The 66243-nt window shown below is 49.7% G+C and overlaps 1 protein-coding gene across 1 annotated transcript; it reads left to right on the top strand.

The window, feature by feature from the left end:
* Positions 1 to 16239: 16239 nt before the first annotated feature.
* Positions 16240 to 59230, top strand: LOC137542484 (uncharacterized). Its single transcript, XM_068264441.1, has 4 exons — positions 16240 to 16402; positions 19998 to 20043; positions 34369 to 34566; positions 57396 to 59230. Exons 1-4 carry the CDS (start codon positions 16358 to 16360, stop codon positions 57764 to 57766), a joined length of 660 nt encoding a protein of 219 aa, XP_068120542.1. The 5' UTR covers positions 16240 to 16357; the 3' UTR covers positions 57767 to 59230.
* Positions 59231 to 66243: the final 7013 nt, after the last annotated feature.

The raw sequence follows: 66243 nt of genomic DNA on the forward strand, positions 1-66243 counted from the left end.
CACTCACTAATCCTCTGGTCCCCCGCTGCCAGCTAGTTCTGCTTCTACCAGGCCCCTGCAGCAGTCCTGTGCCCTCGCAGCCAATCACTAATCCTCTGGTCCCCCGCTGCCAGCTAGTTCTGCTTCTACCAGCCCCCTGCAGCAGACCTGTGCCCTCGCAGCCACTCACTAATCCTCTGGTCCCCTGCTGCCAGTTAGTTCTGCTTCTACCAGCCCCCTGCAGCAGTCCTGTGCCCTCGCAGCCACTCACTAATCCTCTGGTCCCCTGCTGCCAGTTAGTTCTGCTTCTACCAGCCCCCTGCAGCAGTCCTGTGCCCTCGCAGCCCCTCACTAATCCTCTGGTCCCCCGCTGCCAGCTAGTTTCGTTTTTGCCGACAGGCCCGTCAGGACTGGCCACGCGTAGCTTTTTCCGCATTACCGTATGTAATACGCGTTGCCGCATTACGAACGCATAGATATGCGGCAACAAGTATTTTTGTACGCGTTGCGGCCCGCAATAGCGCTAATTACAGTCGGGAATGCGGAAAAAGCTACGCTTTGCCAGTCCTGATGGGCCTGTCAGCAAAAACGAAACTAGCTGGCATCGGGGGACCAGAGGATTAGTGAGTGGCTGCGAGGGCACAGGACTGCTGCAGGGGGCTGGTAGAGGCCCCAGGTGAGTAAAACTCATTTTTTTTTTCTGGCTTAAGTGTCCCTTTAAGGTAATAGTTGTGAAACAACAATTTTACGGCCGCGAGATCCTTAGTCATTTCTCAGCACGACCATTTTCTGAGTTAATAACTTTCGGAGGTCAGCCGGTCGCCATTCGGCGTTCGCCAGGTTTTCTCTGTGTTTGCCGTCGCCATGGCCACATAATGAATAAACGCTTTTATCTATTCTAAACAAATTGGAAAACATGGATGGTGATTGCAGGCCCACCTGATTAATCATGGTGGTTTTGTCACAGGAGCCTGGGATCGCTCGGCTCGCCCCGGCTGGGCAGAGGGGTGCGAGGGAACTGACAGCTCGCACGGGTGTTTGCGGTGGGGAACCAAACCACAGAACTGCCGCCATATGGATCTCATTGCCTGTACAGATTGGGGATGCGAGGAGTGTGTCTATAGGAGGGTCCATGCCCCCCTCTGCAGCACTGACGCCCCCCTCCGCAGCACTGACGGCCCCCTCTGCCACAGAGCAGCCACACAGAACACCGACCCTCAATCGCTGCTTTGTATCCCCAAGGATAAGGCTGAACTAGGAGCAGACAACTCCTGGCCACGGCCAAAATACATATTATCTGAGTGAGTCCTATCAAATGCCAAAAGTGTGTCTAGCCATTCCAGTGATGAACAACACTTCAGCTTAGAGACTGGGCGCACACTTCAGCTACCAGGCTGCATTTACTTTAACGTGGGTCTTTTACACACAATTTTACATTTATTTTTTTTTAATCACGTTTGCATGCGTTTTAACTCACATTAAAATACACTATTTTCAGTGTAAATAATTGTAGCCTATGTACTTATAATTAATATGTATCTCCACAGCACTGACATCTCCTGCAGCACTTTACAGAGTACATAGTCATGTCACTGACTGTCCTCAGAGGAGCTCACACTCTAATCCTACCATAGACATAGTCTAATGTCCTACCATATTATTATTATGTATTTATATAGCACTGACATCTCCTGCAGCACTGTACAGAGTACATAGTCATGTCACTGACTGTGCTCAGAGGAGCTCACACTCTAATCCTACCATAGTCATAGTCTAATGTACTACCATATTATTATTATTATGTATTTATATAGCACTGACATCTTCTGCAGCACATTACAGAGTACATAGTCATGTCACTGTCCTCAGAGGAGCTCACACTCTAACCCTACCATAGTCATAGTCTAATGTCCTACCATATTATTATTATGTATTTATATAGCACTGACATCTTCTGCAGCACTTTACAGAGTACATAGTCATGTCACTGTCCTCAGAGGAGCTCACACTCTAAACCTACCATAGTCATAGTCTAATGTCCTACCATATTATTATTATGTATTTATATAGCACTGACATCTCCTGCAGCACTGTACAGAATACATAGTCATGTCACTGACTGTCCTCAGAGGAGCTCACACTCTAATCCTACCACAGTCATAGTCTAATGTCCTACCATATTATTATTATGTATTCATATAGCACTGACATCTTCTGCAGCACTTTACAGAGTACATAGTCATGTCACTGTCCTCAGAGGAGCTCACACTCTAACCCTACCATAGTCATAGTCTAATGTCCTACCATATTATTATTATGTATTTATATAGCACTGACATCTTCTGCAGCACTTTACAGAGTACATAGTCATGTCACTGTCCTCAGAGGAGCTCACACTCTAACCCTACCATAGTCATAGTCTAATGTCCTACCATATTATTATTATGTATTTATATAGCACTGACATCTTCTGCAGCACATTACAGAGTACATAGTCATGTCACTGTCCTCAGAGGAGCTCACACTCTAACCCTACCATAGTCATAGTCTAATGTCCTACCATATTATTATTATGTATTTATATAGCACTGACATCTTCTGCAGCACTTTACAGAGTACATAGTCATGTCACTGTCCTCAGAGGAGCTCACACTCTAAACCTACCATAGTCATAGTCTAATGTCCTACCATATTATTATTATGTATTTATATAGCACTGACATCTCCTGCAGCACTGTACAGAATACATAGTCATGTCACTGACTGTCCTCAGAGGAGCTCACACTCTAATCCTACCACAGTCATAGTCTAATGTCCTACCATATTATTATTATGTATTTATATAGCACTGACATCTTCTGCAGCACTTTACAGAGTACATAGTCATGTCACTGTCCTCAGAGGAGCTCACACTCTAACCCTACCATAGTCATAGTCTAATGTCCTACCATATTATTATTATGTATTTATATAGCACTGACATCTTCTGCAGCACATTACAGAGTACATAGTCATGTCACTGTCCTCAGAGGAGCTCACACTCTAACCCTACCATAGTCATAGTCTAATGTCCTACCATAATATTATTATGTATTTATATAGCACTGACATCTTCTGCAGCACTTTACAGAGTACATAGTCATGTCACTGTCCTCAGAGGAGCTCACACTCTAACCCTACCATAGTCATAGTCTAATGTCCTACCATATTATTATTATGTATTTATATAGCACTGACATCTTCTGCAGCACATTACAGAGTACATAGTCATGTCACTGTCCTCAGAGGAGCTCACACTCTAACCCTACCATAGTCATAGTCTAATGTCCTACCATATTATTATTATGTATTTATATAGCACTGACATCTTCTGCAGCACTTTACAGAGTACATAGTCATGTCACTGTCCTCAGAGGAGCTCACACTCTAACCCTACCATAGTCATAGTCTAATGTCCTACCATATTATTATTATGTATTTATATAGCACTGACATCTTCTGCAGCACATTACAGAGTACATAGTCATGTCACTGACTGTCCTCAGAGGAGCTCACACTCTAATCCTACCATGGTCATAGTCTAATGTCCTACCATATTATTATTATTATGTATTTATATAGCACTGACATCTTCTGCAGCACATTACAGAGTACATAGTCATGTCACTGAGGGCTCTTTTCCACTTGCAATCACTAGCGTTCGCGCTGAACGCTAGTGATTGCGATTCAGCAAATGCCCAAAATTTTGCGGCGATTTTCCGACGTTCGCGATCGCCATTTTGCTATGCTATGCACTGCATAGCAAAATCGCGCCAATAATCGCTCCGCCGCGCGATCGCGATCTGGTAAAAAACGAATCACAGTAGTGGAAAGGACCTACCGCGATTCCTATGTTAAAGGCAAACTGTAGCGATTTAAAAAATCACTAGCGGTTTGCGGTTTTGCGATTCAGCCATCGCAAACGCTGTAGTGGAAAAGGGCCCTGACTGTCCTCAGAGGAGCTCACACTCTAATCCTACCACAATCATAGTCTAATGTCCTACCATACTATTATTATGTATTTATATAGCACTGACATCTTCTGCAGCACATTACAGAGTACATAGTCATGTCACTGACTGTCCTCAGAGGGGCTCACAATCTAATCCTACCATAGTCATAGTGTAATCTCTCCTACCATATTATTATTATTATGTATTTATATAGCACTGACATCTCCTGCAGCACTGTACAGAGTACATAGTCATGTCACTGACTGTCCTCAGAGGAGCTCACACTCTAATCCTACCACAGTCATAGTCTAATGTCCTACCATATTATTATTATGTATTTATATAGCACTGACATCTTCTGCAGCACATTACAGAGTACATAGTCATGTCACTGACTGTCCTCAGAGAAGCTCACAATCTAATCCTACCATAGTCCTATTCTAATGTCCTACCATATTATTATTATGTATTTATATAGCACTGACATCTTCTGTAGCACATTACAGAGTACATAGTCATGTCACTGACTGTCCTCAGAGGAGATCACAATCTAATCCTACCATAGTTATAGTAATATCCTACCATAAAAGTGATGCTCATAAGACTTCGGGTGGTTTTAATTACTACTTTATGCACTTTCTATTCAACCGTAATCACATTTTTGGATGGAATCACATTTTCAATTCCAATTCAATTACGAGTTGAAATAAGATGTTGTGTTCGAAATATATACAGTGTATACAGTGGGATGCGAACGTTTGGGCAACCTTGTTAACCCATTCAGGTTCCGTCATTTTGACGTGAGAAATGTTCACCTCCCATTCATTAGCCTATAACTTTATCCAGGGGCGTAGCAATGGGGGGTGCAGAGGTAGCGACCGCATCGGGGCCCTTGGGCCAGAGGGGCCCCGGAGGGCCCTCCCTCAACTACAGTATTAGCTCTCTATTGGTCCTGTGCTGGTAATAATCACTTCTATAGATACTTTGAATAGTAGTAATCATTAACACACTGTTCCCCATCCCCTTCTTGCACCTCTGACACTGTAGTTGCCATTGGCAGGGATTGCTATGTATAGAGTGCTTGGGGGGTAATCAGTAACAAGCTGTTCCCCATCCCCTTCTTGCACCTCTGGCACTATAGTTGCCATTGGCAGGGATTGCTATGTATAGAGTGCTTGGGGGTAATCAGTAACAAGCTGCTCCCCATCCCCTTCTTGCTCCTCTGACACTGTAGTTGCCATTGGCAGGGATTGCTGTGTATAGAATGCTTGGGGGTAATCAGTAACAAGCTGCTCCCCATCCCCTTCTTGCACCTCTGACACTGTAGTTGCCATTGGCAGGGATTGCTATGTATAGAGTGCTTGGGGGTAATCAGTAACAAGCTGTTCCCCATCCCCTTCTTGCTCCTCTGACACTGTAGTTGCCATTGGCAGGGATTGCTGTGTATAGAATGCTTGGGGGTAATCAGTAACAAGCTGCTCCCCATCCCCTTCTTGCACCTCTGACACTGTAGTTGCCATTGGCAGGGATTGCTATGTATAGAGTGCTTGGGGGTAATCAGTAACAAGCTGCTCCCCATCCCCTTCTTGCTCCTCTGACACTGTAGTTGCCATTGGCAGGGATTGCTATGTATAGAGTGCTTCGGGGTAATCAGTAACAAGCTGCTCCCCATCCTCTTCTTGCACCTCTGACACTGTAGTTGCCATTGGCAGGGATTGCTATGTATAGAGTGCTTGGGGGGTAATCAGTAACAAGCTGCTCCCCATCCCCTTCTTGCACCTCTGACACTGTAGTTGCCATTGGCAGGGATTGCTATGTATAGAGTGCTTGGGGGGTAATCAGTAACAAGCTGCTCCCCATCCCCTTCTTGCACCCCTGACACTGTAGTTGCCATTGGCAGGGATTGCTATGTATAGAGTGCTTGTAGGTAATCAGTAACAAGCTGTTCCCCATCCTCTTCTTGCACCTCTGACACTGTAGTTGCCATTGGCAGGGATTGCTATGTATAGAGTGCTTGGGGGGTAATCAGTAACAAGCTGCTCCCCATCCCCTTCTTGCACCTCTGACACTGTAGTTGCCATTGGCAGGGATTGCTATGTATAGAGTGCTTGGGGGTAATCAGTAACAAGCTGTTCCCCATCCCCTTCTTGCACCTCTGACACTGTAGTTGCCATTGGCAGGGATTGCTATGTATAGAGTGCTTGGGGGTAATCAGTAACAAGCTGCTCCCCATCCCCTTCTTGCTCCTCTGACACTGTAGTTGCCATTGGCAGGGATTGCTATGTATAGAGTGCTTGTAGGTAATCAGTAACAAGCTGCTCCCCATCCCCTTCTTGCACCTCTGACACTGTAGTTGCCATTGGCAGGGATTGCTATGTATAGAGTGCTTGGGGGTAATCAGTAACAAGCTGCTCCCCATCCCCTTCTTGCTCCTCTGACACTGTAGTTGCCATTGGCAGGGATTGCTATGTATAGAGTGCTTGGGGGTAATCAGTAACAAGCTGCTCCCCATCCCCTTCTTGCACCTCTGACACTGTAGTTGCCATTGGCAGGGATTGTTATGTATAGAGTGCTTGGGGGTAATCAGTAACAAGCTGCTCCCCATCCCCTTCTTGCACCTCTGACACTGTAGCTGCCATTGGCAGGGATTGCTATGTATAGAGTGCTTGGGGGTAATCAGTAACAAGCTGCTCCCCATCCCCTTCTTGTACCTCTGACACTGTAGTTGCCATTGGCAGGGATTGCTATGTATAGAGTGCTTGGGGGTAATCAGTAACAAGCTGCTCCCCATCCCCTTCTTGTACCTCTGACACTGTAGTTGCCATTGGCAGGGATTGCTATGTATAGAGTGCTTGGGGGTAATCAGTAACAAGCTGCTCCCCATCCCCTTCTTGCACCTCTGACACTGTAGTTGCCATTGGCAGGGATTGTTATGTATAGAGTGCTTGGGGGTAATCAGTAACAAGCTGTTCCCCATCCCCTTCTTGCACCTCTGACACTGTAGCTGCCATTGGCAGGGATTGCTATGTATAGAGTGCTTGGGGGTAATCAGTAACAAGCTGCTCCCCATCCCCTTCTTGTACCTCTGACACTGTAGTTGCCATTGGCAGGGATTGCTATGTATAGAGTGCTTGGGGGGTAATCAGTAACAAGCTGTTCCCCATCCCCTTCTTGCACCTCTGACACTGTAGTTGCCATTGGCAGGGATTGCTATGTATAGAGGGCTTGGGGGTAATCAGTAACAAGCTGTTCCCCATCCCCTTCTTGCACCTCTGACACTGTAGTTGCCATTGGCAGGTTTTGGTGCGACATATCAATTGTTATGTATAGAGTGCTTGGGGGGCCCCATTGTAAAACATGCATCGGGGCCCACAGCTCCTTAGCTACGCCACTGACTTTATCACTACTTATCACAATGCACTGATCTATATCTTATTTTTTCCGCCACCAATTAGTCTTTCTTGGGGGGGTACATTTTGCTAAGAGCCACTTTACTGTAAATGCATTTTAACAGGAAGAATAAGAAAAAAAATAGAAAAATTCATTATTTCTCAGTTTTCAGCCATTATAGTTTTAAAATAATACATGCCTCCATAATTAAAACTCGCGTATTGTATTTGTCCATATGTCCCGGTTAGTACACCGTTAAAATTATGTCCCTATCACAATGTATGGCGACAATATTTTATTTGGAAATAAAGGTGCATTTTTTCCATTTTGCATCTATAACTATTTACAAGTTTAAAATAAAAAAAATAGAAATATTTCATCTTTACATTGATATTTAAAAAGTTTAGACCCTTAGGTAAATATTTACATGTTTTTTTTTTTTTTATTGTAATGGTTTTTTTTTTATACTAAACATTTTATTTGGGTACTTTTGGGAGGGTGGGAGGTAAACAATAGATTTATAATGTAAATGTGTGTTAATTCTGTTTTTTTTTTTTTTTTTCAGGTGTAGTATTACTTTGTGTCCACAAGATGGCGGCCATGAGTTTGTTTACATGACGTCACTCTAAGCGTAGCACGCGCTTAGAGTGACGCATCAGGAAGAAGACGGCCAGAAAAAGCTCAGTTTCCGAGAGAAGCTGTCGCTTTTTCAGTGGGGGAGAGGAATCAATGATCGGGCTCCGTAGCCCGATACATTGATTCCTTGGCTACCGAATCCGCGGCCGGGAGTGCGCGTGCACGCGCACGATTGGCCGCGGGGGCGCGCGGTAGCGCGCATGGTTCCTGGACGTAGAAACTACGTCCAGGAACCAAAATAGGTTAATCACCATGATTTTCCTGTATAAATCGTTGGTTGTTACGATAAAAAATGTCAGTTAAAAATATCAAATAGACACACACAGTGATATTTCAGAAGTGGAATGAAGCTTATTGGATTCACAAAAAGTTTGCAAAAAAATGTTTAAACAAACGTAGGCAGGTGCGTAAATGTGGGCACCACAAAAAAGAAATGAAATCAATATTTAGTATATTCTCCATTTGCAGAAATTACAGCCTCTAAACACTTCCTGTAGGTTCCAATGAGAGTCTGGATTCTGGTTGAAGGTATTTTGGACCATTCCTCTTTACAAAACATCTGTAGTTTATTCAGGTTTGATGGCTTTTGAGCATGGACAGCTCTCTAACTCACACCACAGATTTTCAATTATATTCAGGTCTGGGGAATGCGATGGCCATTTCAGAACGTTGTACTTGTTCCTCTGCATGAATGCCTTAGTGTATTTTGAGCAGTGTTTAGGGTCGTTGTCTTGTTGAAAGATTAGACCCCGGTACAGCTTCAGCTTTGTCACTGATTCCTGGACATTGGTCTCCAGAATCTGCTGATACTGAGTGGAATCCATGCGTCCCTCAACTTTGACAAGATTCCCAGTCCCTGCACTGGCCACACAGTCCCACAGCATCATAGAACCACCACCATATTTTATTGTAATTAGCAGGTGTTTTTCTTGGTTCTTTTTCCTCCATGCATAATGTCCCTTGTTATGTCCAAATAACTCAATTTTAGTTTCATCAGTCCACAGCACCTTATTCCAAAATTAAGCTGGCTTGTCCAAATGTGCTTTAGCTTACCTCAAGCGGCTTGGTTTGTGCTGTGGGCAGAGAAAATGCTTCCTCTGCATCACTCTCGCATACAGCATCTCCTTGTGTAAAGTGCACTGAATGGTTGAACGATGCACAGTGACTCCATCTGCAGCAAGATGATGTTGTTGGTCTTTGGTGCTGGTCTATGTGTTGATTCTGACTGTTCTCACCATTCGTCGTTTCTGTCTATCCGAGATTTTTCTTGGTCTGCCACTTAACTTGAACTTAGCCTGTGGTCTTCCATTTCCTCAATATGTTCCTAACTGTGGAAACAGACAGCTGAAGTCTCTGAGACAGCTCTCTGTATCCTTCCCCTAAACCATAATGTGAACAATCTTTGTCTTCAGGTCATTTGAGAGTTGTTTTGAGACCCCCATGTTGCTACTCTTCAGAGAAAATTAAAAGTGGAGGGAAACTTACAATTGGCCCCCTAAAATCCTGTTGCTCATAATTGGATTCACCTTTGTACGTAGGTCAGGGGTCACTGAGCATACCAAGCCAGTTTGAGTTCCAATAATTAGTTGTAAAGGACCCCATGTTGCTTGAAGTGTATTTACCTGTTTAAAAACACTGATTACCAATTAATAGCTGCATTTAAAGTGTTGATTTAACTTCTCAAAAATTAAAAGTTATATAAAAATACATTTTTTGTTTGAGTGTCATGGCCAGCGAGCCTGTCTTATATAGGGAAGGGGGGGGGGGGCTCCAGGGCTTAGTGTAGCCTGAATGGCTACAATGTGCCTGCTGACTGTGATGTGATGACCCTCATAGTGCATTGTGGGGCAAATCAAACTTCCGCAAAAGTTCGCCTGCTCCAGGCGAACGCGAACCACCAAAGTTTGCCTGGAACTGTTTGCCAGCGAACCGTTCGCTACATCTCTACTGCACCTATCGCGCCCACCCACGCCAAAATCTTCTGAAAAGTCAGGGGTCGTTTTATACGCTGGGTTTCACTGATGCCGGGTGATATGCCTTATCCTGGTACCGCCTCTCAGATCTCGCTGCTGAGGACTGCAGTGAAGCGGCGCAGGCGCACATGTGCGAGATCTGAGAGGCAGAGTAGGAGGTAAAAAGGATACAAGGGTCGGCCAGGCGGGTGAAAGAGGTGTGTTTTATGGGCACAGCGCAATCTATTCTTCCATACCGCTCTAATAAACAGGGAGAGTTGACCAATCCAACCAGTCAATCGCCTATGTACTGTTATATACTGCCTACCACATACAGTACAGCACCAGTATCTGTTCATACATAGCACCAGTATACTATTTTTTTTTTTAATTTGTTGTGCGTTGGAAGGGGGGTAGTCTTATACGGCGAGTATATCCCAAACTCTATATTTTAACTGGAAAAGTTGGGGGGTCGTCTTATACACTGGAATATACGGCATGTTTATTAAAATAGATAGGTAATATAATCTCGTACCCACCCTGTTTTAAAAGAACAGGCAAATGTTTGTGATTGCATGGGGGCAGCCATCTTTTTGGTTGAAAGGAGGTGACAGGGAGCATGAGACACAGTTCCAACTGTCCGGTGTCCTGATCACCCCTCCCAGCTGCGCACGCTAGGCTTCAAAACTCAAAAATTCTTCAAATTTAAAAAAGAAAACAAAAAAAACATTTGTGCCAAAACAGCAGAACAAGAACAACATCAGAACTCCCATCACGCTTTGCACAGCATCAGGGGAAATGTGCCCGGGCAGTTTCCTTCTGTGCAGCTAAAAATGAGGCTTGGGTAAGAAAAACAAAGTTCTGATGCTGTGAAACTGTTAAAGAAGCACCAAGCCTTAGCCTTTTCAGTGCTGCTGAGTAGATTTTTAAAATCCGCTTTCCGCCTTTGCCAAATACCGATTCCGCTTTCCGCTACCAATTTCCGCATTCCAATGCGAAATTTCCGCCGGAAATTGCGGAAATTCCACCCGACTTTAACATCGATTTTCTCAAAAACTATAAGGTCTTTTTGAAAACCTTTTTTGCATCTTGTTCAGAAGATTCTGTTTAATAAACCCTGAAAATTTGGTGTTTCTAGGACTTACGGGGGCTTTGCTATTAACCGCTAAAGTCAGTGGATTTTTACTGTAATGTAAATGCAGAAAATAGGCAGATTCAGATTTTCTGCATTTTACATTACAGTAAAAATCCGCCGACTTTAGCGGTTAATAGCAAAGCCCCCGTAAGTCCTAAAAACACCAAATTTTCAGGGTTTATTAAACTAAATCTTCTGAACAAGATGCAAAAAAAAGTTTTCAAAAAGGCCTTACAGTTTTTGAGAAAATCGATGTTAAAGTTGGGCAGAATTTCCACGATTTCCGGCGGAAATCCGCCTAACGCACTTGTATTACCGATTTCCGCATCCCTACTGCTGAGTAGTTTTTAGTCTGGACGTTCACTTTAAGACCTCTTTCACAGTGCGACATTAAAGTCGCACGTTAGAAAATGTTTTAACGTGGACTAACGCACAGCAATACAAAGTCTGTGCGACATTCACAGGGCACACATTGCGTTGTGTGTAACGTGTAGCAATATTTAGAAAGTGCTGCATGCTGTGCGTTTAGCAATACATTTGCTGCATTGTGTGTGTTGCACATGCTCAGTAATGTTTTTTTTTTTTTTTAAATGTAACGCATGCTCCACTTTCGTTCCATCAGTATGCAACGAAAACGGCGCACCAAGAGACACATAACGCAGTGCAAAATAACGTCCAATTTCATAACCTACATGCGCTGCGTTAGTGGCACGTTGTGCAACTTTAACGTCGCATCAAATGCAACATCCCACTGGGAAAATACATATGTCAGCCTCCATATCACTTCAGGTGTCCTTTAAGTGTAAGAAATGTAAACCGCTGATGACGAGGTCTTTATCCCCGGGACATATTTGGTTATATAATTCTTACAAGTATGGAAAGAATAGATACATGATAGGCGTGCCGCGTTCTCACCATGATGTAAGATCAGCCGTGCGTTTATCCAACGCCAAGCGTACTCATTACATGATTGCACAAACGCCTCTAATCAGGATGCCGGTCGCTGGGCACCAGACACACCCCTTTCTGTGGACATTCAATAAGACTTTAAACTGGCTGTGCAGGGAATCTGCTGCCGGGATTCAGAATAGAGTGATGTCATAGTTTGTAATCTAATGGTGCTAAAAATCATTTTTAATTTGTATCTGCAGCCAGCTTCAATGTGCCAAATGAGTCAAAAAATGATACCTTGCAACCATGGCAACAGTGCAGTGTTTGTATGGGGTGGATTGGCAGCCAGCAGCTTCAATGTGCCAAATGATGATACCTTGCAACCATGGCAACAGTGCAGTGTTTGTATGGGGTGGATTGGCAGCCAGCAGCTGCAATGTGCCAAATGATGATGCCTTGCAACCATGGCAACAGTGCAGTGTTTGTATGGGGTGGATTGGCAGCCAGCAGCTTCAATGTGCCAAATGATGATGCCTTGCAACCATGGCAACAGTGCAGTGTTTGTATGGGGTGGATTGGCAGCCAGCAGCTTCAATGTGCCAAATGATGATGCCTTGCAACCATGGCAACAGTGCAGTGTTTGTATGGGGTGGATTGGCAGTCAGCTTCTCCGAGCCAAAAGAGTCACAAGATGATGCCTTGCTGCAACCATGGTAACAGTGCAGTGTTTGAATGGGGTAGATTGGCAGCCAGCTTCTCCGAGCCAAAAGAGTCACAAGATGATGCCTTGCAACCATGGTAACAGTGCAGTGTTTGTATGGGGTGGATTGGCAGCCAGCTTCTCCGAGCCAAAAGAGTCACAAGATGATGCCTTGCTGCAACCATGGTAACAGTGCAGTGTTTGAATGGGGTAGATTGGCAGCCAGCTTCTCCGAGCCAAAAGAGTCACAAGATGATGCCTTGCAACCATGGTAACAGTGCAGTGTTTGTATGGGGTGGATTGGCAGCCAGCTTCTCCGAGCCAAAAGAGTCACAAGATGATGCCTTGCAACCATGGTAACAGTGCAGTGTTTGTATGGGGTGGATTGGCAGCCAGCTTCTCCGAGCCAAAAGAGTCACAAGATGATGCCTTGCTGCAACCATGGTAACAGTGCAGTGTTTGAATGGGGTAGATTGGCAGCCAGCTTCTCCGAGCCAAAAGAGTCACAAGATGATGCCTTGCTGCAACCATGGTAACAGTGCAGTGTTTGAATGGGGTAGATTGGCAGCCAGCTTCTCCGAGCCAAAAGAGTCACAAGATGATGCCTTGCAACCATGGTAACAGTGCAGTGTTTGTATGGGGTGGATTGGCAGCCAGCTTCTCCGAGCCAAAAGAGTCACAAGATGATGCCTTGCTGCAACCATGGTAACAGTGCAGTGTTTGAATGGGGTAGATTGGCCCCCCAAAACACTAATTCTTCTGCCGGTGTGATAAACTGATTCAGAGGTCACACTTGGGGGATTTGCAGGTGATTTTACGCAATGTGAAATCGCACAGAAAACCGCAAGTCATGTATTCCTATGGGAACAGGAATTGCAACTGCGAAGCATTACGATTTTCTGTATTTTAAAAACTGCCAACGTTCAGCATGTGGTGCCTCACTGACAATAACTAGCTACTATAAGGCCTCGTTCACACTATATGCGCTGTCTTGCGCTTTTCATCAGCGCGCATAGTATGCGATCAGCAAGAACATCAAAATCGCATAGCGAGCACTTCTGACGTTCAGAATATGCACACTGCATAGCAGTGTGATTTGCTATCACACTGCTGCATGTATTTTTGGTATAGCGCATATCTGATCCCATTCACCATAATGATAATAATGCGGAAATGCTGAAAACGGCTCACTTTACCGACCACACAGCAAAATCTGTATTCATAAAGGCTTTTTCCGCATGAGACGCTGACATTCCGGAGCAGAGCGATAAATCACCGCCTTGTGCGGCGATTCTAGGCAGAAATGTAACCAAATGTCCATTCATAAAAATTAGAGCAAGCGGTATGCAAACAGGAAATACCACTTCCTCTGATGTAGCGATAAGCGTGCGGAGTACATGTAAGTCAATGGGATAGACCTCCCAAGCAGCAGCAGAGAGAGCAGCGCACTGAGGAACTCGGCCAGCTCCTGTGTTTCTGCAAGCCTACCGACAGCTTACCACCTGCCTACAGCGGGAAATCTCCGCTCTGCTATCGCAACTAGCAACATTTTATGAATGACCACCCAGAAGGCTGAAATACCGAGCGCGGAGTTTCCCCGCACTGATTTACTTCACCGAACACATTTTTATGAATCGAGGCATGTATCTAATAGGGAAATCGCATGCAATTTTGGCATGAGTTTTTCCCTGCGATTTCGCATGCGATTTCGCATAGGAGGTGATGTTAATTTACACAGGCAGTGACATGGTTAAAATCGCCCACCTACTACCCTATGCGAAATCGCATGCAAAATCGCGGGAAAAACGCATGCAAAATCGCACCCGCATGCAATTTCGTCTGCGGTGATTTCCCGGCGATTCCGCACAAGTGGAAATGCAGCCTCAGGCCTAGTGCACACCGAACGGTTTTGGTCGCGTTTTTAGGAACGCTTGCGGCTGAGAAAACGCTTGTGTAATGTATTTCAATGGGCTGGTGCACACCGGAGCGGGTCGGTTTTAGCTGAAACGCATACTCCCGGGGTGAGGCATTTTTTGGATTGCGGAGGCGTTTCTGCCTCCAATGTAAAGTATAGGAAAAACGCAAAACGCTTCATAAAATGCCAGATCAGAGCGGTTTTCCAGGCGTTTTTGTTACAGAAGTTGTTCAGTAACAGCTTTACTGTAACAATATCTGTAATCTGCTACACAAAAACGCAAAACGCTCCATAATAATAGGAAAATACGCTTCAAAAACCGATAGCATTTTGCGGATCTGCTAGCGGTTTTTGGTGTGCACCAGGCCTAAGAGCAGATTGTGTAGCTAAACCCTCTTACTACATGGAGGTGGTAACACTGGTCATTGATTGGTCAATCATAACTGAAAGTGTATACCAGGCTTTTGGCTAGGTTCACAGTGGTCAGTTGCAATACGAAAACATAATAATGAGTGTGAACAGCAATGGAGGCTGGTGCGTTTGCTTTTTGTGTTTTTTTTCCACGCAGATGCATTTTTTAAGCATTTTGCGTGCGTTCAATTGCGTTTGCGGTTTGCTAATACATAATAATAATGTGTTTTATATTTACATATATGCAAATCAATAGGAAGACAACAGGAAGCGGAAATACATCAGAGATCTTTAATCAAAACCGCAATGCATATGCGTCACTATAGACTTTCATTATTGGCAGCCAGTCTGCATATTATGCAACACTACCAGCGTCTGCAGAACGCTTACTGTAAATCGCAGGTGCAACGCTGGTCCTTCTGGTCCTCCTCGTATACTTTACATTGGAGGCAGAAACGCCTCCGCAATCCAAAATCTGCAGCAGCCCGGGAGTATGCGTTTCTGCAAAACGCCTCCCGCTCTGGTGTGCACCAGCCCATTGAAATACATTGCCCAAGCGTATCCGCAGCCGCAAGCGGATCGCAAAATGCTGCCAAACCGCTCTGGTGTGCACTAGGCCTAAGAGGGATTTGGATGTTTCTTTTTAAAACCGTACCAGTTGCCTGGCTGTCCCGCTGATCTCTTTGGCTGCAGTAGTGTCTGAATCACACACCTGAAACAAGCATGCAGCTAATCCAGTCTGACTTCAGTCAGAGCACCTGATCTGCTGCATGCTTGTTCAGGGGCTGTGGCTGAAAGTATTAGAGACACAGGATCAGCAGGAGAGTCAGGCAACTGGTATTATTTTAAAAGGTAAAATCCATAGCCTTCGGTTTTCCACTTTCCTATACTTAACATTGAGGCAGAAACGGCTCAGAAATCTAAAAAATGCTGCAGCCCCCGAGTTTGCGTTTGTGGGAAAAATGAGCCGCTCTGGTGTGCACCAGCCCATTCACTTTCATTAGCCAAGCGGTTTTCCCCCTGCAAGCATTTAAAAAAACGCTCTGGTGTGCACCAGCCCTGTGATCTGTATATTTGCCCTGATATTTGCTCATCACTGCTGCCCAGGTGCACTCTGGGAAATGTGTCAGATGTGTATTGCACTTGTTTCCCTTGCTGACCCCTCACTCAGACTCAGGGAGGCCAAACAGCTAGTAATGGGAATCAGGAAGGAACTGGTTTGACCTCTCTGTGTGTCACACCCTCGTCACGTCACTTTGTGCAGTCTTGTGATCTGCTTATCTATTGTCCTGTGATTCTCGGCGTCCCTCTATCTGATCCGTGGTATTATCCGGTCCCCGGGCCCTGTGTGGAAGCATGCCCCTCTGCTGCTGCTGCTGTGAGGAGGGCACTGAGGAGGAGGTAGGAGCACACGGCCGTGTTTGGGAGATGTTGGCAGTGCTGCAAACCTGCTGAGTGCTGAACAGGAAAGGAGCAGAGCCAGAGATTCTAGGAAGTGACACAACTGTAAACAGTCTACAGAGGAGCTTGCCACTTTCAACACTACAAAGCTTAAAGGGCAACTGAAGTAAGAGGTACACGGAGGCTGCCATATTTATTTCCTTTTAATCAATACCAGTTGCCTGGCAGCCCTGCTGGTCTATTTCTCTGCAGTAGTATCTGAATAACACCAGAAACAAGCCTGCAGCTAGTCTTGTCAGATCTGACTTTAAAGTCTGAAACACCTGATCTGCTGCATGCTTGTTCAGGGGCTATGGCTAATAGTATTAGAGGCAGAGGATCAGCAGGGCTGCCAGGCAACTGGTATTGCTTAAAAGGAAATAAATATGGCAGCCTCCGTATACCTCTCTCTTCAGTTCCCCTTTAAAGGGAATCTGAAGTGAGAGTGACATGGAGGCTGCCATATGTATTTTCTGTTAAACAATACCAGTTGCCTGGCAGCCTTGTTGATTTATTTGGTTGCAGTAGTGTCTGAATCACACACCTGAAACAAGCATGCAGCTAATCTTGTAAGTTCTGACAATTATGTCAGACACACCTGATCTGTTGCATGCTTGTTCAGGGGCTATGCCTAAAAGCATTAGAGGCAAAAGATCAGCAGGATAGCCGGGGAACTAATATTGCTTAAAAAGAAATGCATTTGGCAGCCTCCACATAGCTCTCACTACAGTTCTTCTTATAGCACACTTGAAGCGAAAGGGATATGGAGGATGCCATATGTATTTCCTGTGAAAGGGGAACTGAAAAAAGAGGTATATGGAGACTGCCATGTTTATTTCCTTTTAAGCAATACCAGTTGCCAGGCCCTCCTGCTGATCCTCTGCCTCATATTAGCCATAGCCCCTGAACAAGCATGCAGCAGATCAGGTGTTTCAGACTATAAAGTCAGATCTGACAAGACTAGCTGCATGCTTGTTTCCGGTGTTATTCACATACTACTGCAGAGAAATAGACCAGCAGGGCTGCCAGGTAATTGGTATTGATTAAAAGGAAATAAATATGGCAGCCTCCGTATACCTCTTACTTCAGTTCCCCTTTAACTGAGAGGGATATGGATGTTTCCTTTTAAACAATACCAGGTGCTTGGCAGTCCTGCTGCTTTTTGAATGCAGTAGTATTTTGATCACACACCTGAAACAAGCATGCAGCTAATCCAGTCTGACTTCAGTCAGAGCACCTGATCTGCTGCATGCTTGTTCGGGGGCTGTGGCTAAAAGTATTAGAGACACAGGATCAGCAGGAGAGTCAGGCAACTGGCATTATTTTAAAAGGAAAAAGCCATATCCTTCTCAGTTAAGGTTCCCTTTCAGTCAGAGCACCTGATCTGCTGCATGCATGTTCTGGGCTAGCCTCCATATACCTATTGCTTCAGGTTTCCTATAAGTCATACATCTTATCTTCATGCTTGTTCAGGGTTAGTGGCAGAGGATAAGCAGGACAGCCAGGTAATGTGCATAGTGGTGCCCGTAATGGGTCAATTAAGATTTCACAACATTTCATGTAATGTTTCAAGTTATGTATTACGTAATTGCTATTACGTAACGTACAGCTTACTACATTCTGTAGTGAATCCTAATTATGCAATCACGCATAATTTGCATTCAATGTGTAAACATTTGTGCGTCTATTCACCAGTGTGCTACACATGTGCGGCTGTTCGTTTACATATTCAATGCAAAAAAATACGTTTGTATGCGAAAAAAAATTGCCTCAGCCAGTATACTGCACGCGCATGGCTATAATTTAAATAATCAATGCAAAAAATCCATTTATACATGTAAAAACATTTGCGTCCGATGTTACGCAAAAATTGCACAGGCGTAATTACGGTTAGCAATTATTTCTGTGCAGAATCTGCAAATTTCGCAATGCGATGCGCAATTGCGAATTACGATGCCTAGTTATGCACAGGCGCAATTTCTGCCCACCACTACATGTGCATTGTTTAATAGGAAATAAATATGGCCGCCTTCATATACCGATTGCTTTAGGTTCCCTGTAAGTCAAACATCTTGTCTGCATGCTTGTTCAGGGTCTGTGGCTAACTGTATAAGAGGCAGAGAATCAGCAGGATAGCCAGGCAATCTGCATTGTTTACAAGAGAAAAAACATACAGCATTGGATTGCTGAATGTGCTGTTTGTACAGAGTTTTGAACGTCTCATGCACTGTGTCTATGCTCTACAATAATTTGTTTTGTACTCTGTACAGCGCTACGGAAGATGTTGGCGCTATATAAATAATAATGATAATAATATGGCAGCCTTCATAACACTCTCAGTTCAGATGTGCTTTAATCTTAGACACACCTGACTTAAAGGATACCCGAAGTGACATGATGAGATAGACATGTGTATGTACAGTGCCTAGCACACAAATAACTAGGCTGTGTTCCTTTTTTTCTTTCTCTGCCTGAAAGAGTTAAATATCAGGTATGTAAGTGGCTGACTCGTCCTGACTCAGACAGGAAGTGACTACAGTGTGACCCTCACTGATAAGAAATTCCAACTATAAAACACTTTCCTGTCAGTAAATAGCTTCCTGGAGGAAAGAGGATAAAAAAGGGGGTCAATAATTAACCACTTGAGGACCACAGTGCTAAACTCCCCTAAAGACCAGGCTATTTTTTTCAAAATAGGCCACTGCAGCTTTAAGGCCAAGCTGCAGGGCCGCACAACACAGCATACTAGTGATTCCCCCCCCCCCCCCTCTTTCTCCCCACCAACAGAGCTTTCTGTTGGTGGGGTCTGATTTCCCCCCCCCCAGTTTATTTATTTTATTTTTTTTTACAAATATTTATTGTATATTGGTTTTTTTTATACAGTTACGTTTTTTTGTTTTTTTTTCTCCCTCTGCCTCCCTCCCATCCCCCGCCAGCCAATCATAGCGATCGGCTGTAATAGGCTTCGGCCTATGAGAGCCGATTGCTCTCTTGTGCCCCAGGGGGACAGTCGTGTGACACAGATTACAGCGATGTACTAAGTAAAAAGACGGCGATTGCCGCTGGGAGACTGAAGGCGGAGCCTACCAAGCGGAGATGCGTGCGGGATCTCCTGCAATAGCTGGTCCCAGGACTTGATGCTAATTGACGTTAGGCAGTCCTGGAGCTGCCGCCGCGATCACGCCCATTGGTGTGACACAGTCTTTAGGTTGTTAATATATTTGAGCTCTGGCATACTTCAATGAAGGTGTCTTTAAGCAGAAACAATGAAACAGTAAAAACTCAAAAACTAAATTCAAATATAAAATAAAATAATATAAAATAAAACTGGGATATCTTAAAGTCATTTTTAGGAGAAGGAGGATGGATACAATTGATTTTCTCATCCGTTTATCTTCACCTCCGATGTCCTTTGAGGTTCCTCTAATCAGGGCTGCATCTACAACGTTATAGTGTTTACAAATAGGCTGGTACTGAACTGAATTTGGGTTGATAAGCTATTTTGATCAACATGAAATTTCACCAATGCTAAGGATGTTTTTTTTTCTTCCTTCAGACCACACCCCTGCCTGTCTCAGCCAAGCCCCCAAAACAAGCAAAAGGTATGTGTCTTAAAGAATGTCTTCACCCACACTCAATGGGCTTGATTCACAAAAGAGTGCTAACTGTTAGCACGGCCGTTTTGGCGCGAATTTTCGCATTGTGTGCGCTCGCGATTTTTCGCCCGAAACAATAACGATTTTGCGCGCAAACTCTATTTTTATTTGCGCAAAAACGAAATCGATTTCGCGCAAACATTCGCGGTTGCACGCAAAATCGTTATCGTTTCATCGTCTCTCTCTCTCTTTCTCTCTCTCTCTCTCGTAGAGTAGTGATCTGGAATGATTTGTCTGTGATCTGTCTGCACAGGAGCAGCTTGCTAGCAAGTAAGGATTAAAGCATGCCAACAAACTAGCCAAGTACATCTGTAGGTAACTTTTCTTCCATCATTTGTACAATCTGCTCTACTCAAAAGCCTCTGAGTTCTGTTTGTGATGTTTACATTTGGCTCCTATCATTGCTGAACTAGTTAGCCTCAATTTTATCACCTGAGTTAGGCGAAAAATATCTTACAAACTTCTATTATCATACAAACATTGATTTTGATCACCCAAATGGGCCCCACTAGCCAGCCATCACACCCTCATTGTGCCCCCCCCCCATAGTTAAGCGTGGCCCCAGAGATATCTGTACATGCGGGCTGTGAGCTGCAGCGTGGCCCAAGAGATATCTGTACATGCGGGCTGTGAGCTGCAGCGTGGCCCCAGAGATCACTGTGCATGCGGGCTGTGAACTGCAGCGTGGCCCCAGAGATCACTGTGCATGCGGGCTGTGAGCTGCAGCGTGGCCCCAGAGATCACTGTGCATGCGGGCTGTGAGCTGCAGCGTGGCCCCAGAGATCACTGTACATGCGGGCTGTGAGCTGCAGCGTGGCCCCAGAGATCACTGTGCATGCGGGCTGTGAGCTGCAGCGTGGCCCCAGAGATCACTGTGCATGCGGGCTGTGAGCTGCAGCGTGGCCCCAGAGATCACTGTGCATGCGGGCTGTGAGCTGCGGCGTGGCCCCAGAGATCACTGTGCATGCGGGCTGTGAGCTGCAGCGTGGCCCCAGAGATCACTGTGCATGCGGGCTGTGAGCTGCAGCGTGGCCCCCGAGATCACTGTGCATGCGGGCTGTGAGCTGCGGCGTGGCCCCAGAGATCACTGTACATGCGGGCTGTGAGCTGCAGCGTGGCCCCAGAGATCACTGTGCATGCGGGCTGTGAGCTGCAGCGTGGCCCCAGAGATCACTGTGCATGCGGGCTGTGAGCTGCAGCGTGGCCCCAGAGATCACTGTGCATGCGGGCTGTGAGCTGCGGCGTGGCCCCAGAGATCACTGTACATGCGGGCTGTGAGCTGCAGCGTGGCCCCAGAGATCACTGTGCATGCGGGCTGTGAGCTGCGGCGTGGCCCCAGAGATCACTGTACATGCGGGCTGTGAGCTGCAGCGTGGCCCCAGAGATCACTGTGCATGTGGGCTGTGAGCTGCAGCGTGGCCCCAGAGATCACTGTGCACCCGGGCTGTGAGCTGCAGCGTGGCCCCAGAGATCACTGTACATGCGGGCTGTGAGCTGCAGCGTGGCCCCAGAGATCACTGTGCACCCGGGCTGTGAGCTGCAGTGTGGCCCCAGAGATCACTGTGCATGCGGGCTGTGAGCTGCAGTGTGGCCCCAGAGATCACTGTGCACGCGGGCTGTGAGCTGCAGCGTGGCCCCAGAGATCACTGTGCAAGCGGGCTGTGAGCTGCAGCGTGGCCCCAGAGATCACTGTACACCCGGGCTGTGAGCTGCAGTGTGGCCCCAGAGATCACTGTACATGCGGGCTGTGAGCTGCAGTGTGGCCCCAGAGATCACTGTACATGCGGGCTGTAAGCTGCAGCATGGCCCCAGAGATCACTGTGCATGCGGGCTGTGAGCTGCGGCGTGGCCCCAGAGATCACTGTGCACCCGGGCTGTGAGCTGCAGTGTGGCCCCAGAGATCACTGTGCACCCGGGCTGTGAGCTGCAGTGTGGCCCCAGAGATCACTGTACATGCGGGCTGTGAGCTGCAGCGTGGCCCCAGAGATCACTGTACATGCGGGCTGTGAGCTGCAGCGTGGCCCCAGAGATCACTGTGCATGCGGGCTGTGAGCTGCGGCGTGGCCCCAGAGATCACTGTGCACACGGGCTGTGAGCTGCAGCGTGGCCCCAGAGATCACTGTACACACGGGCTGTGAGCTGCGGCGTGGCCCCAGAGATCACTGTGCACACAGGCTGTGAGCTGCAGCGTGGCCCCAGAGATCACTGTACACACGGGCTGTGAGCTGCAGCGTGGCCCCAGAGATCACTGTGCACCCGGGCTGTGAGCTGCAGCGTGGCCCCAGAGATCACTGTGCACCTGGGCTGTGAGCTGCAGCGTGGCCCCAGAGATCACTGTGCAAGCGGGCTGTGAGCTGCAGCGTGGCCCCAGAGATCGCTGTGCACACGGGCTGTGAGCTGCAGCGTGGCCCCAGAGATCACTGTGCACGCGGGCTGTGAGCTGCAGCGTGGCCCCAGAGATCAGTGTGCACCCGGGCTGTGAGCTGCAGTGTGGCCCCAGAGATCACTGTGCACCTGGGCTGTGAGCTGCAGCGTGGCCCCAGAGATCACTGTGCACACGGGCTGTGAGCTGCAGCGTGGCCCCAGAGATCACTGTACACCCGGGCTGTGAGCTGCAGCGTGGCCCCAGAGATCACTGTGCACCCGGGCTGTGAGCTGCAGCGTGGCCCCAGAGATCACTGTGCATGCGGGCTGTGAGCTGCAGCGTGGCCCCAGAGATCACTGTACATGCGGGCTGTGAGCTGCAGCGTGGCCCCAGAGATCACTGTGCATGCGGGCTGTGAGCTGCAGCGTGGCCCAGAGATCACTGTGCATGCGGGCTGTGAGCTGCAGCGTGGCCCCAGAGATCACTGTGCATGCGGGCTGTGAGCTGCGGCGTGGCCCCAGAGATCACTGTACATGCGGGCTGTGAGCTGCAGCGTGGCCCCAGAGATCACTGTGCATGCGGGCTGTGAGCTGCGGCGTGGCCCCAGAGATCACTGTACATGCGGGCTGTGAGCTGCAGCGTGGCCCCAGAGATCACTGTGCATGTGGGCTGTGAGCTGCAGCGTGGCCCCAGAGATCACTGTGCACCCGGGCTGTGAGCTGCAGCATGGCCCCAGAGATCACTGTACATGCGGGCTGTGAGCTGCAGCGTGGCCCCAGAGATCACTGTGCACCCGGGCTGTGAGCTGCAGTGTGGCCCCAGAGATCACTGTGCATGCGGGCTGTGAGCTGCAGTGTGGCCCCAGAGATCACTGTGCACGCGGGCTGTGAGCTGCAGCGTGGCCCCAGAGATCACTGTGCAAGCGGGCTGTGAGCTGCAGCGTGGCCCCAGAGATCACTGTACACCCGGGCTGTGAGCTGCAGTGTGGCCCCAGAGATCACTGTACATGCGGGCTGTGAGCTGCAGTGTGGCCCCAGAGATCACTGTACATGCGGGCTGTGAGCTGCAGCATGGCCCCAGAGATCACTGTGCATGCGGGCTGTGAGCTGCGGTGTGGCCCCAGAGATCACTGTGCACCCGGGCTGTGAGCTGCAGTGTGGCCCCAGAGATCACTGTGCACCCGGGCTGTGAGCTGCAGTGTGGCCCCAGAGATCACTGTACATGCGGGCTGTGAGCTGCAGCGTGGCCCCAGAGATCACTGTACATGCGGGCTGTGAGCTGCAGCGTGGCCCCAGAGATCACTGTGCATGCGGGCTGTGAGCTGCGGCGTGGCCCCAGAGATCACTGTGCACACGGGCTGTGAGCTGCAGCGTGGCCCCAGAGATCACTGTACACACGGGCTGTGAGCTGCGGCGTGGCCCCAGAGATCACTGTGCACACAGGCTGTGAGCTGCAGCGTGGCCCCAGAGATCACTGTACACACGGGCTGTGAGCTGCAGCGTGGCCCCAGAGATCACTGTGCACCCGGGCTGTGAGCTGCAGCGTGGCCCCAGAGATCACTGTGCACCTGGGCTGTGAGCTGCAGCGTGGCCCCAGAGATCACTGTGCAAGCGGGCTGTGAGCTGCAGCGTGGCCCCAGAGATCGCTGTGCACACGGGCTGTGAGCTGCAGCGTGGCCCCAGAGATCACTGTGCACGCGGGCTGTGAGCTGCAGCGTGGCCCCAGAGATCAGTGTGCACCCGGGCTGTGAGCTGCAGTGTGGCCCCAGAGATCACTGTGCACCTGGGCTGTGAGCTGCAGCGTGGCCCCAGAGATCACTGTGCACACGGGCTGTGAGCTGCAGCGTGGCCCCAGAGATCACTGTACACCCGGGCTGTGAGCTGCAGCGTGGCCCCAGAGATCACTGTGCACCTGGGCTGTGAGCTGCAGCGTGGCCCCAGAGATCACTGTGCACCCGGGCTGTGAGCTGCAGCGTGGCCCCAGAGATCACTGTGCACCCGAGCTGTGAGCTGCAGCGTGGCCCCAGAGATCACTGTGCACCTGGGCTGTGAGCTGCAGCGTGGCCCCAGAGATCACTGTGCAAGCGGGCTGTGAGCTGCAGCGTGGCCCCAGAGATCGCTGTGCACACGGGCTGTGAGCTGCAGCGTGGCCCCAGAGATCACTGTGCACGCGGGCTGTGAGCTGCAGCGTGGCCCCAGAGATCAGTGTGCACCCGGGCTGTGAGCTGCAGTGTGGCCCCAGAGATCACTGTGCACCTGGGCTGTGAGCTGCAGCGTGGCCCCAGAGATCACTGTGCACACGGGCTGTGAGCTGCAGCGTGGCCCCAGAGATCACTGTACACCCGGGCTGTGAGCTGCAGCGTGGCCCCAGAGATCACTGTGCACCCGGGCTGTGAGCTGCAGCGTGGCCCCAGAGATCACTGTGCACCCGGGCTGTGAGCTGCAGCGTGGCCCCAGAGATCACTGTGCACCCGAGCTGTGAGCTGCAGCGTGGCCCCAGAGATCACTGTGCATGCGGGCTGTGAGCTGCAGCGTGGCCCCAGAGATATCTGTACATGCGGGCTGTGAGCTGCAGCGTGGCCCCAGAGATCAGTGTGCACCCGGGCTGTGAGCTGCAGCGTGGCCCTAGAGATATCTGTACACACCGGCTGTGAGCTGCAGCGTGGCCCCAGAGATCACTGTGCACCCGAGCTGTGAGCTGCAGCGTGGCCCCAGAGATCACTGTACATGCGGGCTGTGAGTTGCAGCGTGGCCCCAGAGATCGCTGTGCACATGGGCTGTGAGCTGCAGCGTGGCCCCAGAGATCACTGTGCATGCGGGCTGTGAGCTGCAGCGTGGCCCCAGAGATCACTGTGCACATGGGCTGTGAGCTGCAGCGTGGCCCCAGAGATCACTGTACATGTGAGCTGCAGCGTGGCCCCAGAGATCACTGTACATGTGGGCTGTGAGCTGCAGCGTGGCCCCAGAGATCACTGTACATGTGGGCTGTGAGCTGCAGCGTGGCCCCAGAGATCACTGTACACGCGGGCTGTGAGCTGCAGCGTGGCCCCAGAGATCACTGTACATGCGGGCTGTGAGCTGCAGCGTGGCCCCAGAGATCACTGTACATGTGGGCTGTGAGCTGCAGCGTGGCCCCAGAGATCACTGTACATGCGGGCTGTGAGCTGCAGCGTGGCCCCAGAGATCATTGTGCACCCGGGCTGTGAGCTGCAGCGTGGCCCCAGAGATCACTGTACATGCGGGCTGTGAGCTGCAGCGTGGCCCCAGAGATCACTGTGCATGCGGGCTGTGAGCTGCGACGTGGCCCCAGAGATCACTGTGCACACGGGCTTTGAGCTGCAGCGTGGCCCCAGAGATCACTGTGCACACGGGCTGTGAGCTGCAGCATGGCCCCAGAGATCACTGTGCACACGGGCTGTGAGCTGCAGCATGGCCCCAGAGATCACTGTGCACACGGGCTGTGAGCTGCAGCGTGGCCCCAGAGTAGAGTGACCAGACGTCCCGGATTGCCCGGGACACGTCCCGCATTCGGGGTCCGCTGTCCCAGGCTTAATGAGGTCCCGGGAAACGTCCCGCTTTCAGCAGCGGGACGTCCCGGCCTCGGGACTCTGGCCACTCTCTCCGCATGAACTGGCAGCGGCGTCTATAGACGCCGTGCCAGTTCATTGCCTGCAGCCCCGCTCCAGCCTCCTCTTCCGGTGTCTGCTCCGACACCGGCAGGCGAGCAGGGCTACGGCAAGATGGCTGCCGAAGCCCTGTACTGGAGACCTATTTGTGTCACTAGTACAGGGCTTCGGGCGCCATCTTGCCGTAGCCCTGTCAGCGCGGGAGAGAAGAGCAGGAGGAGGAAGACGGTCCCGGGACGGAGCAGCGCGCCAGAGGCCGGACACTTCTGCCAGGTGAGTAAATGCTTTCTTTTCCAGGTGAAATGTTTGCCCGCATTGTTTCTTTTCCAGGTGAAATGTTTGCCCGCATTGTTTCTTTTCTGGTGAAATGTTTGCCCGCATTGTTTCTTTTCCAGGTGAAATGTTTGCCCGCATTGTTTCTTTTCTGGTGAAATGTTTGCCCGCATTGTTTCTTTTCCAGGTGAAATGTTTGCCCGCATTGTTTCTTTTCTGGCGAAATGTTTGCCCGCAGTGCGTTTCTTTTCTGGCGAAATGTTTGCCCGCATTGCGTTTCTTTTCTGGTGAAATGTTTGGCCGCAGTGCGTTTCTTTTCTGGTGAAATGTTTGCCCGCAGTGCGTTTCTTTTCTGGTGAAATGTTTGGCCGCAGTGCGTTTCTTTTCTGGTGAAATGTTTGCCCGCAGTGCGTTTATTTTGTACTGACATGTTGCCCGCATTGCGTTTATTTTGTACTGACATGTTTGCCCGCATTGCATTTATTTTATACTGACATGTTGCCTATTGCGTTTATTTTCTGGTGTCCGGGGTAACTGTTACTGCATTTATTATTTAATGGTCATAGATGGCTATGTTTGCTGCTTTGTGGTTACGGTATACTATTAGCATCACACAGTTTCTGCACACCCATGATACAAAGTCTCGTTTGTCCACATCATGGCGTAAACACTGCTTTCTTATGCCTCGCTGTTACATCATTACGTTAGCTCCGCCCATACAATGTCATGGCCACGCCCATTTTTTCGGCGCGGCGCGCTGCGCGCTCCGCAGCCCCCCTCCCCCCCAGTCTTCGCCGCTGCGTGCTCCTCACTCCTTCCCACTTTTCGCCGCTGCGCGCGCCGCCCCCCCCCCCCACGCCCCTCCCCCTCCGTCCCAGGTTGGACCCACAAAAATATGGTCACTCTACCCCAGAGATCACTGTACATGTGGGCTGTGAGCTGCAGCGTGGCCCCAGAGATCACTGTACATGCGGGCTGTGAGCTGCAGCGTGGCCCCAGAGATCGCTGTGCACACGGGCTGTGAGCTGCAGCGTGGCCCCAGAGATCACTGTGCATGCGGGCTGTGAGCTGCGGCATGGCCCCAGAGATCACTGTACATGTGGGCTGTGAGTTGCAGCGTGGCCCCAGAGATCACTGTGCACACGGGCTGTGAGCTGCAGCGTGGCCCCAGAGATCACTGTGCACACGGGCTGTGAGCTGCAGCATGGCCCCAGAGATCACTGTGCACACGGGCTGTGAGCTGCAGCGTGGCCCCAGAGATCACTGTGCACACGGGCTGTGAGCTGCAGCGTGGCCCCAGAGATCACTGTGCACACGGGCTGTGAGCTGCAGCGTGGCCCCAGAGATCACTGTGCACACGGGCTGTGAGCTGCAGCATGGCCCCAGAGATCACTGTGCACACGGGCTGTGAGCTGCAGCGTGGCCCCAGAGATCACTGTGCACACGGGCTGTGAGCTGCAGCGTGGCCCCAGAGATCACTGTGCACACGGGCTGTGAGCTGCAGCGTGGCCCCAGAGATCACTGTGCACCCGGGCTGTGAGCTGCAGCGTGGCCCCAGAGATCACTGTACATGCGGGCTGTGAGTTGCAGCGTGGCCCCAGAGATCACTGTACATGCGGACTGTGAGCTGCAGCGTGGCCCCCGAGATCACTGTGCACACGGGCTGTGAGCTGCAGCGTGGCCCCAGAGATCACTGTACATGCGGGCTGTGCGCTGCAGCGTGGCCCCAGAGATCACTGTACACACGGGCTGTGAGCTGCAGCGTGGCCCCAGAGATCACTGTGCATGCGGACTGTGAGCTGCAGCGTGGCCCCAGAGATCTCTGTGCACACGGGCTGTGAGCTGCAGCGTGGCCCCAGAGATCACTGTGCACGCGGGCTGTGAGCTGCAGCGTGGCCCCAGAGATCACTGTGCACCCGAGCTGTGAGCTGCAGCGTGGCCCCAGAGATCACTGTGCATGCGGGCTGTGAGCTGCAGCGTGGCCCCAGAGATCACAGTGAATGCGGGCTGTGAGCTGCAGCGTGGCCCCAGAGATCACTGTGCATGCGGGCTGTGAGCTGCAGCGTGGCCCCAGAGATCACTGTGCACCCGGGCTGTGAGCTGCAGCGTGGCCCCAGAGATCACTGTACATGCGGGCTGTGAGCTGCAGCGTGGCCCCAGAGATCACTGTACATGCGGGCTGTGAGCTGCAGCATGGCCCCAGAGATCACTGTGCATGCGGGCTGTGAGCTGCGGCGTGGCCCCAGAGATCACTGTGCACACGGGCTGTGAGCTGCAGCGTGGCCCCAGAGATCACTGTACATGCGGGCTGTGAGCTGCAGCGTGGCCCCAGAGATCACTGTGCACACGGGCTGTGAGCTGCAGCGTGGCCCTAGAGATCTCTGTGCACACGGGCTGTGAGCTGCAGCGTGGCCCCAGAGATCACTGTGCATGCGGGCTGTGAGCTGCAGCGTGGCCCCAGAGATCACTGTGCATGCGGGCTGTGAGCTGCAGCGTGGCCCCAGAGATCAGTGTGCACCCGGGCTGTGAGCTGCAGCGTGGCCCCAGAGATCACTGTGCATGCGGGCTGTGAGCTGCAGCGTGGCCCCAGAGATCACTGTGCATGCGGGCTGTGAGCTGCAGCGTGGCCCCAGAGATCACTGTGCATGCGGGCTGTGAGCTGCAGCGTGGCCCCAGAGATCACTGTGCACCCGGGCTGTGAGCTGCAGCGTGGCCCCAGAGATCACTGTACATGCGGGCTGTGAGCTGCAGCGTGGCCCCAGAGATCACTGTGCACCCGGGCTGTGAGCTGCAGCGTGGCCCTAGAGATCTCTGTGCACACGGGCTGTGAGCTGCAGCGTGGCCCCAGAGATCACTGTGCATGCGGGCTGTGAGCTGCAGCGTGGCCCCAGAGATCACTGTGCATGCGGGCTGTGAGCTGCAGCGTGGCCCCAGAGATCAGTGTGCACCCGGGCTGTGAGCTGCAGCGTGGCCCCAGAGATCACTGTGCATGCGGGCTGTGAGCTGCAGCGTGGCCCCAGAGATCACTGTGCATGCGGGCTGTGAGCTGCAGCGTGGCCCCAGAGATCACTGTGCATGCGGGCTGTGAGCTGCAGCGTGGCCCCAGAGATCACTGTGCATGCGGGCTGTGAGCTGCAGCGTGGCCCCAGAGATCACTGTGCACCCGGGCTGTGAGCTGCAGCGTGGCCCCAGAGATCACTGTGCACCCGGGCTGTGAGCTGCAGCGTGGCCCCAGAGATCACTGTGCACATGGGCTGTGAGCTGCAGCGTGGCCCCAGAGATCACTGTACATGCGGGCTGTGAGCTGCAGCGTGGCCCCAGAGATCACTGTACATGCGGGCTGTGAGCTGCAGCGTGGCCCCAGAGATCACTGTACATGCGGGCTGTGAGCTGCAGCGTGGCCCCAGAGATCACTGTACATGCGGGCTGTGAGCTGCAGCGTGGCCCCAGAGATCACTGTACACGCGGGCTGTGAGCTGCAGCGTGGCCCCAGAGATCACTGTACACGCGGGCTGTGAGCTGCAGCGTGGCCCCAGAGATCACTGTACACACGGGCTGTGAGCTGCAGCGTGGCCCCAGAGATCACTGTGCATGCGGGCTGTGAGCTGCAGCGTGGCCCCAGAGATCACTGTGCACCCGAGCTGTGAGCTGCAGCGTGGCCCCAGAGATCACTGTGCATGCGGGCTGTGAGCTGCAGTGTGGCCCCAGAGATCACTGTGCACCCGAGCTGTGAGCTGCAGCGTGGCCCCAGAGATCACTGTGCATGCGGGCTGTGAGCTGCAGCGTGGCCCCAGAGATCACTGTGCACACGGGCTGTGAGCTGCAGCGTGGCCCCAGAGATCACTGTGCATGCGGGCTGTGAGCTGCAGCGTGGCCCCAGAGATCACTGTGCACCCGGGCTGTGAGCTGCAGCGTGGCCCCAGAGATCACTGTGCATGCGGGCTGTGAGCTGCAGCGTGGCCCCAGAGATCACTGTGCACACGGGCTGTGAGCTGCAGCGTGGCCCCAGAGATCACTGTGCATGCGGGCTGTTAGCTGCAGCGTGGCCCCAGAGATCACTGTGCATGCGGGCTGTGAGCTGCAGCGTGGCCCCAGAGATCACTGTGCATGCGGGCTGTGAGCTGCAGCGTGGCCCCAGAGATCACTGTACATGCGGGCTGTGCGCTGCAGCGTGGCCCCAGAGATCACTGTACATGCGGGCTGTTAGCTGCAGCGTGGCCCCAGAGATCACTGTGCACCCGGGCTGTGAGCTGCAGCGTGGCCCCAGAGATCACTGTACAACCGGGCTGTGAGCTGCAGTGTGGCCCCAGAGATCACTGTACATGCGGGCTGTTAGCTGCAGCGTGGCCCCAGAGATCACTGTGCACCCGGGCTGTGAGCTGCAGCGTGGCCCCAGAGATCACTGTGCACCCGGGCTGTGAGCTGCAGCGTGGCCCCAGAGATCACTGTGCATGCGGGCTGTGAGCTGCAGCGTGGCCCCAGAGATCACTGTGCACCCGGGCTGTGAGCTGCAGCGTGGCCCCAGAGATCACTGTGCATGCGGGCTGTGAGCTGCAGCGTGGCCCCAGAGATCACTGTGCACACGGGCTGTGAGCTGCAGCGTGGCCCCAGAGATCACTGTGCATGCGGGCTGTTAGCTGCAGCGTGGCCCCAGAGATCACTGTGCATGCGGGCTGTGAGCTGCAGCGTGGCCCCAGAGATCACTGTGCATGCGGGCTGTGAGCTGCAGCGTGGCCCCAGAGATCACTGTACATGCGGGCTGTGCGCTGCAGCGTGGCCCCAGAGATCACTGTACATGCGGGCTGTTAGCTGCAGCGTGGCCCCAGAGATCACTGTGCACCCGGGCTGTGAGCTGCAGCGTGGCCCCAGAGATCACTGTACAACCGGGCTGTGAGCTGCAGTGTGGCCCCAGAGATCACTGTGCACACGGGCTGTGAGCTGCAGCGTGGCCCCAGAGATCACTGTGCATGCGGGCTGTGAGCTGCAGCGTGGCCCCAGAGATCACTGTGCACCCGGGCTGTGAGCTGCAGCGTGGCCCCAGAGATCTCTGTGCATGCGGGCTGTGAGCTGCGGCGTGGCCCCAGAGATCAGTGTGCACACGGGCTGTGAGCTGCAGCGTGGCCCCAGAGATCACTGTACACCCGGGCTGTGAGCTGCAGCGTGGCCCCAGAGATCACTGTGCATGCGGGCTGTGAGCTGCAGCGTGGCCCCAGAGATCAGTGTGCACCCGGGCTGTGAGCTGCAGCGTGGCCCCAGAGATCACTGTACATGCGGGCTGTGAGCTGCAGCGTGGCCCCAGAGATCACTGTGCACCACGGGCTGTGAGCTGCAGCGTGGCCCCAGAGATCACTGTGCACCCGGGCTGTGAGCTGCAGCGTGGCCCCAGAGATCACTGTGCACCCGGGCTGTGAGCTGCAGTGTGGCCCCAGAGATCACTGTGCACATGGGCTGTGAGCTGCAGCGTGGCCCCAGAGATCACTGTGCACGCGGGCTGTGAGCTGCAGCGTGGCCCCAGAGATCACTGTACACGCGGGCTGTGAGCTGCAGCGTGGCCCCAGAGATCACTGTACATACGGGCTGTGAGCTGCAGCATGGCCCCAGAGATCACTGTGCATGCGGGCTGTGAGCTGCAGCGTGGCCCCAGAGATCACTGTGCACCCGAGCTGTGAGCTGCAGCGTGGCCCCAGAGATCACTGTGCATGCGGGCTGTGAGCTGCAGTGTGGCCCCAGAGATCACTGTGCACCCGAGCTGTGAGCTGCAGCGTGGCCCCAGAGATCACTGTGCATGTGGGCTGTGAGCTGCAGCGTGGCCCCAGAGATCACTGTGCATGCGGGCTGTGAGCTGCAGCGTGGCCCCAGAGATCACTGTGCATGCGGGCTGTGAGCTGCAGCGTGGCCCCAGAGATCACTGTGCACCCGGGCTGTGAGCTGCAGCGTGGCCCCAGAGATCACTGTGCACCCGGGCTGTGAGCTGCAGCGTGGCCCCAGAGATCACTGTGCAAGCGGGCTGTGAGCTGCAGCGTGGCCCCAGAGATCACTGTGCACCCGGGCTGTGAGCTGCAGCGTGGCTCCAGAGATCACTGTGCATGCGGGCTGTGAGCTGCAGCGTGGCCCCAGAGATCACTGTGCACCCGGGCTGTGAGCTGCAGTGTGGCCCCAGAGATCACTGTGCATGCGGGCTGTGAGCTGCAGCGTGGCCCCAGAGATCACTGTGCACCTGGGCTGTGAGCTGCAGCGTGGCCCCAGAGATCACTGTGCACACGGGCTGTGAGCTGCAGCGTGGCCCCAGAGATCACTGTGCACCCGGGCTGTGAGCTGCAGCGTGGCCCCAGAGATCACTGTGCATGCGGGCTGTGAGCTGCAGCGTGGCCCCAGAGATCACTGTGCAAGCGGGCTGTGAGCTGCAGCGTGGCCCCAGAGATCACTGTGCACCCGGGCTGTGAGCTGCAGCGTGGCCCCAGAGATCACTGTACACCCGGGCTGTGAGCTGCAGCGTGGCCCCAGAGATCACTGTGCATGCGGGCTGTGAGCTGCAGCATGGCCCCAGAGATCACTGTGCACACGGGCTGTGAGCTGCAGCGTGGCCCCAGAGATCACTGTACACACGGGCTGTGAGCTGCAGCGTGGCCCCAGAGATCACTGTGCACCCGGGCTGTGAGCTGCAGCGTGGCCCCAGAGATCACTGTACATGCGGGCTGTGAGCTGCAGCGTGGCCCCAGAGATCACTGTGCATGTGGGCTGTGAGCTGCAGCATGGCCCCAGAGATCAGTGTGCACCCGGGCTGTGAGCTGCAGCGTGGCCCCAGAGATCACTGTACATGCGGGCTGTGAGCTGCAGCGTGGCCCCAGAGATCACTGTGCACCCGGGCTGTGAGCTGCAGCGTGGCCCCAGAGATCAGTGTGCACCCGGGCTGTGAGCTGCAGCGTGGCCACAGAGATCACTGTACATGCGGGCTGTGAGCTGCAGCGTGGCCCCAGAGATCGCTGTGCACATGGGCTGTGAGCTGCAGCGTGGCCCCAGAGATCTCTGTGCATGCGGGCTGTGAGCTGCAGTGTGGCCCCAGAGATCACTGTACATGCGGGCTGTGAGCTGCAGCATGGCCCCAGAGATCACTGTGCATGCGGGCTGTGAGCTGCAGTGTGGCCCCAGAGATCACTGTGCATGCGGGCTGTGAGCTGCAGCGTGGCCCCAGAGATCACTGTGCACATGGGCTGTGAGCTGCAGCGTGGCCCCAGAGATCACTGTACATGCGGGCTGTGAGCTGCAGCGTGGCCCCAGAGATCACTGTACATGCGGGCTGTGAGCTGCAGCGTGGCCCCAGAGATCACTGTACATGCGGGCTGTGAGCTGCAGCGTGGCCCCAGAGATCACTGTGCATGCGGGCTGTGAGCTGCAGCGTGGCCCCAGAGATCAGTGTGCACCCGGGCTGTGAGCTGCAGCGTGGCCCCAGAGATCACTGTACATGCGGGCTGTGAGCTGCAGCGTGGCCCCAGAGATCACTGTACATGCGGGCTGTGAGCTGCAGCGTGGCCCCAGAGATCACTGTACATGCGGGCTGTGAGCTGCAGCGTGGCCCCAGAGATCACTGTGCAAGCGGGCTGTGAGCTGCAGCGTGGCCCCAGAGATCACTGTGCATGCGGGCTGTGAGCTGCAGCGTGGCCCCAGAGATCACTGTGCATGCGGGCTGTGAGCTGCAGCATGGCCCTTGAGATCACTGTGCAAGCGGGCTGTGAGCTGCAGCGTGGCCCCAGAGATCACTGTGCATGCGGGCTGTGAGCTGCAGCGTGGCCCCAGAGATCACTGTGCATGCGGGCTGTGAGCTGCAGCGTGGCCCCAGAGATCACTGTGCAGTCAGCAGCACGCAGTGATGTTCAGTCCATCAGCAAATTATAGCAGCATGATCAGTGGGCTCTGAGAATGCTTATTCAGACAGTGCAGTAGTGGGAAGGGAGTGATCGATCTGTAATCCAATCTCCTCAGTGTTTTCACGCATATCTGTGTCCTCCAGTTCTAGAGAAATACGACCTATTGGTGGTAAAGAAAGTTGACGTTGCAGAGTACGATGAGAGATTTTCGGACATCGCTGAGCTCTACAATCAACAGGTGAAGAACCGGCAAACGATGACAGACTGTTTATCCAAACTCCGCGACATCAGCGGTTCCAATACCCTGACCGGCTGCTTCCAGGCTCTGAGGACAAAATACAGTGAGTGGAAAATGGAAATATCATTGGCTTTGATTGGAAGTTGATCTAATCACTGAGTGATTACTAAACTATTTGCTATAGAAATGGAGTACGGCAGCTTTCAGTGTGGCCAAAGTAAAATAGACTTAAAAAGGAACTTAGGGGAAAAATTGTATCAATACATTGCAAAGTGAGAGAAGTAAACAAATAGACGATAAATCAAGAATTGACTGATATTCGCTATTGAATTCATGTCTGATCCATTATACGCCTGCTAGTCCTCATCTTTACTGCTGGGAAACAAGGGGAAAAAATCTATAACCACACCCCCTAACAATGCGATAGGATAAAGGTGGTAGGGAAATATTGGTTGCTTGGCAGTTGAAAACAGTCACTGTTTCCCACAATGCAATGAGGTTCACAGACAGGAAACTGTCATGGCCCTGACATCACACTGTAGGAATGGTGTCTCCCCCCACCCCATGATCTATTTGAGAAAAGGTAAAGATTGCTCAGGGTAAAGGGGCTCTTGGCTACTAATTGGGATGAAGTACAATACTGGGTTAAAGATCCTTTTTAAGGTATAATTAGTTTTTTTGTTTTCCAAAAACTGCCGCACACAAGTTTTATGTTATGCTGTCTGACGTTCAGTAATGTATTCCTTGGTTTGAGAGCTGGGTACAAGTCCCATGACTGCTGCTATGGTAGTCAAACAATGTATGAATGGAACCTGAAGTGATAGGTATATGTTGGTACCATATGTATTACCTTTTAAACAATACCAGTTGCCTGGCAGTCCTGCTGATCTTTCAGGCATCAGTAGTGTCTGAATCACACACCTGAAACAAGCATGCAGCTAATCCAGTCTGACTTCAGTCACAGCATCTGATCTGCTGCATGCTTGTTCAGGGGCAGTGGATAAAAGTATTAGGGGTAGAGTATAAACAGGACAGCCAGGCAACTGGTATTGTTAAAAACTAAATATGTCATCCTCCATATCCTTCTCACTTCAGGTGTCCTTTAAAGGGGAACTGAAGTAAGAGAGGTATACGGAGGCTGCCATATTTATTTCCTTTTAATCAATACCAGTTGCCTGGCAGCCCTGCTGGTCTATTTCTCTGCAGTAGTATCTGAATAACACCAGAAACAAGCATGCAGCTAGTCTTGTCAGATCTGACTTTAAAGTCTGAAACACCTGATCTGCTGCATGCTTGTTCAGGGGCTATGGCTAATAGTATAAGAGGCAGAGGATCAGCAGCACAGCCAGGCAACTGGTATTGCTTAATAGGAAATAAACATGGCAGCCTCCATATACCTCTCTCTTCAGTTCCCCTTTAAGCATTATTGATTTGCTTTTCCAGTTGGACCTTATCTTGTCTTGGGGATGCAGAATTTGCTAATTCCCTCCACACTTTAATGTCCGCCCTACAAGTTGCATTTTTTGTTTCTTTTTCTTTCTTTTGATCGTTTGTATGCTCTAGTCCAATTTCCATCTCAATAAAACAATTTGAATTAAATAAGAAAAATTTAAACTTGCTAAAAAAAAATCAAACAAAAATGTAAAGAGAGAAAAACATTAGCCCATCTATCTGATTCATTTCTAGAGGATTTCATCATTCCCCTTCCAAAATTTAACAAGAATTATCCACAAAACCGCAGCGCTCTACATTCAGTTGAATTTACTTCTGATCAAATTGAAAGTAAAATCGATTATCGTGTGTGTGGTTACTGTTATGGACGGTCTCAGACCATTAACGGCGTCAGATGTGGTGATGGTGGGATCAGAGTAAAGTACAGTAACAGAGCAGGCTATATATACTGTATTTCTTCCATCTGCCACAACATCCTCCAGCCAGGTGCATTAGATGGATACGAGAGCGGGTCTCTGGATATCGCTGTAAACCCTTCATGCTTTGATGTTGCTCAGATGTAGTATGAGTCAGCTGTATTTCAGGGGGCTTCAGCCGAGACATACCGGGCGATTTTGGATTCAAGCAACTCAAACCAAAATGAAATGAAATAAGTGTAAGGCTTGGTGATGTAATTCTCGGAGTCAGCGTGTATGCCCAGGCTAAAGGTCTCGCTCTTCACCTAGCTGTCCCTGCCTGGCACACCACTAACTGACACCTACACTGTCCCTACCTGGCACACCACTGGCTGGCCCTAATTAGGACTTAGGTAAGCAAGGCATACCAGCTGACGTAGAAGGCAGATATACCACCAGGCAGGGCTGTTTCTTGGGCAGTGTGAGCAGGGCGACCGCCCTGGGCACAGACCGGCAAGTAAAAAAAAGAGGGGTGCAGGCAGAAGGACATAACCGCTAGGGAGCTGGTAACATGCGGTGCAGCCAAACGGAAGAAGAAAGAAGATTACCAGCGCGATCACCTTCCTTGACTCCTCCTGGGCAGCCTGCGTCCGACGTCAAGTCATCATCACATCACCACCGCGTGATGACCCCTGATGTCCTATAGCGGTACTGCAGGCTGTCAGTGCGCGGCACTTATGGAGGAGTCAGCTTTCCGGGCTCTCTTCGCCTTTGTGTTTTCCTGGTCTCTGCTTCCTCCTGGATGAGTGGCTGGTCACTAGTAGGTAGGCAGATCTACTTGTGGCCTGTGGCTGTGTGACTGTCTCTAAAGAGTAAGGGGTCCCGAGTCCATGGGGGGGGGGGGGGGAGGAGGGCAATTTTTACACCCTCGCCCTGAGTGCAATTTAGCCTAGAAACTGCCCTGCCACCAGGAGCCACTACTGAGACTAGTAACACAGTTCAACAGTTCAGAGGTATAGCATAGGTAATTACCTGAATCCAGAGGAATGAAGCAATAAGCGTTGAGAGTCAGTGGTAACAGGGATGACAGTCAAGTCCCCAGGTAACAGACAATACAAATAACATGCAGGAGGTATCCAATAACAGGCAAGGGTCGGTCCAGGCAGCAAGCAAGAGAGTATCCAGTAAACAGTCAAGGGTCAATCCAGGTAGCATACAAGGGATGTCCAGGAAGCAAGCAAGGGTTAATCAAGTTAAGTTAAACAGACAGGAATAGTCAAATACAAGGCAAGATCAAAGTCCAGCAATCAGTAATCGAGTGGGCACCCAGCAACTAGCCAAAGCTGTGCTTATCACGGGTGATGACTGGGAGCACTCTGCACATTTAAATATCAATCATTCTCCAAGCAGTGGCCGACCACCTTCCGCACAACCAATCACACAGCAAGGCCCTGTCAGGTAGAGATCAGCTGACACCGCTCCAGTCAGCTGACTATTGTTTACCCTTGCGGAGGGCTTACTGCGAACGTGTCCTCCGCCTGTCAGCGTGTGTGGACTGTGAGTCACCGGCAGGGCCGGCAGCGGAGAACAAGCGACGAGACCCGGAAGCGAAGGAAGGCTTCCGATCGGGTCTTGGCGGCATCCAAACCGCCAACAGGTAAATTCTTTGTAATAAGTAACCATTTTTCCCAACAAATTTACACCAATATTAAATCCATTCTCATTGAATCGGTTTTATAAAGTTTATTGATAGAGATGGCCCGAACGATTCGCCGGCGAGCGGATCCCGGCGAACTTCCGGGGTTCGCGATTGCGGAGAACCGCAAACTTTCCGGAAGCTCGGTTCGCCCCCATAGTGTATCATGAGGGTCAACTTTGACCCTTTACATCACAGTCAGCAGGCACATTGTAGCCAATCAGGCTACACTCCCTCCTGGAGCCACACCCCCCTTATAAAAGGCAGGCAGCGTCAGGCTTTTCACTCACTCGTGTGCCTGCAGTAATTAGAGAAGGGAGAGCTGCTGTGCAGAGACCTATATGGAAAGATTAGTTAGGCTCTTGTAGGCTTGTTAGCTTGCTCCTTGCTGATTCTTATTGCTAAAATAGCACCTCAACAGCTCTTTTGAGAGCTAATCTTGTTCTTGTGATCTATTTTTTTTTGGCCCACTTGCATTACATACAGCCCTGTCAGTCAGTCGCAGCCTTTGGCCCCTTGGTGGTATAATTACTGCTATGGCAGGTGCACATTATAATACCCATCACTGCATATACCTACTACCTGTTGTCCACTTCAGTGCACCCACCTACCTATGTGAGCGCACGCAGTGTCACTGTACCTGCCCGGTACCTGTCTGTGTGTGACAGGTGCACATTGTAATACCCATCACTGCATATACCTACCTGTTGTTCACAGTGCACCCACCTACCTACGTGAGCGCATGCAGTGTCACTGTACCTGCTCAGTACCTGTGTTCGTGACAGGTGCACATTTGTAATACCCATCACTGCATATACCTACCTGTTGTGTTCAGTGCACCCAACTACCTACGTGAGTGCACGCAGTGTGATATACCACTCCGTGCATACCTGTTAACTGAACCTGTGTGACTGCACATTGTATTAGTCAAGTCAGTGCATACCTTTCACTTCCTCCCCCTTCCCTGATATAGACAAAACAGGTAGAGGCAGAGGTAGAGGCAGACCAAGAGGAAGGCCACCTGGCAGGTCTGTGCAAGGTCGTGCTGATGTGATTTCGTGCGGCCCTGGACCAAAGTACAGTGCTCAGAAGAAGGCACGTCCCATCAACTCCCAAGATTATCAGGACGTGGTTGACTATTTAAAACAGAACACCTCATCTTCCGCAGCCACCAGCGCTACTACAAGCACCTCATCCGCTGCATTTGACAGTTCACAGGAGTTATTTGGTGGGGAAATCACTGATACACAGCCATTATTGTTACAACCAGATGAAGGCGCTAAGCAAGTCCACCTCATATGTCTGAGTTAGGCGACACTATGGACGTAACATGTGAGGAGGAGGATGATGAAGTACCTGCTGTTGGTGCAGTTTTGGAGGTGTCTGAGGCAAGCGAAGCTGGGCAGGATGATTGTGATGATGATGATGATGATAATATGGATTCCACGTATGTTCCCAATAGAGGAGATGAACAGGGGGACAGTTCAGAGGGGGAGTCAGAGAGGAGTAGGAGGAGATGAGTTCCTGAAAGAAGCAGGGGGAGATCGTCATCAGAAACAGCTGGTGGCAGTGTCCGGCGCCATGTATCGCCACCTATGTACAGCCAGCCAACATGCCCTTCAACGTCAGCTGCTGATGCCACCATAGTGCCATCACCCCAGGGGGGCTCAGCAGTTTGAAAATATTTTAATGTGTCTGCTTCAGATTGGAGCAATGCCATCTGTTCTCTCTGCCTCCAAAAATTGAGCCGTGGAAAGGCCAACACCCACAAAGGGACAAGTGCCTTACGAAGGCACATGGAGAAAAGGCACAAACTGCAATGGGAAGAACACCTGAGGAAAAGCAGCACACAAAAGAAAAGCCACTCCTTCTCCTCTTCCTCCTTCAGGTGCAGTATCTTCAGCCACTTTCTCCCTTGCACCTTCACAGCCACCCTCCTCCACTCCGCCTCTGACCTTGAGCGATTCCTGCTCCTCTGCCCACAGCAGCCAGGTGTCTGTGAAGGAAATCTTTGAGCGGAAGAAGCCAATTTCTGCCAGTCACCCCCTTGCCTGGGGCTGACAGCTGGCTTTGCAGAACTGTTAGCTCGCCAGCTGTTACCATACCAGCTGGTGGACTCTGAAGCCTTCCATAAATTTGTGGCCATTGGGACACCGCAGTGGAAGATACCAGGCCGCAATTATTTCTCTAAAAAGGCGATACCCAAAGTGTACCGTGAAGTTGAGAGGCAAGTGGCGCCACCACTGGCATACAGCGTTGGGTCAAGGATCCACCTGACCACAGATGCCTGGTCTGCCAAGCACGGTCAGGGCAGGTACATTACTTACACAGCCCATTAGGTCAACCTGGTGACCGATGGCAAGCAGGGAGTATGTGGCTGTGCAGTGGACCAACTTGTGACACCTCCACGACTTGCAGGCAGGCCTCCTGCCACCTCCTCTCCTCCTGATACATCCTCTACACTGTCATCATCCTCCTCCTCGGCTGAGTGGCAGTTCAACTCTACTGGTGCTGCGATCTCCTCTCCAGCTACACAGCCCCAGCTCCCCAGGGTCTATGCTGCATGCCAGGTACGACGGTGTCACGCCATCTTAGACATGTCTTGCCTCAAAACGGAGAGGAGATGGAGCAGCTCTCCTGGCTGCTCTTAACAAACAGGTGGATCAGTGGCTGACCCCGCACCAGTTGGAGATGAGATCGGCGACGTGGTGTGTGACAACGGCAGCAATCTCATTTCCCCTTTGAATTTGGGAAAGCTGACCCATGTACCCTGCATGGCACATGTGCTGAATCTAGTCATTCAAAGATTCAAAGTACCCAGGCTTAGAGGACGTCCTGAAGCAGGCTTCAGGCGGTCTTACACGGCCATGGCACGCTTTGTCGATATTCAGCAGAGAAAAAAGTTGCCGGTGAGACGCCTGATTTGTGATAGCCCGACTCGTTAGAATTCCACCCTCCTTATGTTCTCTCGCCTGCTAGAACAGGAAAAAGCCATCACCGAGTACCTCTACAACTACAGTAGAAGGACACCGTCTGGGGAGATGGGGATGTTCTGGCCCAACAATTGGACACTCATGTGAAATGCATGCAGGCTCATGCGGCCGTTTGAGGAGGTGACCAACCTGGTGAGTCGCAGTGATGGCACCATCAGCGACTTGATCCCGTATGCTTACTTCCTGGAGCGTGCCGTACGTAGAGTGGTGGATCAAGCTGTGGAGGAGCGTGAACAGGAATAGTTGTGGGAGGAACGTTGTGGGATCAATTCTCATCAGAACCAGATGTTTCCTTCACCCTCTGTGCGGCAGCACAGAGGGGGGAGGAAGAAGAGGAGGATGAGTCGTGTGGGAAAGAGGAGTTGTAACGATCCGCTCAGCTGCCTGCGCAGGCAGGCAGCCTTTTGATCATTTTTCAGGTCTGCATGCTGCAGGACTCTGGAAAGAAGACCTTCTGTCAGTTTTGCAGCTTGTGCTTGCTGAGGAATTTGCATACGTTGTCATGCAAATTGCCTGGCCACATTCATTGGAGGCGTGTACTATAAGTACTATGTGTGTCCCACAATGCTTCGCTGCTCATAGAGGTTTGTTCCTGCTGGACTCACCTGGAGTGTCAGCCACTGCTATCTTAGTATAGTTAATTCTTGGGGAGTGCTCCTTGCATTCCTAGTTAGTGCAGTCAGTTTGTGTATAATTTGTACTGCCTATTCTGTCCTGTCTTGTCTGTCGCGATTGCGCTGTCACCAGCGGCGGTTGATAGCGAATCGCTCTGTCTTGTTTGGATCGCACTAGCCTCTAGCGGTAGTGGCTGTGGATCCTTCTGATCTAGTTCCTGGAGTGTAAGCTGGAGCAGCGGTTGCTACCAGCTACCTCATCTGATCTGTCTTGTTTAGATCGCACTAGCCGCTAGCGTTAGCAGCTGTGGATCTTTCTGATCTGTGTTCCTGCTTGGATCACACTTGCTCTGGCGGAAGAGCGGTGGATCCTTTCTGCCTAGTTCCTGTTTCTCGTTTGTCTGTCTTGTCTGATACGGGCGCTTGCTGTAGGCTCGATGAGGTAACCGTTAAGCAAGCGTTCACGTTCTTTGTTTCGTGTTTGTCTGTTGATGGTTAGTTAGGCGTGCATGTCTCTATTGTGCTTATCACGTGGAGACCGCGCATAACCGCGTGCACTGTTGCGAATGAGTGCGGTGTTCGCGGTTAGCTAGCGTTTATTATTTTCCGCATCTTCTCCTTGTATGATTTGCTGTGCCTTTGCTATCCTCGTATTCTGTTCTGATCTGCCTTGTGTCACTTCTGGCAATCGCCGTTCTTGGCGGTTGCGTTTCTGTTTCGCACCTGCTGTTGTGTGTGCGCGGTCGCGGGGTGGCGACTAGATTGGCGCACACACATACAACCTGTCCCTTTGCTCGTTCTCATTCGCAATCGCTTCTCTTGCGATTGCGTTCTGCGCTTCGTACAATTCCTGTCTGGCATTTGTGGAGGTACAGAGAATTGGTTCCTCTGCACTCCCCAGCGCCATCTGCCGACAGGAATTTCCCTCTACTGGTGCTTACACCAAAAGCTGGGTTCTAGTATCTTGACACGCTTGTGGAGGACCTCCGCAGTGTCAGCGCACATCTTTGTGCGCTGAACACGGAGATATCCCACAATCGTTACAGGAGTCTGACTCGGATGATGAGGAAGGTGTGTCTTTGGAGGAGGAGGCGGAGGCAGAAGAACAACCGCAGCAGGCGTCGCAGGGGGCTTGTGCTGCTCAATGTTCCCGTGGTATTGTTCGTGGCGGGGGGGAGGAGGAGGAGGAGGACTTACCTGACGTCACTGAGGAAGAGCAAGAGGAGATGGATAGTACGTCTGGATCCAACTTTGTGCAGATGGTGTCTTTCATGCTGTACAGCCTGTTGAGGGCCCCCGTATAAAAAAAACTCAAGGGGAATGACAATTACTGGGTGGCCACGCTACTAGACCCTCGGTACAGGCACAAAGTGGTGGACATGTTACCAACTCACCTGAAGGCAGAAAGGATGCAGCACTTACAGAACAAGCAAGTCACAAAAGTGTTCAGTACCTCACCTTTATCAAAATGAATGAGGCATGGATCTCGGAGGGCTACTGCCTGCCTGAAGACTAAGTCAGTCCCCACACACAGCATCTCTGCCTGCACACCGTGTGACTGCCTGCCCCATGACTAAGTTGCTCCCCACACAGCACCTCTGCCCGCAGGCCGCTTGACTGCCTTCTCCGCCACCACCAACAAGGTCCAGGACTCCAGGTGGATTCCTGAATTTTTAAGGCCGCTGCAGCGGCCGCTATGATAATTTTTCTGGTGCGTGTACATGCCTGCCTAATTTTTCTGGCTGCACTGCAGCTGCAACAACAAAACAAAAGACATGTACCAATTCCCCTTCATGATCATTACCTTGCCGAGGTGAAAGGGCTTGCGTATGACTGCTGTGAAGTCATTTCAAGCCCTCCCCCTCCTGGCTCTGCCTTCCTGCTTTGTATACACAGCATCACGGAGGGCTGTGATGAGAAGGGAGTGGTTGCTGCTGCCTAGTAATGCCTGCTGATTCCTCCGTGCTGCCGCCGCTGCTGAGTCTGCCGATTGCCCTGCTGATTCCTCCATACTGCCACCACTGCTGAGTCTGCCGACTCTCCTTCCAGCCCAGGTCGGGGGAAATCCAGGTCGGGCTAGTCTGCAGTGGGAGGATGACGTCACCGCATTAGGTCTCCCAACACTGCGCCTGTGTCCTCCACACTAGGCTTGTGCGCTGAGTAGCACAGAAGCGCAGCAAGCCTAGAGATTAACATTTAGAGCTGCTCATGACCTGGAAGAAGAAGGGTATGAGCCGGTGGCCATCTTTGATTTATCCCGGGGGGAAAATGTAAAAATAAATGTACTAAGGCACACCAGAGAGGCGAAAATAGTGGTAAAATAATTTCCTCATGAAAAGCTATTGATGTATATATATTTTGTGTGTATAACGTTAATCTCTGGTTCCCTTTAAGTGTTTCTAGTTTTCAAAGTTCGCCTCCCCAATGAAGTCTATTCCGGTTCGCGAAAGTTCGCGCGAACCGAACTTTTACAGATGTTCGCGAACCAAAAATCGGATGTTCGGGCCATCTCTATTTATTGACTTAAAGTAGTGATCGTTGTGATACATTTTCATCCATTTGGAAGTGCTTCAATCAACAGTTTCCTAGACTAGACTCAAAGAAACCATTTTGACAATATTAAAAAAAATGCACGCCTGATATCTTTTTGAAGGCCAACAATGTTGAAGGAAACATGAATTTCAAAAGTTGAAATTACCAAATGCCTGATCTGCAGAATGCTTTTCAATGTCAACCAATCACAGTACAGGCCAACAGAAAATTTTGTGAGGGAAACGCAAGTACACGTTTTATTTTTCTATAGACAGAATTAAGACCTACTAGCCAACCCGCGTCGTAGCATACGCCGCATCTATCTATCTAATAGAGTACGTGCCTCAACCTTGAAGCAAGAAGAAGTAGGCTTTCCATGAGAAAATGTATGCGTGCTCAAACACCAAGTTTAACCTTAGCAAGTCTGGCTTTGCAAATCCGGCCTAATTGGCTATTCATGAGGCAATGCTCATGCAAATATGCATTTGCTTTCGCATGCCAAACTATGCAGGGTCCAAAAACCAATACCGCAAAGCGATCGCCCTGCGGATATTAGTTCGTGCTACATTAGCACTATCCAGGAGCGCCACGGGGAGGATTCCGAATGCCCCCATACAACCACAGCGGCACCCCGGAGGGGGAGGCTGGGTGGCGCAGCTGCACCCACCCAAGTGTGGTCAGCGCCGGGGAGAGCCATCCGCACCCACCTCCCAATATTAAAAACAGGCACTTACCTTAACGTCCATTGCGTTCTGCAACATGCACATTAACTTGGGGGCACCACATGAGAAAGGAGTGAAGCATGGGTCACCCCGAGCTTTAGAGCTCAGGGCTGGCTCATATACAACACTCCTTAGTGGGGGGAGGACAGGCGCAGACAACTCACTCCAGGGCTCACACCACCAGAGCAAGCCATCCACCACCTGCCTCCAAAGGATACAACTGGAAAAAATGCTTTCCATGAGAAAAATTTTGCGTGCTCAAACACCAAGTTTAACCCTAGCAAGTCTGGCTTTCCAAATCTGGCCTAATTGGCTATTCATGAGGCAATGCTCATGCAAATATGCATTTGCTTTCGCATGCCAAACTATGCAGGGTCAAAAAACCAATACTGCAAAGTGCTCTCTCGCTGCCTGGGAACCACAGCGGCACCCCGGAGTGGGAGTCTGGGTGGCGCAGCCGCCCCCCCCCCTCCAAGCGTGGCCAGCGCTGGGGAGAGCCGTCCGCACCCACCTCCTAATATTAAAAACAGCCACTTACCTTAACGTCCATTGGGTTCTGCTACATGCGCATTAATTTTCTCATGGAAAGCATTTTGTGCAGTTTGTATCCTTTGGAGGCAGGTGGTGGATGGCTTGCTCCGGTGGTGTGAACCCTGGAGTGAGTGCGCCTGTCCACCCCCCCCCCCCCCCTGGAGTGCTGTATGTGAGCCAGCCCTGAGCTCTAAAGCTCGGGGTGACCCATGCTTCTCTCCTTTCTCATGTGGTGCCCCCAAATTAATGCGCATGTAGCAGAACGCAATGGACGTTAAGGTAAGTGCCTGTTTTTAATATTGGGAGGTGGGTGCAGATGGCTCTCCCCGGCGCTGGCCACACTTGGGGGGGGGTCGTCCACGCCACCCAGCCTCCCCCTCCGGGGTGCCGCTGTGGTTTCCAGGCAGTGAGAGAGCCTGGGACCCTGCGGTCCCCCCAGTTGTATAAAAAGGGGGCATTGGGAATCCTCCCCGTGGCGCTCCTGGAGGCCTGGAGCACACCAAAAACCGCTAGCAGATCCGCAAAATGCTAGCAGATTTTGAAACGCTTTTTCTTATTTTTCTGTAGCATTTCACCTAGCATTTTGCGGTTTTGTAAAGCGTTTTTGGTGTAGTAGATTTCATATATCGTTACAGTAAAGCTGTTACTGAACAGCTTCTGTAACAAAAACGCCTGCAAAACCGCTCTGAACTGCCGTTTTTCAGAGCGGTTTGCGTTTTTCCTATACTTTACATTGGAGGCAGAAACGCCTCCGCAATCCAAAAAATGCCTCACCTCGGGAGTATGCGTTTCAGCAAAACGCCTCCCGCTCTGGTGTGCACCAGCCCATTGAAATACATTACCCAAGCGTATCCGCAGCCGCAAGTGGATCGCAAAACGCTGCCGAACCGCTCTGGTGTGCACTAAGCCGGATAGTGCTAATGTAGCCGGGCTGGAACCCACAGGAGCGCTTTTGGCAGCGTTTTGGCAGCACTGCGATACGCTAGCAGTTTGCCAAAACGCTGGGCTAATGTTAATGGATGGGGCAACTTCCACAGGAGCGTTTGCGTTTCCCAAAAACCCAAACGCAGGACCTGCAGCATTCTGGGAGCGTTAGCGCTTCAATGTAAAGTATTGAAACGCTAGCAGAAACGCTCAGCAAAACCTAAATTGAGCGGTTTTGCTAGCGTTTTGCGGTTAAGCACACTGTAACAAAATGAAAAATAATTCACAGGACCAATCAGGATAAAAACGCAAAACGCTAGGCACCCGCTGGGGAAAAAAATGCAATGTTGCAAAACACGACCAAAAACGCGCATGAATCCGCTTGCAAACCGCTCAGACAAAACGCTAGTGGTTGCGTTTGCGGTTTTCAGTGGGTTCCAGGCCGCATGTAGCAGGGTGACTGCTTTGTGGTATTGGTTTGTGCATGCATTTGCATGAGCATTGCCTCATGAATAGCCAATTAGGCCAGATTTGCAATGTCAGACTTGCTAGGGTAAGGCCTCTTTTCCATGGACTGTGAATAGGCAGTGAAATGGCTCTCAAACTCTCACAACTGCTCACTGCTGCCTGGTAACTGCTTGCTGCTGCCTGGTAACTGCTTGCTGCTGCCTGGTAACTGCTTGCTGCTGCCTGGTAACTGCTTGCTGCTGCCTGGTAACTGCTTGCTGCTGCCTGGTAACTGCTTGCTGCTGCCTGGTAACTGCTTGCTGCTGCCTGGTAACTGCTTGCTGCTGCCTGGTAACTGCTTGCTGCTGCCTGGTAACTGCTTGCTGCTGCCTGGTAACTGCTTGCTGCTGCCTGGTAACTGCTTGCTGCTGCCTGGTAACTGCTTGCTGCTGCCTGGTAACTGCTCGTTGCTGCCTGGTAACTGCTTGCTGAGCACACAGCTCAACAGTCCGTGGAAAAGAGGCCTTAAACTTGGTGTTTGAGCACGCATAAATTTTCTCATGCAAAGTACTTCTTCTTCTTGTTTGAAGGTTGAGGCACTTAGTCTATTATATATATAGATATCTTTGATCTATCAATGATCGATTCTTCCAAAGCAAAGTACAAAGCATAAAGTCTATGAAAAAAAAATATGAAGACAAGTGAGGTGCTGTGACCGAAAGATCATTTAACCTCCCTAGCGTTCTGGATGAGCTGAGCTCGTCCAGAGACGCTAGAGGGCACCGCTCGGGCCCCGCTGGGCCGATTTTGATAACTTTTTTTTTCAAACACGCAGCTAGCACTTTGCTAGCTGCGTTTTTGCCCCGATCGCCACCACTCACCGCCGATCCGCCGCCACCCGACGCGAAAGAGGCCCCCTCCCTCCCCCACAGACCCCGTGCGCAGCCTGGCCAATCGCGCCAGGCTGCGCTTTTGGGTGGATCGGGAGTCCCAGTGACGTCACGACGTCGATGACATCACTCCGTTCGTCACCATGGCGACTGGGGAAGCCCTAAAGGAAATCCCGTTCAGAACGGGATTTCCTTATAGGCGTGATCGCCGGCGGCGATCAGAAGGGTGGGAGGGAGAGAGGAGGAAGGGGAGAATCATGTAGCTAGCGCTAGGCTAGCTACATGATAAGGAAAAAAATCGGGCGAAAAAAAGCCTCATGCGGCCGCGGGAATTGAATCGCCCAGCAGGTTAATGTCTCTGTCTGCACAAATTTGCCGCCACAGGAACATCAGATTTTGCATTATTATTATTAATAATAATGTATAAAGCACTAACATATTCCGTTAGCAAAATTATGATTATAGTTGGAGGACTATAGGTGCTTTAGGAGACGCAACACAGTAAGCCTAGTTAATTGGATGTTCCCTGTGCCATTTATAAGAAGATTGTCATTAATGTTGCAGTAAACCAGGGGTCTCAAACTCGCGGGCCATTTGCGGCCCTCGGTACAATATTTTGTGGCCCGCGCCGGCAAAAGCAAAAGAGACACGGAAGCGAACTATTTTACCTTATAGTTCGCTTCAGTGCTCCCAAGTAATCCGCCGCATCCCTGCCGCTAAACGGGCAGAGCCCCCAAATCCCCCAGGCAAACATCCACGACTGCGCTGAGGGGCAGAGCTTCCAGCTGTAGCTCTGCCCCTTCTGATGTCAATCGCCGCACGGATCGCTGCCTCTCCCCACCCCTTTCTGTGAAGGAAGAGTGAGAGGGGCGGGCAGAAGCGGCGATCCGCCGCGATTGATGTCAGGAGGGGCAGAGCTGAAGCTGAAAGCTCTGCCCCTTCCAGGAAATGCCGGCGGATTGCCCCCCAGGGGATTTGGGGGCTCTGCAGGCCTTGTTTTGCGGCGAGGACACTGCAGATTACTTGTAATGGGAGCACTGAAGCGAACTATAAGGTAGGACACTTCATGTTCAGAAGAAATAATTAAAACTGTTAATAATGACATTTGAGGACTTTTTTTGTGAAATACCTTATGCGGCCCAGCTTCATCCTGACTTTGCCTCCTGCGGCCCCCAGGTAAATTGAGTTTGAGACCCCTGCAGTAAACCATTAAAAACTTACCTTCCTAACTGACTTCAATCTATTTAGGCAAATCTTACATTTTGGCAAAATTTTCTAAAATAATGACTAATTTTTATTTTCAACATAAATCAATTTGGGCAATTTTACTTATTTCTAGTTATAATGTCGGCATATGTTAGGTAGGCAAGACCATAACTCCTCTTTTACATTGCTGGGTGGAGTCCTCAAAATCCTTCCTGTGTGCTAATGTAAGCCAAGAATTGACTCCACTGCACTAGAGATGGGAAGTTCGGATCTTTTCAATGATCCGGATGATTCGAATCGGATCATTGAAGAGATCCGGATCTTTGATCCGAATCTCGGATCATTTTACTACCAGAAGCATTCGGGGGTGAAATGAACAGCAGGACAGGTCTGTGGACAGGAGAAGGGGAGGGGGTGGACACACAGAGAAGGGGAGAAGATGGACAGAGGGCAGGGAGTGGACAGCAGAGCCGGGACAAGGTCCTTCAGCACCCAAGGCTGAGACACCAAAGTGCGCCCCTCCATCCCTGCCACCCCAACCGTCACACACTGATTGCTATTAGACTAAGAGGCGCCACAGGGCCCACAACCTCCCCAACACCTTAATATCTAGTTATCTGGCTTGCAGTCACTGCCATGTATCCCCTTTTCTTATTTATTTCTGCTTCAACCACAATTAGGAATGACAGCTGAATGAATTCTGCGCCCCCTCCTACACTGCGCCCTGAGGCTGGAGCCTCTCCAGCCTATGCCTCGGCCCGGCCCTGGTGGACAGAGATGGGAGGAGGGACGAGCAGAGAGCAGAAATGTTTGCACACAATACCCACATGCTGAAGTCATATGCTTTACATGTATTTCACCTATATGTTCATCTGTACACTTTGAAAGAAAAGGTCGCACAGAGAGAAAGCATTCCCCAAAGATAAGTGCAGCTGTTTAGTGCTGAGTGCAGGAGGATCATATTACGCTGCAATCACAGTGCCTGCAAAGTTACTGAGCTGTGCTGAGCCAAAAGCTTCCAATGCGATCACTGTGCACAACTACTGAACAGACAGCCTGTAATGAGCAGCACGTTATAGCCAGTATGTGTGCTCTACACATATCTGGCAGTGGCACCCATGTCCCTGACTCCCCTCTACCTCTCTCCCTGCAAGGGTGGCTCCCTTCCAACAGAGCGATCCATCTCTGCTCTGCTTCCAGGACCCCGCTGCCCGCTGAGAGGGGGCGTGTCACTCCTGGCCCCGCCCCTTTTGTGATCCGAATCACTCATTTTGATGATTCGGATGATCGACTCATAAAATAGATTCGGATCAAAGATCCGAATCGTTCATGATCCGGACAACACTACACTGCACGATATCCCAGGAGTTCTCTATAGCTAAGTGACATTAGTGTGACATTAGTGAGGGCCACGACATACAGTAGCGGAGTAACTTATTTAAAAGGGGAGCTGAAAAGTCATAGAATATAAGTAAGACTGTAGAATGCACAAATACGTAACACAGAGGAGCAGAAAGATGAGGGTGATCTTGGGCTTTCAGACCTTCTCAGATTTTCCTTGCCTCCTTCCAGTTAATGGGTTTTATTTTTTAGCTTGGTGCTTGTGCAAATCCAAAGCTGCTCGCCGGCCATAAATCTGTCCGGCCGGTCACGGAGCCCGGCAGACATGTGGCCAAAGTACATACGGCTCTTAAACAAACCCGCAATAAAGAAAATAAAGCAGCAGATCTCCGCGTTCCAGCCGGATCATGAGGCATTTCCATTAGCTTGGGGTCTAATCCACCCAGCAGGAGAAGTCTGCAACCTGATGGCTAATTAATTATGCAAAGCAATGGGAAAGACAGAAGCCTGAACTCCAGCCGCGTAAAGTGCTGATGTCTCCCGCGATGCTACATCTTATAGTTATTACTAGTCTATACCCTCAGTAACGTTAGCTGTATCTCACAGAAGGCTGTAGGTAACCATTTATGTCAGTCATAAGCTTGTAGCCATGCCTAGGAAGGACTTCAGCCACTGATAGCTGGATTGGCAGTGTAGATTTCTTCCAACATCTGGATTTAGGGTTTCTGCAAGACCACCAAACTTCCCCAAGACCCACATAGTCTTAGTGGGCCTGCATCTGACACTTGCCTTAGTTAAAACACCTTCCAGTTTTATCTCCCAATTTCACAAATTTTTGATGGCCCTAACCATAATTTGAGGTTTTTAACCAGAAACCAAGTCCAGGCAAGTAAAAAAAATATCCTTACATAGTCTAGTCCATTGCCATACATTTCAGCGGTAGTAAGGCACCACAAACCTTTACTGATCTGGTGACGGCTCTTCTGTTCCTCCATCAGTAGGAGACACTGGGGGTGGAGTCATCAGCTTTAATTTGGGCATAGTTTGGAGTTTTCAAACAAAGGAATACGGAAGTCACAGTACGGTTCTAGAGGTGGAGTTGCTAAGCCCTGGCCCATACGGAGTCACCCACTGCCCTGCTCTCTGGATACTTGGGTCCATCATGCATTGCAATGTCTTAACCACAAATGTGACACCAGTGAGTCCAGCAGCCGTTACTTTCTTTACAAGTCTGGAAGTTTGGGCCAGGTACCAGTTGAGACACTAAAGAAACCTGCATATAACTCTATAACCCCAAAATGCAATTAGCAGAGCGGAATACATTTTATACTTTAAATTCTCTTTCTGCCAGGACTTTTAACCTTTTTCCTTCCCGATTCTTAATCCTGTCTCAGTTTACTCTCCACTCTTCAGATGGGGCCTAATTTCAGCCCAGGTTTGCTGGTTGAGGTACGATATCCTCACTTGGAACAACAGATCACTGAATACTTTAGTAAGATACCTTCAAGTTCACCCTTACAGGAAACCTAAACTGAGAAGGATATGGATGTTTCCTTTTAAAATAATACCAGTTGGCTGGCTGTCCTGCTGATCCTGTGCCTGTAATACTTTTAGCCATAGATCCTGAACAGGCATGCAGATCAGGTGCTCTAACTGAAGTCAGACTGGATTAGCTGCATGCTTGTTTCAGGCGTGTGATTCAGCCACTACTGCAGCCTAAGAGATCAGCAGGACTGCCAGGCAACTGGTATTGTTTAAAAGGAAACATCCATATCCCTCTCAGTTTAGGTTCCCTTTGAAGTGAAAATACACCGATTAGATAAACAGTTGTATCTATGCTTCTACTCCTAAAAATGACTTTTAGATATCCCACAGTTTTATGTTACGTTTAAAAACTTATTTTTTTTCTCAGCTCCATGACAGTCTGTCCCATGTCTCAGAGAGCACAACTATATAAATTATTGACCTTTTTTTTTAACCTCCTTAGCGGTAATCCCTAGCGGTAATCCCGAGTCAAGCTCGGGAGGGAAATCCGCAGCTCAGAGCGGTAATCCCGTGCCTGAGTGCGTTGTTTGCAGGAGATGCTGCAGATCTCTCTCTGGTATTTTTTTTTCTTGCTTTTAGGGTCTAAATGCTTGTGAAAAAATGGCATGGCTTTTAGACCCCAAACCTGGGAATAATCATAACACCAGGGAGGATAATCTATCCCCTGCTCGCAGAAGCCCAGTTTTCTGCAAGTGTTTTATGGCTGTAATTCCTTATCAGTGAGAGATGCTATAGTCGGATTGGAGAAAAACTGTCAGTTGCATTTCTGAATATTAAACCTTTCAGGCAAAGCATAAAGAAAAGGATCACAGTTATGGTATTTGTGTACTTGGCACTGTACATACACACGTTTTATCTCCTCATGTCACTTAAGGTTCCCCCTAAGGTGCCTACACAAGCTAAAAATAAATCCACCATGGTTCAGTTTACACCTGTCTCAGCTGCGCACGTTTGAAGATCCGTAATGCTGGAACTTAAAGAGGAACTCCAGTGAAAATAATGTAATAAAAAAAGTGCTTCATTTTGACAATAATTATGTATAAATGATTTAGTCAGTGTTGGCTCATTGTAAAATCTTTCCTCTCCCCGATTTACATTCTGACATTTATTACATGGTGACATTTTTACTGTGGGCAGGTGATGTAGCTGCTCCTAGCTGTTTTGGCTGTTAGAGACAGCTGTAAACAGCCATTTCCTGTCTGTGAACATTGTTACATTGTGGCAGTTTACCCAGAGTACCGCGGTACTCAGAGCTTCTTGTGGGAGGGGTTTCAGCACAAAATCAGTCATACAGCGCCCCCTGATGGTCTGTTTGTGAAAATAATTATATTTCTCATGTAAAAGGGGGTATCAGCTACTGATTGGGATAAAGTTCAATTCTTGGTCGGCGTTTCTCTTTAAACGTCGGTTGCCCCTGAGTGCATTGATATCCTCCTTTCCCCTCCCGCTGGAAGCTGCTCCGTCTTGTGCCAAACATTGTCCCTCCTTCTCCGATTCCCTTTGGTCAACAACAGTTTCGGATTCCCTTAAAATTGTGATCCTTGTCTAGGGGCATGAAGACTGCTAATCTATACACTACCCAGTGCGTTACCCAACTGAAGCAAGCTATTCAGCTTCAATAAAAACTACAATTCAGCAAAAGTTAGAATACGGTAGATATGTAGAGTTTTAGATACCAAAGGCCAACCCCCAGGCCCACCAACCTCAAACATTTCACTTCAAGCAATGGGCCAGTAGCCCCGCCCCCATGTCTACCTGCAAACCCTTAAGCATAGCACTTTTTGGATGCATGTATGGGCTGCAGTCAGGGCTGGATTTGCACTCTTTACCACCCAAGGCCGCTGTCACCAGCCGCCCTCCCTTCAGTATAGGTAGCGAGATAACCCCTCCCCCTTCCCTCTAGTATAGGTAGCCAGATGACCCCTCCTCTTTCCCTCTAGTATAGATAGCAAGATGACCCCCCCCCTCCAGTATAGGTAGCCAGATGACCCCTCCTCTTTCCCTCTAGTATAGATAGCAAGATGACCCCCCCCCTCTCCAGTATAGGTAGCCAGATGACCCCTTCCCTTTCCCTCTAGTATAGGTAGCCTGATGACCACCCCTCCCAGTATAGGTAGCCAGATGACCACTCCCCCCCTTCCCTCCAGAATAGGTAGCCAGATGACCCCTTCCTCCAGTATAGGTAGCCAGATGACCCCTCCTCTTTCCCTCTAGTATAGATAGCAAGCTGACCCCCCCCCCCCTCCAGTATAGGTAGCCAGATGACCCCTCCTCTTTCCCTCTAGTATAGATAGCAAGATGACCCCCCCCCCCCCCCCTCCAGTATAGGTAGCCAGATGACCCCTTCCCTTTCCCTCTAGTATAGGTAGCCTGATGACCACCCCCTCCAGTATAGGTAGCCAGATGACCCCTTCCCTTTCCCTCTAGTATAGGTAGCCTGATGACCACCCCTCCCAGTATAGGTAGCCAGATGACCACTCCCCCCCTTCCCTCCAGAATAGGTAGCCAGATGACCCCTTCCTCCAGTATAGGTAGCCAGATGATCCCTCCTCTTTCCCTCTAGTATAGGTAGCCTGATGACCACCCCTCCCAGTATAGGTAGCAGGGCTGCCATCACAAAGTTTGGGGCCCCTCACACTTCATCAGGCCTGGTCCTCCCCTACCTGGGCCCACCCTGTTCCAGACCCATATAGGTAGCCTGTAGCCAGATATAGTTGGTGCCCCAGTATAGAAAGTCTGCTGTAGTGCGCTCATTCGTCTGCTCCCCACGTTCAAGCGCTGATGTCTCTTCTTTCAGTGCTGGAACACGGTGTGCTGGTTAGTGAGCCACAGGCCCGCAGCCCGCACATGCGGCCCTTCCAACGCTTTGGGGGGCCCAGGGCCCCCAGAAGCCCTGGGCCCCTCACTGCAGTGTCAGTTGTCCCCCCCCCTGATGGCTGCCCTGATAGGTAGTCAGATGACTCCTGCTCCTTTCCCTCCAGTATAGGTAGCCAGATGACTCCCTTAATCCCTCCTTTTTCCACTTCCCCCTTTCAGTATAGGTAGCCAGCTCACCTTCACACCGCAGCAGCCATCAGCTCGTCTCCAGTGCAGAAGCTTCCTCTTCCCCTCTGTCTCCAATGCTGCCCAAGTCTATAGCCGCCGGCCACAATGCAAACGTGCACAGAGAGCAAGGTGGCTGCTGCACAGGCCGCTGGCAGCAGAGTTCCGTGGTCAGGCGCTCGCCTGATCTCCCTACATTGCAGCATTTGCAAGTTTGAAAATGCTGCATAAGTTCAGCCTGCTGCTTTGGCGCCCTTGCTTCTGTGGTGCCCTAGGCCATGGCCTAGGTGGCCTAGGCCAAAATCCGGCCCTGGCTGCAGTATATGCCTTGGACATGTGCCCATAGCTATGGTAGCCTCTGAAGACTTCAGCAGCAGTCCTCACATCCCCCCCTGTCCACCAGAGTTCTGGGACTAACTGTCATGTGACCACAGGGAAGCTCAGAGGTTTTGCAGGGGGTGGTGTTTGAATGTGGGGAAACAAAGCACAAAAAGCTGCCTTTTCCTAGTTTCCTGCTCAAAGTGATTAACTTGGAGGAAATGCATATGTATACTATTACTACTGTTTAGCTGTCTTGTAGCAGATCTCAGTGGCGTGTCATTAATAGAGACGGCTCGAACCTCCGATTTTCGGTTCGCGAACCTCCGCAAAAAGTTTGGTTCGCACGAACTTTTGCGAACTGCAATAAACGTCAATGGGGAGGCGAACTTTGAAAACTAGAAACATTTATGCTGGCCAGAAAAGTGATGGAAAAGATGTTTCAAGAGGTCTAACATCTAAGTTTTTGCATGGCGGAGTGGGATAGATGCCAAAAGTCCCGGGGAAAGATCTGGATTTGATGCAAAGCAGCGTTTTAAGGGCAGAAATCACATTGAATGCTAAATTGCAGGTCTAAAGTGGGGCTCCAGGAGGGAGTGTAGCCTGATTGGCTACCCTGTGCCTGCTGACTGTGATGTAGAGGGTCAAAGTTGACCCTAATGATGTAGTATGGGGGGGGGGGGGGGTCGAACCGCCATAAAGTTCGCGGTTCACCAAACTTCACGCTAATAAGTTCGCTGTTGAACCATTCGGGCCATCGCTAGTCATTGGATTGAGTACTGAATAAGAATAACATTTTTAATAAGGTTGCTCATACTACTTGATGCCCAAGGGAAGCAATGAACGCAAGTATCGTAAATAATTCCACTGTTCAAAGACTAATTGGACTAGTTGGGGGTTATGGACAGCCTGTCTGGGGGAGGGGACACTTAAAGGTAGTTGAGTAGCCTGTGTTTTGGTGCTACCAGGTAAAAACACAGTAAAGCATAGTTTGTAGCATTAGATCTCCTTATTACTGAAGCTCAATATCCTAAAAGTATCCCTAATGAGCCCCCAGTTAGAAAGAACATTGGAATGTATGGACTTTAACCACTTAGGTATATCTGGACGGATATATCCGTCCAGATAGCCTGCCCTGCTGCAACTGAGCCGCTCATGCTCCCGCCGCCTTCAGCTGCCCCGGAGACTAATGAATGGGAACACAATTCCCCGTGTCAATGATCACGGCATCAATAAGATGCCTGCAGCATTGGTTAGTGTGTAAGTTACACGTAAATTACACTTACACTTACTTATGCTTTACACTTACTTACGCTAAAAGCACATGCAGAAAAAAAAGTATGGGGACATCTTGTGGCCAACTAGTAAAATTACACCTACAAGCATTTTTTTTTCAATGAACAGACCCACACTTACATTTAAAATTAACTCCTTCCCTCCCACACTCTTCCATAGTACCCAAATAAATATTCTTTGCTTAAAAAAGAGGGGGAAAAAGGCATAGTTACCTTAGGGACTGAACTTTTTTTAATATGTATGTCAAGAGGGTATATTACTGTTATTTTTTTTTTTAATTATGGGCTTGTAAATAGTGATGGACGCAAAACTGAAAAAATGCACCTTTATTTCCAAATAAAATATTGGCGCCATACATTGTGATAGATAAATCCAGAAGGTTTGTACATTCATACGTAGACCAAGTCTGCTGTTTTATTTAAAAAACGTGACACCATTCCATTCCATAACAAACGATTAGTTTTGGGGCCCCGAGGGGTCCCCTTTGTCAAGGTAAACACACAGAATGGTAACACACATACATTGTGATAGGGACATAATTTAAATGGTGTAATAACCAATACAAATGGGCAAATAAAATGTGTGGGTTTTAATTATGGTAGCATGCATTATTTTAAAACTATTATGGTCGAAAACTGAGAAATAATGATTTTTTTTCCACTTTTTTTCATAATATTCCCACTAAAATGCTTTTAGAGTAAAATAATTCTTAGCAAAATGTACCACGCAAAGAAAGCATAATTGGTGGTGGAAAAAAACAAGATATAAATCATTTAGTTGTGATAAGTAGTGATAAAGTTATTGGTAAATGAATGGGAGCTGAAAGTTGCTCGGATGCATAAGGTGAAAAAAACACTGAAGGCTGAATCACAGTGGTTAGTCTTTAACGTGTTCATTGTATTCTGTGGTGTGTGTGTGTGTGTGTGTGTGTGTATGTATGGTCTAATGAGCTATTTACTATAATACATTATGTGTGCTTGCTTTAAAGGCAGCTATGACCCCCAAATCAAGATGACGGGATACAAGTTTTCCCTGGCGGTGAAAGAATCAGATGATCTCCCCGAAGAGCTGCAGGAAGCCCAAGAACTCACTAAAAATCTGAGTCTGGCCACCAAGCTTCTGATTGGCAGTCAAACCAAGCTGGATGGGATGGTGTTCTCGGTGGCCCAGGAGAAATCTGAGATGGAGAGCAAAATCAAACAAACTCATTTGGGGTACCTGGATCAGATACGCTTGATAGAGAACCTCGAGGACAACATTAGGAACATAAACAGCGCTAAGCAGTTCTCCAAGGATTATGACAAGGAAGCCACCGGGGTCCTTGAAGAAATTGCTACCATTACAGGTGCCGCGGTCTAAAGAGAAGCAACACCTGGATCATGCGCGTTTCTCGTCTTAAGCCTAGGTGAAGGCTGATGAGTGATGACCTCAAGCAAGGGGGCGTGGTCAAGAAATCACATGACTGATAACATCCCTTGCTTTATTTACTGATTGCTGCAGACGGGTTTGATAGAGTATTCTGGTTTAACAAAATCGTGCCTTCATTAAAACGCGTACGGAGCAAGGGAATGGGGAAAGGCAGGTATGTGTTTAAGCAGAATAGGTCAGGAGGTGGGGTTACACAGCATGAAAGATTATTGGTGGGATTTTAAATAAAATGTATCCTGCTCTAAACAGGTTGAGATTAGTGTCACCAGCTACAGATGGTTTTCAGAGCTGCCACAATAAAATCCATTAGTGTGCTCTGACATTTAAAGAGAAACTCCGACCAAGAATTGAACTTTATCCCAATCAGTAGCTGATACCCCCTTTTACATAAGAAATCTATTCCTTTTCACAAACAGACCATCAGGGGGTGCTGTATGACTGATATTGTGGTGAAACCCCTCCCACAAGAAAAGTACGTACTCCTGGCAGTTTCCTGTCTGTGAACATTGCTGTATTGTGGGAAATAGCTGTTTACAGCTGTTTCCAACTGCCAAAAAAGCATGCAGCAGCTACATCACCTGCCAGCAGTAAAATGTTCACTGGAGTATACTTTTTTTTTAATTAAAGCGGACCTGATCTCAGAACCTCCTCTCTGCTCTAAAAGATACGCAACAGGATAATAACCTTTAAAGAAAAACATTTCTTTTTTGCAGCTGATACAAATCCTGCAATACATCTGCTTTGTGACTACTTCCTGCTTTCATGGAAGCAGACATATTGTTAACATCCTTTGTTTACTTATTAGCTCTCAGCCGTGGCAGTCAGGTGACACAGAAGAGAGATCAAAATACAACTTGTGATTAGTCGCAAATAAGGGGGGATTAGACAGGCTAAACTCTCTAAATACATACAGGGTGCATTTTTTTTCTGTCCCGTGCAAGAGTTCAGCTCCACTTTAAGATGCACAGTTGTTCTCCTGCGGGGTCTGTTATTCAGATCCTAAGTACTGCATTTAATTGGAGAATGGCAGAAGAATGCCCCCTTAACTTTACCTTTATCTCATCTGAATGTTTGTACACAATGTCCTTGTGAAGGGAAGCTTTAACTTCCCCTGGAAGCACCCAGAACATAGGCCATAACAGCACACAAGGCTGGGGAGGGAAATTGTGCAGAGTAAAAGGTGGAGAGCCAGAGGACAGGAGGGACGATATTCTGCAGTGTTTCCTTGTGTGCTACTATAATGAAAACACTTCCCAGTAGTATGTACAGTATATTTGTACTGACATATTGGGTGCAGGTTACTTGATAAATACTTCAAAATGTATATAGACTTCATGAATGATTTCAAATATGTTCAATTTGCCTTAAAAAAATAAATGAATGAAATTTTGTAAACATGAGTATTTCAATTTGACTGAAAAGGGAGAAACAGAACGCCAGGAGGAGGAGTCAGTTCTGATTGATTAGCAGTGTATCGTATGATATTCTGCCCCCCCCAACTAGGACAGCGAAACGTGAGGTCTACAGTGCATTTCTTTACTTGTACTGAACAGTACACAGGAAGTAGTGTAAACCGGTGTGTTTGCTTCTGTTTACTGAATGACCAGCTGCATCTCATTGATGCTGAATCATCATTCACTACCGGGACTCTGATCTGATCTCTGATCTGAACGCGTTCCCATTCACTGATCAATGTTCTGCCGCGGGGGGAGGTACGTTAGAAGCCTCAGACGCATATCTACGCCCCTGGTGCGGTAAGTGAAGTCCTGCGGGGCGTAGATATACTGTCTGTATAACAACTACTATTTAAAGAGAATCTGTACTCCAAAATTCTTACAATAAAAATCATACCATTCTATTCATTATGTTCTCCTGGGCCCCTCTGTGCTGTTTCTGCCACTCCCTGCTGCATTCCTGGCTTGTAATTGCCAGTTTTATGCAGTGTTTACAAACAAAAGACATAGCAAGTGATGGGCTGAGAGTAGCTCAGTGTGTGAGTCATACAGAGTGTGCAGGGGGCCTGGAGAGGGTGTGTATAGCTTCTATCCAATCACAAGCAGCACAGCACATTCCAGCTTGAGTGCCTGAGCCCGACAGACTCGACAGAGGAGAGAAGATTAGATCATATAACAGAGATAATACAGCCACTGTGCAACTAAGAAAGGCTGCAGTTAGACAGAGCACATTAGAACAGGTATAGGAACTTATAGGATAGAAGAAATAAGGATGAAAATTTTGTTACAGAGTCTCTTTAAGTTAGTATAGCTGGTCACATGGGTTGTAAGTCTTGTTTTGATAACAGATTGCAATCAGCCCACTTGAGAAATCCTTGATAGCCTCTGACCTGCTCTTTCAGCGGCCGTGCAAGCTTTACTTTTGGGGTCAGCGATCCCAGCAGCTATGGATCTGTAGGATTCCACCCTGCCAAAGCTGCATGGTGGTATTTCTGCAGCTAGAGGTGCCCCTTAAGTGAACGAGAGCAGCTCCTGGCCTGTTATGGGCAGGGTGAGTCAGGATGTATGGACAGATGTCTCACATAATGCCGTGTATATTTTCCTACAGAAGAATGTACCTTCTTAGTGTACATATCTCTCATGCCTTCTGTATGAGTGGACACTGCTCGTTCCACACTGTCTGACTTTCCTTCATCATTTATATCTCTTTTTATTGGCCATCTGTCCGTCTCATACAGGAATGCCTGTACCAGAGCGAATGTAAACAGATCTTCAGGTCTTACATCTGTTTACTTTTCAGGGGTTTGTTTCCCTATGATATAGCAGAATTGGGTAGAATTTATTACCATGATCGCTCAGAGCTTTTTAGAATACCCAGATGGAGGCAGAGCTTTTCGGCACCCGCCGTATGCCACATAGCACCGAAGCTTGGCGTGGCTATGGCACAAATGCTATACTCTGCGCCCCTGCAAAAGGGTCATTGGGGGAAGAATCTGTCGATTGCCGGACCCTGAATTACTTCTTCCTCCGAGTTGCTATGACTACCTTATCTGTCATTTAACACATTTAAATATTTACCGTATTTATCAGACTATAAGAGGCTCCTGACCATAAGATACACCTAGGTGTAGAGGACAAAAAACGGGGGAGAAAATATATACCGTACATACTAAACCTGGTGCATCCATGGTGAAGGAGCATCTTGTGGATTATGCCCTCTTTGTGCCTCATGCCACCTTGTTTCTCTAGTGTCTCCCTGTGTCCTCCTCTGTCCCCCTTGTGTCTGCCTCTGTCCTCCTCTATACCCCTTTGTGTCTCCTTTGTGTCCCCCTGCGTCCTCCGTTTGTCCCCCTGCGTCCTCCGTTTGTCCCCCTGCGTCCTCCGTTTGTCCCCCTGCGTCCTCCGTTTGTCCCCCTGCGTCCTCCGTTTGTCCCCCTGCGTCCTCCGTTTGTCCCCCTGCGTCCTCCGTTTGTCCCCCTGCGTCCTCAGTTTGTCCCCCTTCGTCCTCCGTTTGTCCACCTGCGTCCTCCGTTTGTCCCCCTTCGTCCTCCGTTTGTCCCCCTGCGTCCTCAGTTTGTCCCCCCGCGTCCTCAGTTTGTCCCCCTGCGTCCTCCGTTTGTCCCCCTGCGTCCTCCGTTTGTCCCCCTGCGTCCTCCATTTGTCCCCCTGTGTCCTCCTCCTCTGCATGGGCACAGAACAGGGAGTCCCTGACATTGCGGCAGGTTGGAGGTTCGTACTGAGAGGTGTTCACAAGTCAGGAACTCCCTGCATTTGGACTATAAGACACAGTGACTTTTCCCCCCACTTTTGGGGGACAAAAAGTGAGTCTTCTAGTCCTAACAATACAGTACTTTTTTTTCCTATCGTAACTTTAAAATCTATTTTCTCCAAAACTTCAAGGTCTTTTTGAAATGTTTTTCCTCTTGTTCCCTCTCTCTTCCTTAATGTACCCTGCAAATTTGGTGTTTCCAGCACATACGGGGGCTTTCCTATTGACCGCTAAAGTCTGCGGCTATTGACGTAAATGTAAAAAATGCGAATGCAAACTTTTGACAAAAAAAGCTTGTATTGAATACGAACAACGGCCCAAGTTCCCCCGGAACTGTCCACGGGCAAAGTGTTCGGTCCATCACTAAATCCGCACCCAGAAAGCTAATGGTGACCCAGAACCGCTAGGAAGGTATAAGGGGCTGGAAGAGACGCTCCTACTAAAAAGCAACGCTCAATGTAATTTGCCTTCTTCAAACAGAAGGCATTTGCGATAATTCGGCTGTAAGTGAGCAACTGTTCTTTCCCATGATGCAGCACTCTGGAATATGCAAATCATCTCTGTATGCCCCTGAAGCCAGGCTTACATCCAGAACCACTGTTTTATAGTGAGCCTATAGCTTATACATGTTACAGAGCCTTACCAATCTAACATGCAGACAGCCTGTTGACGTGGCTCTGTAACATGTATAAGCTATGGGCTTGGTCTGGGGCGTTTCTAGGATCCGTAGAGATCCAGGGCACTGTTGGGCACTCCAGCACCGGAATGTGGGTGTGGTCCTGGATGGAGCCAAATGTACATGAACTTAACATCGATTGCCCACATAGAGGCACCATAGCATCCAGCATACCCCCATTGCTGTGTGCTGTGGTGCCATGCTGGGTGCTACGGTGCCTCTATGGGGCATGCTGGAGGCTGTAATGATATGATGGATGCTATGGTGGAAATCTGGGTGCTGTGGTGGCTCTGTGGGGCATGCTGGGTACTGTGTGGGGCCATGCTGGGTGCCGTGGTGACTCTAATCTGCCTGGGGGACATCCAGGGCACCACAGAATAGATCTGGGGCACGTGCCACTGATCTTTGGGGCTAGCGACGCCCCTGGGCTTGGTATACACCAGGTGTTGTCATCCTGTCAGCCATATGGGTGAGAGAGCAGGCGGGGGAAGGTGCAGAGAGATGCCAGCCAGGGAATCAAGAACCTGCTCGATGGTCGAACTTGTGAAACCCCGAGTTTGCGTCAGGATTTGTGGGTTTGTGAACCCGCTTGTCTGGAAATGCTAGCTTGTGGGTTTGCGGTTTGGCCTGTGTACCTCACCACAAGAAATTCACCCATCATTATGTATTTCATCTCCCTCGGCTAAGGGGTGACGTTGGGAGAAATTTCATTAAAACAGAGAGCGCCTCTTTATATTGTGGGCGCTCCAGGCAGCAGCCTGGGATGGCAGTGTGCAAAACAATACGCAAGCATGTAATGCTGGGAACACACGGTATGTTTTTCCGCTTAATTTTCCCAGCCGATCGCTTTTTCCGCTCAATTCTCTGCTATATCCTCTTATCTTCCACTCATTTTCCTTATCTTTTTCCATTCACTTCTATGAGAAATAGAGCCAAAAACATGTTGGAAATTATCTATTGAACCCATCTATTGGGGGTGAAAACGTATGTAGTATTCCCAGCATTACTGGTTGTAACACTGATTATCTGCTTTTAATCATTTGTGACTCGCTGACCTAGAACAGGCACGCAGGTCAGTTGCTTTGACTCCACTGGCTGCATGCTTGTTCTACCACAGGGGTAACCAGGGCACTTGCCCCATGGCCCTCGAGTGCTGCCGGACCCCTCAGGTCTCCCCCCAAGTTTATTTTGACCCCCAGGATCCCTGTACTGTAGCGGCTCGACTGGTTTGGCCAGTGCATGCTCCTCCATATGTCCAAGGCATTGTGCACTCCCGATTTCACAACAGGGGCCTCTCCTATGCTATACAGCGCATGATAAGCGGAATAACATGCGCTGGGTCCAGGAGGAGCAGCGCCCCTGCAAGGATGAAGTCTGGAGTGCAGGAAACCACGAACATATAGAGGAGCATGGACCAGGTGAGCCACTACACTGCAGGGATCACAGGGGACAAAATAAAGTTGGGATTAGAACTAGCAGGACCTTGTGGGGGCTGTTGGACCAATCTGGAAGCCCCTAATGCTGTTTTTTTTGGGGGGGGCGGGGGGGGGGGGGCATTTGTAAGGGGGACACCAGGTTAATTTTGCCTAGGTGTGGCCCAGAAATTACACTTAAGCTTCCCTTTGAGAGAGGAAGCAAAGACCCAATCTATGGCCGGGAAATCTTTCTGCATTTTGGGTGAACCCGGCTCCTCATTGAGCTCCGAACAAATACTTGATCACCATTGTCATGAAATGAGCGATTACCAATGGTTTGTGATGAACAAATGATATCTATGTACAGTAAGATTGATTTCAACGATGGTCTACTGATCGTTAGCGTAAGCCCTGAACTGAAGACCTGCAGGTGCGTGACTAGCCATACGTGAGTTATTGGAATGGAGAGATTGTTTATCGTTAGTTACAGTGACACTTAAAGTGAACCAGAGATGAAGCACCCTCATGTATTTTACCATATATATCAGTGGGAACATTAGAGAAAACACTTACCATGCTCTCTGTTTCATTCTTCACTGCTCAGCCTGCTCGTTAACAGCCCTGATAAAATCACCGACTGAGCACTCAGTCTGGCTTTGCTCAGGAATCATTATAGCTGAGTCAGAAGGGGCAGGCTCAGGAATCATTATAGCTGAGTCATTATAGCAGAGCCACAAGGGGGCAGGCTTGGGGCTTAACAAGACAACAGAGAAGACAGACTCAGCTATAATGATTCCTGAGCAAAGCCAGACTGAATGCTTAATGGGGGATTTTATCAGGGCTGATAACAAGCAGGCTGTGCAGTGAAGAATGTAACAGAGAGCAGGGTAGGTGTTTTCTCTAATGTTCCCACTGATATATATGGTAAAATACATGAGGGTGCTTTGTCTCTGGTTCACTTTAAGCAGAAAAAAAAAAGAAAAAGGTGTATGATATACTGAATTGTATGTGTAGTATGGGTAATCCATAGAACATTAGTAGCGAAGAAAAGTCTCATATTTTTATTTTCAGTTATATAGCTTTTTCCTATGACATTGCATCATTCTCTAATATTAGCAGTTTACAAACTACACTCTGTATTTTAAACTATGAAACAGAGCAGAGCTAATGGCCCTTTGAACTTTACCTAAAACAAACAAGAAACAGTGAGAGACAGGTTGAGATAAAGGCTTCAGAAAACAGTACTGTAGCCAACCCAGAGAAGCTCTTTTGCATAGATAACAAGTGAAGTTTCTTAACCCTTCATGTACTGGGAAACAATATAAGACTCTTTTCTTTGCTGTTAATGGTCATACAATTCATTACATCATAAGTTTATTTTCACTTCACATTCCCTTTAAGAACAACTACCATTGATTATCATCCAAATTGATCACCCAAGACAGATAATTCTACATGGACAAAAATTGCTGTCTTTTACCCTCATCGATTTTATTTTTTAAAACAATTCTCAGCCGACCCGTCGATCCTCGTTCACTTTACACAACGGCCGTCGAGCATGTCTATGAAGCTTTACTCCTCTCCAACATGCAAATAACTTTTACTATGTTACTATTCTTCATAGAATCCTTGATCATTGATACCGTACCGTTATCTCAGTGACGAGTCATAAGTGCCCAGCTAAATCAAAGCCCTTCTTGTCTCTGCGAATGGAAAGAGAGCAAAAAAAACCTAAAAAAAAACTTAAAAAAAAGATCTGGTTCCTGGAAAGGGTCGGTGTCATTTTATCCAGCCAGAAATTCAAAATATTCAGACGCTTCCTTCTTATAACACCCGTTTGGATAACCCGGGCTGGCAAAGAGTGAGCAAATATCATCTGTACTCCAGCAAAATCCCGTTAGGGAGCTGCATCGCCCTCTGCTAGCTACATAACTGGATGGCGTATATCTAAGAGGAAACGGACAAAAATCACGCAGGAAATGCAGGTTTAAAGGGAACCAGAGACGAAGCACCCTTGTGTATTTTACCATATATATCAGTAAGAACATTAGAGAAAACACTTACCATGCTCTCTGTTTCATCCTCACTGCTAAAAGTATCTGTTATCAGCTGTGATAAGAATCCCGGACTGAGCATTCAGTCTGGCTTTGCAGGGAAACACTTACCATGCTCTCTGTTTCATCCTCACTGCTAAAAGTGTCTGTTACCAGCTGTGATAAGAATCCCGGACTGAGCATTCAGTCTGGCTTTGCAGGAAATAATTATTGCTGAGTCATTATAGCAGAGCCACAAGGGGGCAGGCTTGGGCTTGGAAAGACACCAGAGAAGACAGACTCAGCTATAATCTTTCCATAGCAAAGCTAGACTGAGTGCTCAGTCGGGGATTCTTATCAGAGGTGATAACAGTCAGATTAAACAGAGAACACTGAAACAAAGAACAGATTAGGTGTTTACTGTGATGTTCCCACTGATTTATAAGGTGAAATACAAGAGGGTGCTTCATCTCTGGTTCTCTTTAATTTGATGATAAGGGTCAGAAACCTGCTGGTGCAGAGGCCCAATATGAAAATAGGCAATGAGATGCGCAGAATTTA

The sequence above is a fragment of the Hyperolius riggenbachi genome, chromosome 12 (assembly GCF_040937935.1).
Source record: "Hyperolius riggenbachi isolate aHypRig1 chromosome 12, aHypRig1.pri, whole genome shotgun sequence".
Lineage (NCBI taxonomy): Eukaryota > Metazoa > Chordata > Amphibia > Anura > Hyperoliidae > Hyperolius > Hyperolius riggenbachi.

What these genes read in the sequence shown, in the direction of transcription:
- LOC137542484 (XM_068264441.1), top strand. Translation starts at nt 16,358, where the DNA reads ATGCCCCTCTGCTGCTGCTGCTGTGAGGAGGGCACTGAGGAGGAG. An exon ending in AGGAGGGCACTGAGGAGGAG is followed by an intron (nt 16,403 to 19,997) that starts GTAGGAGCACAC and finishes TTCTTCCTTCAG; the next exon opens with ACCACACCCCTGCCTGTCTC. An exon ending in GGCTCTGAGGACAAAATACA is followed by an intron (nt 34,567 to 57,395) that starts GTGAGTGGAAAA and finishes CTTGCTTTAAAG; the next exon opens with GCAGCTATGACCCCCAAATC.